This window comes from Tenrec ecaudatus, chromosome 1, assembly GCF_050624435.1.
Source record: "Tenrec ecaudatus isolate mTenEca1 chromosome 1, mTenEca1.hap1, whole genome shotgun sequence".
NCBI lineage: Eukaryota > Metazoa > Chordata > Mammalia > Afrosoricida > Tenrecidae > Tenrec > Tenrec ecaudatus.
The window spans coordinates 6,585,545-6,646,492 of record NC_134530.1 but is presented as its reverse complement, the minus strand read 5'-3'; the positions used below and the strand labels follow the sequence as shown (position 1 = coordinate 6,646,492).

Here is a 60,948-nt window from a genome sequence, read left to right as displayed (position 1 = left end):
GCGAGGTGTAACATCTCGCGGGTGATTGCCGTTCCTCCATTGTTCATTCAAAGCCCTGCTGACACTGCAGGGCTTTGAATGTTTGTTTATTCACATCTAACCAATCAGAGCCCTCCTATGACGTGGCCGGCTCCAATTCACAGAAGCACCCGTAGTGATTCACTTACATCAGCAGCTGAACTGGTAAGGATGTGTCTGGGCTGCGCTCCGTCTCTCCCCTCTGGTCTCTGTGTTAATTCACATCCTGCATTTCCCACCCTAGGCTTCTATTCGAGTCAATCAGTTTTTCTGATTTCCCAGGTAATAATTAGATAGCTCGACTAATACTCGGGTCGGCTTATATTCGAGTATACACAGTAGTTGATAAGTTTATGGGTGTATTTTCTTATATGGTTGGTAGTATTTCAAAGCCCAGTAGCCAGGTATGAAGACAATTCACACACACACAACACACACACACAGTGTGATAGGTTTGGGGTAAACTTGACTGGACCTGGATTCTCAGTGGGTTGGCGGTTAAGACCTAGTAATTACTCATGTTGTGACCTACCACAGTACAATCAACTCTGAACCAGGATCTGGTCTGAACAGCTCATCTGTCCTAAGATTAGGGAGAGATGTAGCGCCTTTCCTTGCTCAGGCCACATACCTGATGCAAATGAAAAGAAGTTTTCTCTGTGGTTTGATGTGTTGCCAATGTAAGTGGACATCGCTTGCTTTGGCTTTTGATAGGTCTGGTTCCTGCATCTGGCTCATTGACCTCTGGTTCTTTGAACTTGAGCCTGCTACGTTGTCAGCAGATCCTGGGAGTAAACAGCAGCCTGACGCCTGACTTGCTGACCTTGGATTCATTCACTTCTGCAGCCACCAGCTTATTGCTTTTTTACTTGTCTTGGTTTCATCAGCCTTCCGCACCCACCCACCCCCACCCCGCCCCCAAAGCAACAAGAGTCAGGAAAGGCCTCTAGTCTAACAAGAGTTGGGACTTGCCTAGACTTGGACTTGCACGCTTCTAGAACCATGTGAATCATTTTATTGATATATCTAGAGATATAGTTTTGCTTCTTTAGAGAACCCAGCCTAAGATATATGCAAAAGTACACACACACACACACGCGCGCGCGCGCAATTTGATGAATCACTGGTTGCTTTTATCTTTTGCTGATGCAGTCGGCTGTCCTAGAGTCAGACCCCAGCTCATGGTGACCATATGCACAGCAGAATTCAACATTACCCAGTCCTACACCATCCTCATAATTTATTGTGCATTGGACTCTTGTAATCCATAGGGGTTTTATGGGCTGATTTTTGGAATTCAATCACCAAGCCTTTCTTCCTAGTCTATCTTAATCTGTAAACCCCTTGGAACCTACTTAACACGTTAGACACGATGAGCCTTCAGTGACAGAGGGTGGTGACTGTGTGTGAGGTGCATTGGCTGGGAACCAGACCTGCGTCACCTGCATTCTTCCAGGAGAATTCTCCTAGACTACCACTAACAATGGGCTCCAACATTTGAATGGTTGTGAGGCTGGGGTCGAATCAGGCAGTGTTTCGTTCTTTTGCGAAAAGGGCTGCTATGGGTGGGAGCTGACTCGATGGCACCTAATACCCCTGCCTCCTGCCAAACCACAGGTGGTGAAGGGTAAAAACACGTCCCATTGTGGTTTTCATTTCTAATTCTCTTAACATGAAATAGACTGGGCTCTTTTTCATAAGCATTTAGATTTCTTTTCATAGACTAGTTATTTGTGTTTTCCCATCTTTCTAATAGGGGTTGTTCATTTCTCAAAGGTTTGGGTGTTGTATTTATATTTTAGGAAATCAGCTTTTTTTCTATCAACCTAGAGACTTTTTTCCTCTCTAGCTTGCTGATTCGTTTTTGCTATGTGGGTTGTTTATTTGTTTTTTTCAACTAAAAGATATTTATTAATGGAGGGATTACCAATTTCTATAAAAAAACATACCCACACTTTTTATGACTTATTGTTTAAAACATCCTTCAAAAGTCTTCGTTACACCAGAATTAATTTTTATATCCTTCCCATGCTTTTACTAATTGCTGTCAGAGTAAAACAGACACGAACAACCGCAGGGTCTGTGGGGGCATTTGCTCCACCCAGGGACCCCTTTCCACAGGTATAAGGGCTTAGGGTTTACAACATATTGTGGTAGGGGCCGGGGCAAAATTCAACAGATAACACAGTCAGTAAGAACAGGCCCCCGGGTGGCACAAACCGTCAAGGGCTCAACCACTAGCAAAAGGGGTTGGCAGTTCGGACCCACTCAGAAGCGCTCGGGAAGAAAGTCCTAGCAATCCGCTGCCGAACGGTCACAGCTATTGAAAACCTTCTGCGGCGGCTCTACTCTCCAGCAGGCAGAGGTTCCAAGAGTCAGAAGCCACTGCGATGAGCAACCGCTGTGTTGCACGGAAATTCGAAGTGTCAGCTTGGAAGTTTCCATCTAAAGTACAAGCATAAGCACGGGCAGCAGAGAGAGGTCTCTGAGGACCCGAGGGGGGCGGGGTGGGAGTAACTATAGGAAGCCAAGGGGTGTTTCTGGGTGCGGAAGTGACAGTTCCTCACTTCTGGTTAGGCCGGCCAGTCCAGTGACCTTGCTTGTCTGGGAACATGGAGGGGAGCACATGGACATATGAAAAGGTCTCTCAGTCCCTGACTGCTTTCAGCATCCTTACCTGGTCCATTAGAAAGGAAAAAAAATGTTTTTAACATAAAAGCCTGCTGTCGTCAAGTGGATTCAATGCCGGACCACTCTCTTAAGTTTCTATGGGAGCCGACTGCCTTGCCTTCCTCCCACGGAGTGGGTGGTAGGTTCGAACCACCAACCTTTCCGTGAGCAGCCCAATGCCAAACCCACCGCACCACCAGGTGCCTCCATGTGGCCCACAGTAACCACAATCAGACAAACCCGCCATTGTTGGGTTGATGATCGCTTTCAGAGACCCTATGGGACAGGGTGTAACTGCCCCCGCGCCTTCCTCTCCAAGGCTGCAAATCTTGGACCAAAGCAGACTGCCACGCCTTTCTCCCGCGGAGTGGCTGATGGGTTTGGATCGCCCACCTTTCGGTTAACAACCCACTGTGCCACTGTGGCTCTTTGGTGCATAGTAGATACCCAATTTTTAAATGTTGGGTGAGTGAGTGAAGTTGCGCCCGGAAGGATAAGGGATAACCAGGCAGGAAGCTAAGGCTCACCCACTTCAGCCTAGGCAATTTAGGCTGCCTATATTGGGGTCAACGCCGGTCCCACCCATTGGATGTCGCCAGAGAGCTGGGGCTGTCTGAAATCGGAGGGGATTTCCCTTCCTTGCACAGTGGGACATACCAAAGTCCCTCCCTTCTGCAGGACATCCCCAGGGTAAGACTGGCTGGTCCCAGGCAGGGCGGGGCAAGCAGGTGCCCAGATCTTCCTACGGTCCCCACCCCATCTCAGCCACCCACTGCTTCTTCCTCCTCCTAACCCTGCGCTCACACGGTGGATGCTAAACCGGCTGAGGACGGCGATGGCCGACGAGGGCACAGGCTGGCCCGTGTGGCGCCTGCCCTGGATGTCCCGGCGTTGGATGGGCTTCATCGGTTTCATCAGCCTCATTAGTGTGGTTCTGAGTACCACCTGCGTATACTTATGCTTCCAGAAGTCTCAGGACTCACTAGAGGTGAGTTAGGTTGGGAGGGTGGAGAGGCACCGCGTGGCCCTCGGTCCCCTGTCAGCTGTCCCAAGGACCCCAGACCCAGGGGAGACGTTGGGTGGGGCTCAACATCAGGGGAGGGGATGGGATGAGGAGGAGAATCAGAGAGAGACCGGGGACTGTGGTGTCGGCAGGCAGGCAGCAGACAGAAGAGTGAGACTCAAAAGTCAAATCAGGATGAAGTGAGTAAAAAGAGGCCAAAGAGGGCAGGCCGGTCCGGAAAGCAGCAGTGTACATCTGCCAGCATTGTTTGCCTGAGCAGAGGGCCCAGCACATGGAGATACCGGGGCATCCCAGGTCGGGAGGAGGCAAAAAGCTAAGCGAGGTCCATCGATCTGTGTGAGGCTGCATGATGAATGGTTCTTGGGCGTTTCCCATAAAAAGATGACTCACAAGCTGCCAGGGGCTTCACAGAGCTGAGAGGGGGGCTTCCAGGGCCTCCTCAAATGGAGCAGACAGCAAACACCCTGGGGACTGGCGGGGCATGGGGGTGGGGGCCTGCACATTCACTCAGCTTTTGAAAGGGCCACCTGATTGTGCAAGCACACACACAAACACAGGCACATGCCTTCCGCCCCCACCCCAGGTCCAGAAACTAGAAAGTTCTTTGGAAGATCTGACCATCATGTTTACCTTACCCCCTGCTTAAGCCCCACTTCCTCTTAATGGGTCTTCGGGAAAGCTAAGTCTCACTCAGTCCTCGCAGGATGAGGTGTCCATGAGGGTGGGCCCAGAAAAGAGGCTTACGACTTGGGGATGGGTGGAAGCACATGGGTAACTGTGGTACTTGACTGTTGTCCTGTTTTCTGGCCCTTGTCTTTTCTTCTAGCGTGACATAGCTGTACTCCAGTTGAATCGCACAGGTAACCTGGGGCTGGGGAGAGTGGGGCAGAGAGGGAGGGAGAAGAAAAGAAGGGAGGGGAGAGAAAGGGGAAAGCAAGGAGCATCAAGGGAGGGGAGGGGCTTAGGGAAAGGGAAGGAAGACAGGAAGGCGTGTGTTCTTGGGTATATAAGACCTTACTTCTTCACCTTGTAACTTCTCCCTTGGAAGAGTCTAAAACCACTAAAAGAGTTACATTAATAGTAATATCTATTTATAAGGAACCCTGGTGGTACAACGGGTAAGTGTTCTAACGAGTAACAGCAAGGTTACTGGTTCGAATCCCCTAGGCACACAGCGGTGAGGACAGCTCAGGAAACCCTATGTGGGCAGTTCTACTTGGACAGCATCCAAGTACAACCATGGCAATCGCTGCCACCTCTTCCTTCATCCAACCTTAGTATTTGTACGGGGAGCCAGGCTCTGCTCCAGGTGTCCCAGCAGTGAACAAAACTGTGAGAGAGAAAAACTGCCCTGTAGAAGTTGCCCTTTGGTCAAGCAGGGACAGGCCTTTGGTAAACCACCAGGCTACTCTTGCCGCATGTCAAGGATCAGGAGTCGTGTGCGGTGTGTGTTTCTCAGAGGAAAAGAAAGCCAGGGAGAAGGACTGGGCATGCGCATGTGGGGGACTGAGGTTTCAAATGGAGTCACCCCCCCAAAGCCCTTTCAGAAACAGTGCCTTCGGAGCCAAGCCCCAAAGGGCAGGACAGGAGAGAAGGGAGTGGCATTGGACTGTCGGTGGAGAGAATGCCTCTCCTTCTGTCTCACCCTCTTCGCTCTCTGCTGCCACACCTATTTCCAGGGACCAAAGCCCCAGAGAGTTGGAAAGCTCTCTGTTCATTCCATTTTGACAAGTGGGCTTGGGGGGGTCAGAGGGGTGTTCCTCTGCCTTTTGTCTCCAACCTCCATTGGGTTTCTTACTCTCCAACCTTCTCATTCTATAACCACCCACTTTCATGCCCCGTTTCTCCTCTCTATCCCTCCATGTTCTCACAATCCCTCCTCTTATCTCTGATGTCTCCTCTCTGTGATCTCCACTTCCAACGTTGCTTCTCTGGCCCTTTGGCTCGCTGACCCTCTGTTATGCCCATTTCTGCTCTCTTTTTCCTTTTCGACATTCTTCCTTTCCCACCATTTCTTTGTTCCCTCTTCTCCCTTCTTCCTTCTCCCTGCCCCACTTGTCTATTTTTCTCGCTGACCTTCTGGACCAGTGATCTCTGTATAGAGCATCCACTTCCTCTCTTTGGTCTCCAGCCCTTTGGATCTCACTCCCTAACTTCTATCCTCCTGTCTCTATGACCCCCATTTCCTGTCGTTCTTTCTCATTCACGCACACCCTTTGCATAACTGACATTGTGTCCTATGTCCCTGATGATCGGTAGCCCTACCGCTCCTGCCCCTATGCCTTCTTGATCCTCAGTTTCTCTAAATCTCTACCCCCAGGCCAGCAATGGGATACCAATCTACACTGGCAGGCAGGCCCAGAAGTGGGCCGCTCCTTCCTGCGTGGACCCGTGCTAAAGTACGGGCAGCTGCAAATCCAGCACGATGGCATCTACCGGCTGCACATCCAGGTGACACTGGCCAACTGCTCATCCCTGCGGAGGACCACACCCCGCAAGCCCTTGCTGTCTGTGGCCATCTGCGCCCCCGCCACCCACAGTGTCAGCCTGATTCGACAGAGCTTCCATGGCTGCACGGTGACCTCCCAGCACCTGACACGCCTGGCCCGGGGAGAGACACTCTGCACCAACCTCACGGTGCCTCTGCAGGTCTCCAGCAATGCTGATGAGACCTCCTTCGGGATTCAGTGGGTGCAACCCTGACCCCCACCCCTGCTGGCATTTCCTTCTGTGTTTCTTGTTTACATTGCAGTTATCTGCTGCTGCTAGAATAAATTCCGTTTGTATGATGATATTTTATTTTACTTGTTTGTCCTTTCAGGTGTGCAATGTTTTAATGGCTGTTCAGGACACAGCTGGTGCATTTGTACCCATGGACCCATAAGGTTTGGGGTCCATAAGGAATATCCCTTAATAAAGTAATTTTTTTTTTTTTAAAAGAGGAAAACAGATCTCCTTTTGTCTATGGTCCTGGTGGCTTAGTGGTTAAGGGTTGAGCTACCAACCTGGAGGGCAATGGTACAAACCCACCCACATTCGCGAAAGAACTTCACGAAAGAAAGATGAGGCTTTTGCTCCCATAAAGATGGCCCTCAGAAACCCGCGGGGGCAGTTTGATAATGACCTATGGGGTTGACAGGAGTTGGTACCCACTCAACGGCAGTGAGGTTTTTGGGGAATAGATTTCAGGCCTTCAAATGAAGACTCAGGCAACAGGGTGGGATACAGGCATGGAAATCGGAGTACAGGGCTCTCTATGGACAAGGGCTCTGGGACTTTGGCCAGTGAGCAAACAGCAAGGGTGGCAGAGCTCTGGCTGCTCCTGGTGTTCAGGCCGGTGGGACACAGGGCCGGGCTGCGCATGCTCAGTGCCTTTTTCACTGGCGTCGACGCCCTCTCCTTCCTCTGCTACCCTCTCAGCCACAGTCAACGCCCGCACCAACCCTGCAGCCTCAGAGAGCCACTCCGGGATCAACCGCGATGAAGGCGACAGGAAATGGGTAGCCCTAAGGATTTCTTTTCCTTTTCTAATTTTTTTATTTATTTTACCCCCTAAGGTTTTCACCCGATGCTTGCACAATATGCAAATCACATACTATCGTATCTCACAAAAGGCATCCTGGATGTTAACACCTATTTCCATCTATATAACCCACACCTATGACTCATATATAAATTTATACAACCAACTCTGTGTGTGTGTGTGTGTGTGTGTGTGTGTGTGTGTGTGTGTGTGTGATGATATTGTGGTGGTTGAATGGCTCCCAGTTCACATCTTCCACGAATCGAACAGCAAACTTCAAAAAACAACCTGCGTGGTGTCCATCATCATGCTCTCATTATTAGGAGATCTTGACCGAGCTCATGAAAGCAACTTGCCTTGTGCTTGTTTGTTTTCATATACAACAAACAACAGGGGAAGGTTTATGGGGTAGCATTGAACAGTCATACACCTTCTGGTTCAACTCATCATTGCCATCCCCTCACTAGACCATTGCTGATCCGACTCCCTGTGTTTCCTGCTTCCGTGCCTCCATCTTGCCCCACCCTCTGAACTTTGGCTGCGGGGAAAGGCTCCCCTTTTAGTTCCTAAATGATGGACTGTCCTAACACGAGGTAAATGCAGTTCCAGACCAGAAGGGGAAGGGCCACGCTTGTAGGAGCCCCACTACTCTCTGTGCAAACAGTAAACCTGGTCTCACGGCTGTCAGTAATCGTGACAGGGCAATTGAAACCAATTGCCTTAAAAGCCCAGCCTCGCAGAAGCCTTACATTTTGTATAGAAATATTTGAAGCGCCCACCCCCGGCCCCGGCCCCCAACCTCCACTGAAAAGGGAAGGGAATATAGTAGGGGATCATGGCTATCCCTAAGGAAACGGGGTTTTGTTTGCTTTCCATTGAGAATCCACCAGTCGGCTCTCTGAAGCAACAGGAATCATGGAAAACTTATTTAAGAGCTCATTCGAGGGGGCTTCAAAGAGTTGATGGAATGATGAGATCACGGATTTTTTTTCCATAAATGTTTTAAAGCCCCTCTCCTGGAATGCAGTTTATTCAGCCAAAGAAGCATTTACACTCTAGCCCAACCAATCTGTGTTTAAGTCCTTGTTTTGCAGATGTGGAAGCAGACCCTCTGTGCTGGGTGGCTTCTGTCACGTCCTGCCCCTCAGCAGCTGGCCGAAGAAGCATTTGCTGGTGACAAGCAACAGAAAGAGGAAGGAGTGGGGCCCCTGCCGGTGCTCCCAGGGCTGATGGTCCGCGCTGCTCAGGCTTTGCCCAGGCATGTTTGTCTATTATCAGACTCGCCCATCTTGGTGATGTGGGTTTCTTTACTGTATTTTGTAACTGTGAATTCAGAGAATTATAGGTGGTGTGGGGGAGGGGGTGAGACATTTAAGGGTGTGGGTCTTTACAGAAGCAAGCTGGCACCTCCCAGGCTGCCAGTGATCAGATAGATAGATAGATAGATAGATAGATAGATAGATAGACAGACACACATATATACATATATGATGTAACACAGCCATCTTGTGAAAGATCTTCCTCTTTTTCACTACCAAGTCATCCTCCAAGGACTGGCTTCTCCTGAGAACATGTTCAAAGTATGGAAGAAAAAGTCTCGCCATCCTTGCCTCTGAGGAGCATTCTGACTATACTTCTTCCAAGACAAACTTGTTTGCTCTTCTGACAGTCCGTGGTCCTTTCAAGATTCTTTGGCGGAACCATCCTTCAAGTGCACTGATTTTTCTTCTGTCTTCCTTATCTGATGTCCAAATTTCACGTGCCCACGAGGCCACTGATTAGGTGCCAGTGTAAGTGGCTAATTGTCTCTAGTTAGAGATGTTGAGTAGCTTACGGCGGCGACGTGTATCGGTGCCAGTTGACAAAGGGAAGACAATGATGAATGGGTTGCCTTTATGGCACGATGATTCCCAATGCTTTGGCCGACATTGGACTGATTGCTCTTCCATAGGAATGCAGTGTAAGTATCTTTCTGATGGAATGATCTGAGGAAATGGCCAATCCATTATGAGGGCAGTTTCCTCAGGAATGTGACCCACATCCACTATCTAGGATATTCAAGGGAAAGCTGCTGGGTTTTGCTCTTGATCCTGTATCAAACTTGTCATGCTCTAATCTCCTCTTCTTGCGCTTTCTTCATACATGTTGTTCTGGAGGTCCACCCACAACTCACTGTCAGCATGGAGTCAGGTGGGCAAATTGAAGGCCCCCATTCAAAGCAGAAAACTGGCCAGGCCAAACGGCACCGAGACGGAACAACCCAGCTCAGGGAATGCAACCTCGCATTCTGATACACAGAGAACCACAAGAAGCTGACAAACTGTTCTCAGGAAGGCTCGCAACACCTGCCGCCTCAGACAGTTTCTGCACCCCCGGGCACCTTCTTTTAAAAACCCTACGCACTGACCACCGGGTGGGACTTCCCTGGTCTACTTGCTGCCCCTTGAACCTCGTCTGGGAGCTTCTCTCTAATAAATCTGCTTCTGTTGCTGCTCTCCCTTTGTCCTGTCGGTTATGTTTGTTGGCCTCCTTGTGCCTCAGTTTACCTTACACTCAGGAGATATTCCGTCATTAGTGTTCAATGCATCAAATCTGCTCTCGGGATGGTCTCAATATTCAGGTGGGCTAGATGCAAGGTCATATTTTGACTCTTATGGATTTGTTTTCATTGTCTGTAGCTTCCCCCCGAATTTACCTAGGAGCAATGATGGCCCACCCTGCAGTCCTCCCCTGCTCTAGTTTTAGCTGCTGCTTTTGAGCTTCTCCATCATGTCTTCAACCTGATGTCTGTGTATTCCATCGGAGGGATCCCGTGTGTATAGTCAACTTTTGATTTGTTGACGAAAGGGGTTTACGATAAACAGGTCATCGACTTTGAAAAATTCTATCATGTGATCCCCAGCTTTGTTTCGGCAAAAAGTCATGAAAAAGCCAAGAAAGACAGGAAAGACCGAAGTGGATGTCAGAATAGACTCTGAAACTTGCTCTTAGTTGTGGACTAGCTAAAGCAGATGCAATAAATGATGGCGTGAAAGAGCTGAAGAGAAAAATTCAAAGGGAAGCCCAATATTACAATGACAAGGGCCAAGGCCTAGAATTAAAAAACCAAAAGGGAAGCGCATGCTCAGCATATCTTACATGGAAAGAATTGAATAAGACATTCACGCCTCAAGTTGCAACACTGAAAGATTCTATGGTCAAAATATCGAATGATGCCGGTATCCTGAAAAGTAGATGGAAAGAACACACAGCAGAGTCACTGTACCAAAAAGAACTAGTCGACAGTCTACCGTTTCAGGAGGTAGCGCACGAGCAAGAACCAATGATACTGAAGGAAGACGTTCAAGCTGCAATGAAGGCATTATGCAAAAAACAAGGATTCAGAAATTGATCAAATGAAATATTTCAATTGAAATACTTCGTCAAGCTGACAAAGAGCTTAAAACACTCCTTCTTCTATGCTAGGAAATTTGGAAGGTAGCTCCTGGGCCAACTGACTTGAACAGATCCATTTTTGTACCCATTCCGAAGAAAGGTGACCCAACAGAATTCTCAACTATGGAACAATGTCATTGATATTGCACTCAATTAAAATGTTGTCTAAAATCACGCAAAAAGGTTTGCAGCAGTCGTACATTGACAGGGAGGTGCCAGAGGTTAAGGCCTGATTCAGAAGGGGATATGGAACAAGGGATATCATCGCTGATGTCAGATGGATCTTGGCTCAAAGCAGAGAATTCCAGAAAGATGTTTACTTGGGTTTTATTGACTGTGCCAAGGTAGTTGACTGTGTGGACCATAACAAACTGTGGAGAACCTTGAGAAGAATGGGAATTCCAGAGCCCTTCATTGTCTTCCTGTGGGACTTGTACATGGATCAAGAGGCAATTGCACAAACAGATCAAGGGAATATTGCATGTTTTAAAATCAGGAAAGGTGTCTGTCAGGGTTGTATTCTCGTATCAGATTTATCCACTCAGTATGCTGAGCAGCAAATCAGAAAAACTGGCTTATATGAAGAAAAATGTGGCATCAGGATTGGAGGAAGGCTTATTAACCACCTGTGATATACAGGTAACACAACCCTGCTTGATGAAAGTGAGGAGAACTTGAAACACTGCTGATGAAGATCAAGGATTGCAGCCTTCGATAAATTCCAATTCAGTGTAAAGAAGACCAAAGTACTCACAACGGGACCAATAGGTAACATCACAATAAATGGAGAAAAAGGTTGAAGTTGTCCAGAATTCCATTGTGCTTGGATCCACAATCAGTGCTCAGGGAAGTAGTGATCAAGACAGTAAAGGATGCCTTGCATTGGTTGGCTCACCTGCACAAGGCCTGCTTAAAGTGTTGAAAGGCAAGGATGCTGCTTTGAGGAATGAGGTGTGCCTGACCCAAGCCGTGGTATTTTTAATCGCCCCATATGCATATGAAAGTTGGACACTGAATGAAGAAGACAGGAGAATTGATGTCTTTGAATTGTGGTGCTGGAGAAGACTACTGAGAGTACGATGGACTGCTAAAAGACTGGACGGATCTGTCTTGGAAGAAATGCAGCCAGAGTGCTCCTCAGAGGCAAAGATGGTGAGACGTTGTCTTACATTCTTCTGGACATGCTGTCCGAAGAGAGCAGTCCCTGGAGAAGGACATCTTGTTAGGTAGGGTAGAGGGGCAGTGAAGGACGGGGAGACCCTCAGGAAGATGGGTTGACGCAATGGCTGCAACAATGAGCTCAGGCACGGGAATAATGTGTGAGGATGACACAGGATCAGGCAGTGTTTCCTCCTGTTGTGTGTCAGGTCTCTGTGGGTCGAAGCCGACTCGATGGCAGCTAACAACAATGATCAATACCGTGCGCAGAACCCTGGTGGTACAGTAGTTACGTGTTGGGCTGCTAACCACAAGGTCAGCCATTCAAATCCACCAGTGGGTTTGCAGGAGAAAGATAGGTTTTCTACTCCACTTGAGAGTTACAGTCTCAGAAACTCACAGGGGCAGTTCCACCCCATCCTATAGGGGCACCATGAGTCAGCATCAATTCCATAAGAGTGAGTGAGAATCAGTTCTGCCCTTGACTTTGTTGTCAAACACACACACAAATAAACAAATTAGCTGCCAAGGAGTCTCTCCTGACTCGTAGCAAGCCTACAAGATAGGGTGGGCTGGCCCCTGGTGAGGGGGCGGGTTCCAGAGCTGTTGAGTCATGATAGGAGCAAGCAGCAACCAACTCTGCCTTCACAGAGCTCCCTGTGATTTGGGGCAGCTAACCTGGTTGTTTCCAGCAGCTGTGAAGTGGGCTCCGCCCCACAGCAACCCCGGGCATAGTAAAGAGAACCATCCCTACCGATCCCACCTAGTCACCATGATCCATTTCGGATCAGCTAATTGTACCTCAGGTGTTTCATTGATTTTTGGAAGGGGGTCACCAGGCTCTTTGGAGGGGCAGCAGAAAAAGAGGAAGGCCCTCCACGAGGTGGCTGGACACAGTGGCTGCAACAATGGGTTAAAGCATTGGAACAATTGTGTGGAGGGCGCAGAACCAGTGCTGCGTTCTGTTGTGCCTAAGGTTGCTATGTCCCCAAATCGATGGCCCCTAACAACAGCATATGCAGATGACACAACCTGGCTTACTGCAGGTGAAAAGGACTTGAAGCACTTGCTGAGGAAGATTGTGTTTGACCAGGTTGACTAGAGAAACAAATCCAGTGACACTCATATATGTGTAAGAGAGAGCTTTCTATCAAGCAATAATTATACAGGAAGAAAACACCCCAGCCTAGTCCAGATCAAGTCTTTAAGTCCAAAATTAGCCCATAAGTCTGATGCTAGTCCATCAATCCCTCTTCAGATTCACCCAGCACATGCAATGATGCACAATGCAGGAAGACCACAGTTCAGTGGGTGGATCCAGTGGTAGTGGATCCAGTGGCAGTAGAAGCATCTCCAAGACTCTCTTAGCATGGCTCCGCGTGACTTGTCAACAGGAGGGTGAAAACAGAGAGGGGGGGGGCTGACCTCCAGCGAGCTATTTATCTTGGTCACACTCCAATCAAGCTGCAACCTGATTGACAGGCTAAACTCCACTTACATGTCCCTACAGGAGCCAGATTGGCACACAAAAAAACCCAACTATTGCGAAGATCAAGGATTACAGACTTCAATATGGGTTTCTATAATGTTAGAGTACAAAATCACCCCGATCTCAACTATAACTAAAAAACGAAACAAGACATTTTATTGGGGGATCGTACAGCTCTTGTAACAATCCATACATCAATTGTACCAAACACATTTGTCCATCCATTGCCACCATTGTTTCTAGACATTTATTTTCTATTGAGCCCTTGGTGTCAGCTCCTCTTCTCTCCCCTCCCTACTCCCTACCCCGAGGGCCCCTTGATAAATTATATGTTATTATTATCTTCATATCTTACACCGACTGCTGTCTCCCTTCCCCCATGGTTTCTGTTGTTTATCCCCTTGAAGGGGTGGGGTGTGGTTATGTATTGATCATGGAATTCGGTTCCCCCAACCTCAACTATAACATAAGGAGACTATTTATGAAGTCTTAAAGGCACAAACACATCATCTGGATGAGAGAAGCCATGAGCAAGCGGTGAAAATGGCGACAGAGGATTCACAATTAGGGAGCCAGGTAAATAGGGCATGGAACAAAGGGAATTGTCACAAACTCATGATTGGTGACAGATCCATACATCAGAGTTACAAGTGGGACTATAGGAGCAGGAACAGGGCCATGATTGGGAAATACATACTGCTAGATATAAGGGCTTACAAGGTTGGTCCAGGGCCTTCCGACCAAGGCAGTCTGGGCAAGACTGAGAGGGCAGGATTCATGACTAGATAACCCCCTGTGACTGTCCCCAGTAAGGTGACCTCCTTCAAGGGCACACCCAGTCAAGGCCCTAAAAGAGACTGCCCCGGCCTGGGCTGGCTGGAATGCAGTGCAGGTGACCCACTTTCCAATGCACACTCTCCCTGAAGCCAAGGTTACCTACATCCGTGGTTAGTGATCAGAAAGAATTCAGTGGAAGATTAATCTAGTAAGGATCCTGCAAATGGATCGGGGGTTTTCATTGGTACCCATAGCCTTTCTCAAACTGAGGTGCTCAGAATTTGAGCTTCAATCCACAACTCGGTGTAAAGGAAATCAAAATGACCACCACTAGACCAATCCGTAACACCATGATAAACACAGAGACAAGATCAACGCTGTCAAGAATTTCATCTTGCATGGAGCTTCAATCAATGCTCATGGAAGAGAGTAAATGGGACATCTCCTTGGGTAACTCAAGTGCACAAGACCTCAACACCTTCGAAGGTGTTGAAAAGAAAGGATGTTGCTTTGAGGACTAAGGGGTGCCTTACCGAAGCCATGGCATTTTCAATCACCTCGTGTGCGTGTGAAAACTGGAAGACCGAAAAAGAATCAATGTATTTGAATTATGGTGCTGGCGAAGAACACTGAAAGCACACTCAAATCTGTCTTGGAAAAAGTGCAGCCAGAATGCTCCGTAGAGGCAAGGAGGGGGAGACTTAGCTTTGTATACTTTGGACGCATTGTCAGGAGGGACCAGTCCCTGAAGAAGGACGGGTCTTCTAAAGTAGAGGGTCAGCAAAAAAAGAGGAAAGCCTGCGACAAGATGAATGGACACAATGGCTGCAACAATGGGCTCCAACATCCGAACAATGGTGAGGGCCGGGCGGTGTTTTGTTCTGTTGTCCACAAAGCTGCCACCTCTGGTGTTTCATGGAAAGCCTTTATACCACCATTAGTACATGTCACCATTTGATGGCGTTTGGGTAACTGTGTGAATCTGAAAAATACAGGTCTCTTTTCACCAACCTTGGCACTAGAGAACACCCAGGACATGTACATCCCCATTCATTGTTAGCAGAATCCATGTTGTTGCTTGATAATGTCAAGGGGGCTCTGACCCAATTCAACCCCGTGGGCAGCAGGACAAAACACTGCCCTATCCTGTCCCATCCCCTCGGTCATCACATAGAAATTCAAATTCATCACAACGATGTTTGAGCCCTTTGTTGCACACGGTGTCAATCCATCCAATCAGGGGTCTTCTTTTTCACTCCCCCCTCCTTTCAAGCCAAGCATGCTATCTTTTCTCTAAGGCCTGGGACAGGAGCACCTGACAATATGTCCCAAGGATGTGAGACGGAGTCTCCCCTACGGAGCATGTGGTAGTTACATAATCTATTGTCAATTTGAGGCTTAAGAGTGAGGGGGTGGAGCTTAGCCTGTCAATCAGATCACAGCCCGACAACCTCGTTTGGAGGCGCTAAGGCGATAAATAGCTTGTTGGAGGTGGGACCCACGCTCTCACTCCCTGAGAGACTCTACTGACAAGACACATGGAACTATGCTAGTGCCCTGAGCTGAAGCAACCACGTGGAGACCCCTGCCAGCACTGCAATCCACAAGACTTGTGAATCCACAAGACTGGATCCACAAGACTTCCCACCCAGTGGCCTGTGATCTTCCTGCATTCGGCATGTGTTTCGTGAGTCTGAAGAGGACTTTATAGATTGTGTAGGACTGGGAAGTTTTCTCAATATTCAATTACTTTTGTACATAAAGTTCTTTCTTATTCACATATGAGTGTCTATGAATTTGTTTCTCTAGTCTACCCAGACTAACACAGAGCATCATGGCTAAAGGTCTTCCAAGAGAGATTTGCTCATTCTGCAGTCCATGGTGTATTGCACTTTCTTCACTAGCACCCCGATTCAAAGACACCCATTATTCTCTGGTCTTCCTTATTTCTTACCCAACTTTCACATGCATATGAGGAAATCAAAAATACCTCGGCCTAGGTCAGGAGCACCTGAAACCTCAAAGACATACTTTGAACACTTTAAAGAGATTCCATATAAAAATAATAATAAAGTGATTCCATACAATCGTAAATCCCATGCTCCCCAAAGTACATAACTAAAACTAAATCAGTTCCTCCAAAATGCCTTCTGTGAGTAAATGCATGTGGCTTCATCAACAACCACAACATTTCAGAACAGACAATAATTCCATTTGGAAAGGATGGAAACCTCTGGGGTTGAAAGCGATCTAGGCATAGGACATTTCCCCACCACGACAATCACTCTGAGAAATGACATTGAGACCTTTCAGTTTTAGCAAAACTGACCTCTTGGCCCTTCTTGGAGGCTCGCTGTCTATGAGCGGGTGGCAGGAAGCCAGAGAAGAGGAGACTGAAGGCAGTGTTCTCTAGTCCATGATGCTATTACAGCAGTGGTTCTCAACCTTCCTATTGTCACAACTCTTTAATACAGTTTCTCATGTTGTGGTGATTCCCCCAAAACCATACATTTATTTTTGTTGCTATTTCAACACTGCAAGTTTGCTACTGTTATGAATCAGGCAACCCCTGTGAAAGGGTTGTTTGAACTCCCAAAGGGGTCACCACTCACAGGTTGAGAACCACTGTGTTACAGGGTCAGGCTCATGCTGCACGGGTCCTCCATTGAATATTGTGGTCCTTTCCCCAAAGTGTCGTTATGCAAATCAATAGACACTGAGCATCAGTGCCCATCTGTTCAGGGCTATGAGCACATACTGTAGCCATGCAGACCAGTGGGCCACACGGAGATGTCCCCACAGGCACACAGGCCTTCACCCGAGCAGCGCTTGTGAAAACGAGTTGAATTTGTAATGCGCCAGATGTGGGTCATTTAAAAACACTTCACCCCACCCCTTGCGTTCTGAAACTGCCACTCTATAACCGTCCTTTCCCAGATACCCTGAGTAAACTCGGGGATATCAGAACAGCAGGGCCAGCCGCCAGCATGAACATGTTCACAAGTACACAGGCCACCCAGAGAATTAGGGGGAGCCTGAGCCAAGCCACAGTATTTCCAATCATCTCGTGTGGCCATGAAAGCTGGGTGTGTTAGACAGGGTTCTCTAGAGAGATAAGACCAGATATATAACACAAGAAATGAACAGTTAAATTATAAACAGATAGATATATAATACAAGAAATGAACAGTTAAATTATAAACAGATTGATATATATGACATGAACAGATTATAAAGCAGTATAAAAGGCTCAGTGCGACTCACTCCCGTGAGAGAGTTGTGAGACACTGGCAGTCCTTCAGGTCTTGAGGGTCGTCAGGTAGTCCTCTGTAGAGAGAGCTAGGCTATCCCAGCACAGGCAGCAAACAGCCAAGGCAGGTCACCAACTGTCAGCCAGGTCACCAACTGTCAGTCCTCAGCTCTGGAGATGTAAATTTCATTCGTGTGGTTTTAAAGGGACCTCAACTTACAGCGACACAGTCCACAGGCTAGGCGTCCCACAGGTAATGTGCCCTTTAAATTGAGGAAAAGATCAAGCAAGGCAGCTGCATACTAGTCCGATGATTAAAGAGCGAGAGACAAGAGAGGTGAGGCTCACCGAGCCACTTACCTCTCCACCCTTCAATTAATCCCACTTGTGTTTATAGGCCAGGCTGGCACCATAAACTATCTCACTGAGCTAATTGATAATTTTGAATGGTGGGTGCTGTTGGAAGAAGTACAGTTATGCTCCTCAGAAACGAGAATGACAAGTACTTTGAGTACGTGGTCAGGGGAGACCGTCCCCACATAACATCATGCTTCAACCAATCATTGTGGTGCTCCTAGATGCTGTTGAGTCCGCTTTGACTCATAGCAAAGCCCATGTACAACAGAACGAAATGCGACCGGGCCCTGCGCCATTTTCACAATGGTTGGTGTGTGAGAGCACCCGGTTACACCTACAGTGTTGCCTCATCCCATTGAGAGCCTTCCCCATTTGTGCTTACCCTCTCCTTTACCAAGCAAGGTATTCCTCCTGGGGACCTGGTCCTTCCTGATAACAGGGCCAAAGCACACAGGGCAAAGTCTCTCTGTCCTCACTTCTAAGGAGCATTCTGGCTGTACTTCTCCAAAGAGGTTGATGTTAGGTGTCGTCTATCTTTAACAGAGTGAAAGACTAACCAGTTCTGTACCATCTTCACAGTTCTTACGTTTGGGCTCATTGTTACACCCACTGGGTCCATCCCGCTCAATGAGGGCCTTCCTCTCCACCGCTGCCCCTCTACTTTACCAAGCATGGTGTCCTTCTCCAGGGACTGGTCTCTCCTGACAACACGTCCAAAGTCTGTCAGATGAAGTTTCACCTTCTTTGCCTCGAAGGAGCACTCTGGTTGTACTTTTCCAAGACAAGATTTGTTTGCCCTGTGGGTAGCCCCTGGTACTTTCAAGATTCTTTGCCAATCCCGATGCATCGATTCTTCTGTACTCTTCCTGAGTCAGTGTCCAAATGGCAACTGCACATGAGGTGGTTGAAAGCACCATGATTTAGGTCAGGCGCACCTTAGTCCTGAAAGTAACATCCTTGCTTTTTGACATTTTATTTTTCAAATTGAATATATTTTTAGCATGGTAGTTGTCTTTGTAACATGTGCACACACACTCAGAATGATCTGCCTGGGGCGGGGGGGGGGAAATGCCTAAATATGCCTTTTTTTAAAGTCCTGTCAGTTTTAGTATTGTAGACAATTATGTCCATGTCACCTACAGCGCTATTGCCAAATCTGCCCGAGGAAGCCAAGTGTGAGAGGGGAAGAGAAAAATCTGGGGGGAAATTTGCCAGGGGCACAGCAGAACTCTCAATATGAGAAAGCTGGCATCTGTGGACCTTTACTGTGAGTTTTCTCTGTGAAACAGGAGACATTTGTCAATGGGCAGGAATTAAGAGAAGGTGGTGTAAAGTAGGCATTCAAAGTCAATTTTTCTTGGAGTATTGTGCATAGTTGCCAAGAAAATGCTCAGTCTTTCTCTGGAACCAGTTGCAGAAGTTTTCCAGTTGTAATTATCTTACCCTCGTCTCTTAAAGCAAAGCGACCCATCTGGGGGGAATCTTTCAAGGTCTCAAGGCAGATGGTTCCTGCTGTTTTTAAGCCAGCGATGCATACTCGATCTTGTTTCCCGAAACAGGGTTGGGTCTTACTTTTTCCTCCGGATTTTTTGTCTACCAAGCAGATGAAGGCTGTTCTTTCGACTTCCTTGATACAGATATGAACGTGCAGCCCCGCATTATAACCTGGGCAGATGATGGATTTGTGCTCCACAGTCACTATCTGAACATCAAATGTCCGTCCAGAATGACAGAGACTATTGGGATCACAAAGTATGAATCCTGGAAGAACCTCCTCTTCTTCGAACCTTTTCAGGGGCTACCGAGTCTGTTTCTACATCATCAGAAGGATTCCATGGACTTCCACATTGTGCTGGCTCGGCATCACCACAAGCTGCTGGCCTTTGCAGATTGATCCCTATTCCAGCTTTCCCGGGATCACAGTACCCATATCCTTGCACTTATCCAAAATGGGCAGCCTGATTGGTCCACCAACCGATCTATTGAAGTTTGGCATAAATAGTAACCCACTGTACCGAGGGAAGAAATCTGATTGCTTCTTGAGATTTGCTGCTGTCAGTCCCGAGCAGGACAAAAAGTGAATGTCCTTTTTGGGAAAAAGGCTGACTTTCTTCAGACACGGCACTAGTTTCTCTTTACATCTCCTCATATCTTTCCTTGCTCCGATTTACTGTTAGATCATAAGTCTTATTAATGAATGCAATAGAATGTTTCACACTGGGCGGTGTTTGCCAACCTGGCATGTTCTCTTGTATGCCCCCCCCCTTTTCAAACCCAGTTTCAAAAAAATTCTCCTTTCCTGGCAGAGATCACCAGCACTGTCAGCTTGAGAAGCACCACCAATCATATTGGGAACAAAACTCTTGTGGCCAGGGCCATCGGCACTTGTGAAATGCTTCTTTGGTTTCAAAAGAGGCAGGGCCCACTTCACCGGTTTTACCTTTGTCTCCTCCTTCCTGCTCTGTGTCTAAGGCCCAAGACAAGTACCAAGTTTCTCTGTTTTTCTCTTTCGCGTCTCGTTCATATTTCCCGTGTCCTTTTTGTCAACCATTCCTGTCAAACACATTATTTGTCTTCTGATGGTTGACTTGCCCGCACCGACATGCCCAATGGACACAACGTCAGCATGGCCTTTATTGGGAGGCCCCGTCGTGCCACCCAGCACTTCGGTTGGGTGTTTCCACTTCTCCCCGTGCATTTTCTTGGACATTCTCCTCTGGCGGCTGGCTGTCACCCAACGAACCACGTCCTGGCTCCACTGCACTTCGCTCTTCTTCCTTTGTTAAAAATAATTTTACTGGGGGCTCGTACAACTCTTATCACCATCCATCCATTGTGTCGAGCACATTTGTTGCCCTCATCATTCTCAAAACCTTTTCTTTTTTTTTTAATTTAATTTTATTTTTTTTATTTTTAATTTAAAACCTTTTCTTTCTATTTGAGCCGTTGGTATCAGCTCCTCATTTTTCCCCTCCTTCCCCTGTGGGGGAAGCCAGTCTCCCACAACTAATCATGGGTTCGGTAGGCACAATTGTACGGTTAAGATATATAAAGGAGCTTTTTAAAGACCTCTGTGACCACCCTCAGGGAGTCTAAAGGTTTGCTTGGAGTCACCCTTACTGCATCAGATAATGGTTTAGCTATAAGGGAGGAATGCCTGGAAGGAAGAAAAAAAACACCACAAAGCCAGGAAAGCAAAGTATTTTCTCAGCCGAAGCTGGTGGTTGGAGGTCCTTTATGACCTGGTTAAACCCTGAGTGGCGGGGGAGGGGGGGCGCGGTGAGGCACAGGCCTACATAGATAACAGCGGAACGAGATTTCCCCCTCCCCCCCCCCGTGTGGAGATGCAAAGGGCCTGTCGCTTCTCCAAGGACAGTCGGACTTCTAGTGTCCGCTTTGACTGCACACCGGGCAGGGTTTGGTTGGAGCTTTAGGTCTAGGGCACTTCTGTGACCAGTGCCCTTCTTCTCCACACTTGAAGCAGGTGCCAGGTGGTGATCTTTGTTCCCATACAGCCCAGCACCATGCTGTCCCTTTGGGGCCGCAAGAGATCGCCCGCCAAAGGGTTGTTACTAAGGCTTGGGTTTGAAATTTTACCTTCTGCTGGCACCAGGCATCACAGGCAGACTCTGCCTGCTCCTCACGGGTGTTCAAAACCTTGAATACTAAATCTCAGACCAGGTTTGAGGGCCTTCCACCTCCTTTTTAAGCTTTTTTTTTTTTAATGTCTGTGGCTGACTGGTTTTCCATTTGGCTGCTAAGTAACCTCTTGCAACTTGTCAAAATTAACTGCTTTATAAGAGATGGCTTGTAAGCCGGCCAGCAGACATCGTATCATGCGATCTTGGCAAGCCCTGCCTTTTCGTCCAGCTTGGGTATCTGTTTGACAGGTCCAAGCTGGCTTCTCCCTAGGAGCTGCCTGAGGGCCTTGGGGCATGGTGGCATCTGTGAGGTGGACCTGGTCTGCATGCTGCTGGGCAGCTGTAAAGACGTGCTCCCGCTCCTCAGGGGTAAGGGTAGAAGTGAGGACCTATATAAAGATTATGCCAGGTTAAGTCATAGGCTTGGCTGAGGCCTTGGAACTCCTTAATACAGGTGGTGGGGTCCAGCCATTTCTTAGGAAGGCTGCAACTGAGGGGCTTGGGTGGCTGAGTGGTTGCTTCAGGGGAGGCTGAGTAGGGAGGGAACTGGGAAAGAGAGAGAGAGACTCAGGGTAGTCCAACAGTTTGGCTTTTGGGAGGGGCCAGGTATAGGAGGCACAGTCGCCTCTAGGAGGGGTCAAGGGTCGGAGGTGCAGTAGCCTCGGTCTTTGGGAGTGCCTGTGCTGGGAATTGAGCAAAAAGCATTTGTGTGGGTTGACAAGAGATGCAAAGAGAGGGAGGGGCGGGGAAAGAAAAAAAAAAGCCTGAACTTAAGGAATCTTAGACCATTTGGGGTTTGGTGACAGAAGTTGTCAAGGTCACGGAGAACATTGAAATCAAAAGTACCATTTCCTGTCCAGCACAACCCATTGTCTAATTGGTATTGTGGCCACACTTGGTTGCAGAAGAAGACTAGATGCATAGGGTGAATGTCCAGAGCCAGGCCCAGCTCAGTGAGATTGGCCAGGAGGCATCCCAAGGGACTGTCCCTGGGAGGCTTTGAGTGTGAGCTCCCCATGGTGTCTTAAACTGTGGGGGGGTTACGGTCAGAGGAGAAGGATGTCTCCTGGTCCCTGCCTGTACCCGTCAATAAGGAGGTGGCCCGGTAACCCTGAGAGGTTGCCCAGTCAGAGCTAGGAGCCCAGTGGGAGAGTCCTGGCACAGAAAGGCTCCCTAGCGCAGGACTGCAGCTTTAACCGACAGACAGGGACCTTGGGTCAGTGACAGTGGAAGACACCGCAGGAAGATAGGGAGGGAGAAGGGCCTGGCTTTGTGGCAAGTTGAATGGAGGGTGACCAGAGACCGTTGTTCAGGAGGAAGATAAAGTCTGAGGGCAGGCACCGCAGAACTGCTAGGGAGAAGGAGGAAGTAGATTTTAGAGTAGGTCTGAGAGCAGGCACCGCAGAACTGCCATCACTAAACACACAAACAGGTAGAAGAAGCTCAGACTCACCCTTTGCGTTCCAGCCCGGTCAGAAGGTTCAGTGAATGTCAGGCCCGGTGCCAGCAAATAATTCCAGGAAATAAACACAGAGACAAAGGCTGAAAGCCACATGAGAGAGAAGAGAGATACAGAGAAAAGTTGGACACGAGAAAATGACCTTATCTTATTTCCAGCTCCTCTTGGTACTGGGGTAACAGAATAAACCCCTGCTGTGACTTTTCTTTCATGCTTGACTGATCCTTTAGCCCAGTATGCTAGGTTCCACCCCGCCTCTCCAGCAGGAGCTACTTACTGTTTTAGCCACTCATTTCATAACTCAGTCAGCTATTGATATTAAAAAAGAAACTTGAAAAGGCTGAGGATGGCTCTCAGACCCCTATTTGTGACCTGGTGAGCATGGCATCTAAGTTTTTAATGCCCGAGGGGACAGGGCTGAGGCAGACTGTAAGTCCCAAGCATGCCAGCAGGTTGCTGGCAGGCCCGGATCTTGATTGCCTCTCTTAGGCTGGCTGGAGGAAGGGGTCCAAAGACACCAGGAAACAACATGCCTAACCACGCCTCTAACCGTCCACTGCCTTGGACCTTGCTTTAAGTGTAACCAGGAAGGGCATTGGGTTAAGCACTGCCCACACCCCAATGACCCAGCAAGCCTTTCTTGGTGTGCAGTCAGCAGGGCCATTGGAAAAGCAACTGTCCCTCAGTGCTTAGCCGTGGAGGGACGGTCCCTCTGAACCCCGACCCACCATTGGCACTGCTGTGCCTGGCCACGACAGTGATTAAAAACACCCAGACTCAACGATCCTGGTTGCCCTTGCTGAGCCTCGGGTGATAATCAGGCTTGTGGGCAAGCCAGTGTCTTTTTCAGTGGACACGGGAGCCACCTTCTCGGTTCTTCCTTCCTTCTCAGGCCCTATGTCTCCTTCCCTAGTCTCTGTTTTGGATGTAGATGGCAAGCCCTCACATGCTTAGTAACCCCACCTCTGGTTCTAAATGTGGGGAACTCCCCCCTTTCTCATTCCTTCCTAATAATGCCTTCATGCCCTTGCGGTTACTGGGAGGGGTCTCCTTTCCAAGCTGAGAGTTAGTCTCCAATGGAACCATTTCCTACCCACTCCTCCTTCCCAATATCCTTTTGTTATCACTCTCCACCATTAAACCTTTACCCACAGCCCCCGCCGCTCCACTGCCACATGACATAAACCCAGAAGTGTGGAACACTTCCCGACGTGTTGTTGGGAGACATCATCAGCCTGTTTTTATTCGCCTTAAAAACCCTTCCACTTTTCTGTCTCGTCCCCAGTTTCCAATCTCCCTTACTAACCCCAAAGGCCTAAAATCTATTATCCAACACCTACTAACTAACCAACTCAGTGTGCCTACACACTCTCTGTACAGCACCCCTATCATGACAGTCAAAGAGCAAATGGGTCCTGACGCCTAGTACAGGATTTGCACCTTATCAGTAAAGCACTAGTCCCCATTCACCCCATAGTCCCTAACCCCTACACCCGTCTATCCCATACCCCACCTAATACCTCCAATTTTCCCATAATCGACCTGAAAGACGCTTACTTTACGATTCAGCTAAAACCCCCTGTCAGTTTTTGTTCACTTTTACTTGGGGAAAAAAAAAAAACACCAGTAGGGCCTCCAAATATTCCTGAAGCATCCTTCCCCAGGGGTTCTGAAATTCAGGACATATTTTTGGCCAAGCACTAGCCACAGACCTGTTAAACTGTCCTCTCTCACCATCCACTTGCTACAGTATGTGGATGACTTCCTGATGTGTAGCCCCACCACAGCCACTTCCCTGGAACATACGGCCAAGTCTCAAGCTTCTTAGCTTCTAAAAGCTATTGGGTCTCACAAGCCAAAGCCCAGCTCTCACGCCCAGCTGTCACCTACCTGGGCCTGCGGCTCACATCTGGGGACTTACAGCAAACTGTCGCTGGATAGTGGGGAGCTTCAAGCCCCAGAAACTGCAGACCAAATACTTTCCTTTTTAGGCTTTGTGGGATTTTTCAGACATTGGATTCCTAACTTTTCCTTGTTAGCTAATCCTCTTTACGGAGCTGCTAAGGCCACTCCTGTTGACCCCCTTGACTCTCCCCAGTTAATCAGAACAGCCTTTTAACAAACTCCTGCAAACTCTCCTCCAGTCTCTGCCTTTACATTTCCCAAAGCCTAATAAACCTTTTTTTCTCTACACGGATAAAAGGCAGGGCATAACAGCTGCAGTTCTGATTCAACTCCTGGGGCCCACCCACTCTCCTACAGCTTACCTGTTCAAACAGTTAAATATGACAGTCAAAAGCTGGCGGCCGTGCCTCTGGGCCCTGGTGGCAGCTGCCGCCCTTACTTAAAAAGCTCTAACTAACACTGGGAAAGCCTATCCAGCCGTTATCTACCCACAAGCTGCAGACCTCCTCTCACATCAAGTCCTGTCTCTGCTGTCTCCAAACCACTTACAGAAAATCCATCTTGTTTATCAAAAACCCTAACATAACCCTGCGCCAGACTCCCTCTTTAAACCCAGCAACCCTCTTGCCTCAACTCCTAGACTCACCGAAGCCTAGCAGTCACTCCTGCCCACAAGCAATTAAAAACTAACACTGCCCCAACCTAAACTCTCCAATCAATTGTATCCTAACCAAGATCTAACTTTATTTATTAATGGCAGTTCTACGGTAGATGCTCAAGGCCAACAACAAGCCACCTATGCTCTCTTCTCGCTTGATCGGGTCTGGAAAGCAGCGCATCTCCCAGTTAAAACCACTTCTCAGAAAGCAAAACTTATTGCTTTCGTTCAAGCTCTCCATTTAACTAAAGGAAAAACAGGCAATATATATTCAGATTCTAAGTACACGTTCCTTATAGCTCACTGTCACGCCACCATCTGGAAAGAGCAGGAATTTCTTACTACCAAAGTGTCCCCCAATGTAAACAGGCAACAATAAAGCAGACACTACTGCCAGGTAACTCACCACCAACCCTGACAACCCAACTCCAGTTCTCCCCTTCACCATCCCCTCCTTGTCACTGCCCAATGTCCAGCCACAGCTAGTCTGCTACTTCACAAGTCAGGATGAAAAAGGCTTATCGTTACATAAAGTTTGCAGACATGATATAACTGTTAATACACCAGCTCGTTCTTACACTCCTATGTTCACTATTCATACAATATTCACTTACATTCCATACACATACCTGCACACACTCACATGCCCACTCACACTCAGTAATACAAACTCACTCGCTTATGTCCATGCATCCGCCTGCCCACATCTGCACCCTCGCCCATTAGGGCACAGCATACTCCAAATACAGAACTTTAACAAACAACGGCAGCTAGTTATGGACTCCACCTTGCAGCAACAGCTTACAGTCCCAGCACAGGTAACCCTTCAAAACCGTGGTACCTTAAATCTGTTAACCGCTAACAAAGGAAACACGGACATGTTCCTTAAAAAAGAGTGTTATATGCTCTGCCCAGCTCTCAAACCAAGTGAGCAGTTTTTCTACCAGTACTAATAGGACTCAGCTTTGCTTCCTCCTTAACCGCAGCTGGAGCAATAGGACAGACTGTTATTCAGGCTCAAACCTTCAATAACAAAGTGCAATTCATAATGGATTCCACTTCTAACTCACTTGTCTCCCTCCAGAAACAATTAGCATCCCTAGCCCAAGGCATTTTACAAAATCACCAAGCCCTTAATTTATTAACAGCAAATAAAAGGAAAGTGTGTATATCTTCAAATAAAAAATGCTGTTATTATATTAACAAATCAGTTATAGTTAAATAAAACATTAAAGCACTCCGCACCATGGCCAATAAAATTAAAATGCTTTAGTGGAGCACCACCAACCTCTCCTCGTGGTTTCAAAGTTCTGTCATGCCCTGGGTTGTACCCCTCATTGGGCCTCTAATAATAATCTGTACACTATTACTTTTAGCTCCTTGTGTGTTTAAATTTCTGCAGGAACAGATGAAAGTCATCTCAACCTGATCTTCAACCAGCTCTTGCTTCACCCCAATAGTCTACTGCCAATCATCTGGGGCCCCAGACTTCCCAACTCTTAATTTTACCCCCTCATCGCCCAACCTCAGCAGAAAGTTGTTAAAGATAGATCACGACATCCCTCATCACTATTATTAAGAGTTTGGAATGTTTGGGCTGGGCAGGGACCTTGCACCAACCTCTCAAGAAGACAAATGACCTGCTGAACTTCAAAGCACCTGCCTCCAGCATTTCACAAAGTTTACCTCCCTGGGCAGAACACAGTCCCCTCTCCCTAGTGTTCCAGGAAGCAAGTTTACTACGAACAAAATGATTTACTGACAGGTCATCTCCTGACCCAAAACTTTCAAACAGCACAATGAGCCTCCCTTCCCCTGACTGGCCCATATACCTTTAACTCATACCCTATATATGTCCTGCCGTCCCGGTACCAGGTGAGATTTCTCTGACATAACTTGGGTCTCAGAACCTGGGGCTCAAGATGCCCCTGTCCCTTTCTCTGCCCTCCCTTCCCTCCTGGGAGTTCTTTCTCTGGCTCAATAAAATCTTTCTAAAGTTCACATTCCTGGCTAAATTCTATCTCTGTTCTGCGCCTCCATTCTGCCTCTCAAGCCTCAGCTGGGGAAACTGGATCTTAGCAGGTATATTGGATTAAAGCATCAGTTAAGCAGCTTAAAAGGTGGCTGGATTCTCCTCAGGCTTTTGAGTGATCTCCCTAAGTTTATTAAAATGGACCCCTTTATGGGAAATGGCCCGAAGCCCAGCCAGGACACACTGAAGCATTTTATCGTGCTGGGCAAGTCTGTCCCTACCTGCTTGGTTGTCGGTTTGATAACCCCAAGCAGGTTATTTTCTGGGAACTTCCCAGGTCAGGGTTGGGTCAAATCAGCCTGGTCAGAGTGCTGCTGAACAGCAGGAAAAATGCATTCCTTCTTTTCTGCGGTTATGGTAAAGAACAACAAAAATATAATGCCAAGACAAATCATAAGCTTGAGTTAAATATCGAAACTCCTTAATAAAGGGGGTAGGGTCCTGTGAGAAAACACCCAGCCGCTTCTCTGTCTGGGAGAGGTCCATCAGGGATAACGGTGCATGGACCCTGGCCAGTCCCTCTGCCCTCTACAACCTTGCGGAGGAGACAGACATGGGTGTAGTGGGAACGGGTGTGGCTGGCAACAGGAAATGACAAAGGTCAGGTGGAGGCTGCAGGTGTTGCTTCAGAGGAGGCCAAGTAAGGAGGGAGCCGGGAAGGGGGGAGAGAGAGACTCCAGGGAGCCTGACAGGTCCAACTCCAGGGAAGGAACGGGTTTGGGGGCACAGTCACCTCAGTCTTTGGGAGTTGAGGGGGTAGCAGAGGGAGGTGATGGTGAGGGGCACCCAGAATATGGAGGAGGCCTTACTGGGGGGTGCGGACCAGGAGCCAGGGGGGTTGGAGAAAGACAAGGGGGAGTACTATCAGGGGCCTGATTAAGAGAGTGTTTGGCTAAGAGAACTTGAGCAGGGTGCCAAATAGTACATAGAGAGGGACAGGAGTGAAGAAAGAAAAATACCTGGACATAAGGGATTTCAGACCACTCAGAGAATGTTAAAACCGAAAGTACCCTATTTGAGCCAGTCAGAGTCATTGTCTAATTCATATCGAGGCCAAACTTGATTACAGAAAAAGGCCAGGCATTTTGAATGGAGGTCAGGGGCCAAACCCAATTTGGAGAGGTTGGCCAGCAAACACCCCCAAAGGACTGTCTGTAGGGTTCTAGGAATGTTGGCTTCCCAGTGTCCCTCAAACTGTGGAAGTACATCGTCCCGAGTTCTCTATCCGCACCTGGAGTGCGAGGAGAGTCTGCTAACTCTGGGGGCATCCTGACCGAAGTCAGAGACCCGGGGAGAGTCCTGGACTCTGAGAAATGAAAAGTTCCCTGGTGTAGATCTGCGACTTGTCCAGCAGACAGGGACCTTGGAACAGAGAGAGGCACAATGGAAGCTGAGGAGGGAAGCCTGGCCTGTGGCCGATAAAATAAGGTGTTGGTCAGAGACCTTTGTTCAGGGCAATAAAAGGGGAAGTAGAAGATTGTAGAGAAGGCACCACAGAACTGCAAACACAAAGCACACGAACAAATAGAAGAGACTCAGAAGTGACTGCTGCAATTTAGCCCAGTCTGAAGGTGCAGTGACTGCCAGGCCCAGGACCAACAGTCCTGTTATTGGCAGAAACCCTAGGAAGTAAACACAGAGACAAAGGGCTGGGGGCCACATGGGAGAGGGACCACAGTCACAGGCATGAGAAACTGTCCTTATCATCTCACCCCTTTTGGGGAAAGGCAGTTATTTCTAGCTCCTCTTAGTACTAGGGTGGAAGTGTAAACCCCTTCCAAAGCACCCCTTTCAGGGACCCTTGGTTCCCATAAGAGTTTGCTGGTCCTCTGTGCCAGGAGTGGATCTGCCGCAGCCAGGACGAGACGGCACAGACACAGGGAGGTTGACAGAGTACTAACCAGAGTCTTGGCAAGTCAGGATTTGATGGCAGAGGTTCGGGGAGGAGAAGGGGAGAGCGCCGTGCCCATTCAGGACAAGGCGAGGGTGCGTTAAGGCCCCTTCTCTGCTCCCATGTCTTTGGCACCAAATGTAAAGTAAAACTGAGGTACAAGGAGGCAGATTAAGTATGAGGTAAACTGAGAAATGAGGACATAACTGACAGGACAAAAGAGAGCAGAAACAAATAGCTTTATTAGGAGGAACTCCCGGGCAAGGTTCCGTGACCTAGGCCAACAGGTCAGGGAAGTCGTGCTCAGCAGCCAGGGGTGCGGGTTTTTAAAGGGGTGGTGATGAGTGTATGGCAATTAGCATATGAGGTCTGGCCATTTCGAGGATTGTGTGTCGACTTCTTTGAACCCGGAGCATCTGTTCTTGCTCCCTGGTATCGGCTGTCTTATCTTGCACCATTTTTTCTGGCTTGCCTTTGGTCTTGGGGGTGTTTAGCCCTTGCTGTCCAGCTTCAGTCCAGACAATCCCTCTTGATTACTCATTCCCAGCATAGGAAATCACGATTTATTTCCTGATTCAAAGTGGCCAATACCAGTCCGCTCACTAACACCTAGGATGTCAATCTTTATGTGCTCTGTTTCATTTTTAACAACTTCTAAGTTCCGGTTCTGAATTGAATTTTGCAGCTATTTCCTCTCATTTGGAAGAAATGAAGACCCGGAAGGCTTTGCACCCACCAGCTTTACTCCATTCACGTCACCATGGCTGACTCTACCTTGATAAGGCGCCTCTTCCTCAGTCGCGTCTTGAGGCCCTTCCAACCTGAGGAGCTCATCTTCGAAACTATCTCTAATGATGTGCTGAGGTTTTTAGCATCTGACAGTGTTCTGCTATTGTCCATAAGGCCAGTCACTAATTCCTCATAAGTGGACTACCTCTTCTGTCTTCATGGTCAAGTCTTAGTCTGGAAGTCCTGCTGAAACCTGAAAAAATATAATAAAATATTCAAGGAGCCCTGATCGTGTAGTGTTTATGTACTGGGCTGTTATCCACAAGGTCAGTAGTTTGAAGCCACCAGCTGTAACAAGAAAGAAAAACAAGGCTTTTACTCTTGTTATAAAGTGATTTAAAAGGGGGGGGGCATTACAGCAGTGGTTTTCAACCTGTGGGTTGCAACCTCTGTAGAAGTCAAAAGATCCTTTCACAGGGGTCACCCTATTCATAAATATAGCAAAATTACAGTGATGAAACAGCAACAAAAATATTTTTTTAAAAATACTTTTGTTGTGGGCTCTTACATCTCTTATCGTAATCCATACATTTCGTCAATGTGTCAAGTACATGTACACATATGGCATCATCATCATTTTCAAAGCATTCTCTTCCCACCTGAGCCCCTGATATCAGCTCCCCATTTCTTCCTCCTCCCTCCCCTGCCCTCCCTCCCTCATGAACCCTTGATAAGTTATAGATTATTGTTTTCATATCTTATATCATCCTTCATCGCCCCTCACTACTTTTCCATTATTCATGCCCCTGGGAGGGAGTTCTAGATTGATCCTCGTGATCGATTCCCCCTTTCTCCCCCCACCCTCCCCTAATCCTCCTGGTATCTCTACTCTCCTTGTTGGCCCTGAGGGATTTATCTATCTTGGATTCCCTGTGTTGTAGGCTCTTATCCATTGCAGTGTGCACACTCTGGTCTAATCTGATTTGTAAGGTAGATTTGAGGTCATGATAGTGGGGTGAAGGAAGCACCAAAGAGCTAGAGGAAAGTTGTGTGTTTCATCAGTGCTATACTGCACCCTGACTGGCTTGTCTCTTCCTTGTGACCCCTCTGTGAGAGGATGTCCAATTGTCTACAGATGAGCATTGGGTCTCCACTCCATTCCCCCTCATTCACATTGGGTATGGTTTTATTCTGGGTCTTAGATGTCTGATACCTGATCCCATCTCATGATCACACAGGCTGGTGTGCTTCTTCCATGTGGGTTTTGTTGATTCTCAGCTAGATGGCCACTTGTTTATCTTCAATCCTTTTAGATCCAAGACAGTATATCTTTCAATAGCCGGGCACCATCAGCTTTCTTCACCACATTTGCTATGCACCCATTTAGTCTTCAGTGATTGTGTCAGGAAGGTGCCGGATTGTTAGAACAAGGTGTCCTTGTGTTAAGGGAGTACTTGAGTTGACTCCCAATGTCCATCTGCAACCTTAATTCTTAACATATAGATATGAGTACATAGTACTATTTGCCACTCATTATATATATTTATATATGTGCATGCCTATATTTAGACCTCTATAAATGTCCTTTGCCTCCTGTTTTTTTCCCTCTATTTCCTTTTACTTCCCTCTTGTCCCACCATCATGTTTGGTCTTCATTCGGATTTAGTAATTCCTTGCTGCTACATTGCCCTTGATTGAGCCCCACTAGGTATCCTATGACCTTCCTTCCATTGATTTTAGTTCACTTGTTGTTCCCTTGACCCTGGGTTGGTCCCCACCCCCCACCCCCTTTCCTTTATCCCACCTTCCCTTCTCCCATATCCCTGGAACCATTGGTCCCATTCTTTTCATCTCCAAATTATTTATCCCGTCTATCTTATATAGATAGACATGCAGATCCATTAATACGTACAAAAGCCAGGCAAAGCCAAATAAAACAACAAAGGAAGTCAAAACCAACAAAACAATAACAACAACAGCAGCAGAAAGCAAGAACAAAATAACAAAAAAGAAACCCACTGACAAAAATGGAAAAGCTTATAAATAGTTCAAGGTCTGTTTGTTGGCCTTTATGAGTGTTTCCAGTTGAGTCTGATGGGGTGCCATGCTCTATCTCTCAAGTCTATTTTGGGTTTTCCCTTGGGGTTTCATCACTCTGTTCCCCCTGCTGCTCTGCTGCATGCCCTCAGTGCCTCGCCCAGCGTGATGGGGCCAGACCGTGCACTCTTCCCACACTGTGTCCCCAGTGCTGTCCCCTGTGGCTCCATGGTTCAGTGAAGGACGCCGTGTTCCATGATCCTTTCTTATGTTTAAGAGGAAAAAAAAAAACAAAGTCTAAAAATTGGCAATAACTTAGCTAGTCAGTATTGCTGAACTTAGTGCAGTTGCTTGCACATGCGTTTGACACCTAAGATTTCATCTGATTGGCTGCGTGGTATATCAGTTAAGTTATGGGATTGATGATAGGCTTACGTCAATTTTTTAAATGCCATGCGATGTACCCACACTACATTTGCGATCGACTAGTATATCGCGATCAATGTATTGATCACCCCTGCCCTATATGCAGGATAAGTGCTGTAACAGCCAACTCCAAAGGAGCGTTGACATTCTTTTAATAATTGGGGGTTTTATTGTTTGAATATTGTTGAAAAGGACTATGGAGTCCTATAGAAATTATGTTCTTTTGTAACACAATCTAACCTGTAAAACACAATCTACTTTTTCCTCATTCCTTTTTGTTCATTTGTTTGAATGAATTGCTTAGTATATTTTTAGATGTAAGTTCTATCCTTACAGCCTTAAGCTTCTCTTGCTACATTCAACAACTTAAAGGTGTCTGTCATCTTTGGTTTCTACTTTTTGTGAAAAGTTCTCCAACATTGTTGATTTTAATACTCCCTTAACTTTTGTGAGCTCTCTCACTCATCTTCTAAAACCTTCCAAATAAAATTTAGAAACTGAAAGAAAGAAAAAAAATCCTTTAGCCAAGATTACAATTCAATATTGTAACTTAAAACAAAAATCCTCACAAATGAACCAATAGATAACATCACGAGAAATGGAGAAAAGACTAAAGTTGTCAAGGATTTCATTTCACTTGGCTCCACAATCAGCACTCATGGACGCAGCAGTCAAGAAGTCAAATGACACATTGCATTGTGCAAATCTGCTGCACTGGACCGCTTTATAATGTTGAAGAGCAAGCATGTCTCTTTAAGAACTAAGCTGTAATCAACTCAAGCCACGGTATTTTCCATTGCCACTTATATACGTGAAAATTGAATAATGAGGAACTGAAGCAAAGTAACGAAGGAAGTGTTGGTCTTGGTGGGAAATCCAACGTGAACTCCAGGGACCAACGGGACAATGCTTTGGTTGGAGGGCAGAGAATACATTCCAGCTGTTTATGTTGGCAGTAGCTGCAGCAGTAATGGAAGACCCGGTGCACAAGCTGGATTGAGGGTCTACTGGGAACCTAACTACCCACTGAATGGAAGTGAGAGGGTTTCTGGATGAGTGATAAATCAGACAGCAGGACTGGGAGCATCTCACAAAGCAATTGAACAAGCAAGAAGTCAAAATATATATAAACTCATCATTAAAACTGACAGGAAGTTTGTCATCAAAGGTGCGACAGACTGGGTTGATAAATGGAAGCAAAATGGATGGAAAACAGCCTCTGAAAGAGATGTTGACAACAGAAGTGATTTTGAGAAGATTGATCAATCCTCCCAAGGCATGATTATTCAGTGGGAGTATGTTGCTGGCCATCGAGACATGAAGGGCAATGAAGAAGCTAATCAATTGGCCACAGAAGGAGCTAAAAAATAGACTTCATTTCCATCAGAAATTGTTAACCTTTGATTTTGAAGTAATATCTGTTGATGTCAAATTCCAAAGATTTTTCTCCCTCTTTCTCATGGCGATGACTTATTAAACTGTTGTCTCAACAAAATTGAATAGGGAAAGCCACAGAAGAATTTGATTCATAGGGTTGAAGCATAATATTGAAAGTACCCTAAGTTGTCAGAAGAACAAACAAATTAGTGTTGGGAAAAGTACAATCCGAATTCGCTTTAGACATACGAATGACCAGATATTATCCCACTTACTTTGGACATGTTATCAGGAGAGACCAAAAGAACTAGTCAACATTCAACTGTTTCAAGAGATAGCATCGGAGCAAGAGCCAAGGCTACTGAAGGGAGAAGTCCAATGTTCACAGGAAGCATTAGCAAAAGTACAAGGCTCCAGAAATGGGTGCGATAACAGTTGGCAAGCTGACAGAGCACTGAAAGCACTCACTAGCCTATGCCAGGAAATTTGGGAAAACTTGCCCGACTGACTGGAAGAAATTCTTATCTGTGACCATGCCAAAGATAGTTAACCCAACATGCAAATAAAATGTTGCTGAAAACCATCCAAGAATGGTGGCAGCAGTGCCTTGGCAGGGAGCTGCTAGAGGTCCAGGTCAGATTCAGAAGAGGATGGGATACCAGGGATATATCATTGTTGATGTCAGATGGATCTTGGCTGAAAGCAGAGACTACCACAAAGATGTTTATTTGAGTTTTATTGACTCTGCCAAGGCATTCGACTGTGTGGACCATAAGACCCCGTGGATCACCTTGCTGAGAAAGGGAATTCCAGAATATTTCATCATGCTCATGGAAAACTTACACGTGACTCAAGAGGCAGATATGCAAGCAGAACAAGGGATGGCTGCACGGTTCAGAATCAGAAAAGGTGTGCATCATGGCGACAGCCTCTCACCGTCCTTAATCTGAATGCCGGGCTAATAATCAGAGAAGCTGGGTTATATGAAGACTCTGGCACCAGGATCGGTGAAGGCTTTGTCAACCATCTGCGATATGCAGATGACATGGCCTTGCTGCTGAGCATGAAGAGGACTTGACGCACTTGCTGATGAAGATTATGGATTACAGCCTTCAGCATGGATTGCATCTCAATGTAAATAAAACCAAAGTGGTCACATCTGGACCAACAGATGACATGATAAATGGAGAAAAGGTTGAAGTTGTCGAGGATTTGTCTTGCTTGGATCCACAGTTAGTGCTCATGAAAGCAGTCAAGTGATCAAAGGAGACCTTGCATTGGGTAAATCTACTTTACAAGATCTCTTTGAAGGGTTGAAATGCAAGGAGGTTACTTTGAAGACTAAGGTGCGTCTGGCCCATGCCATGGTATTTTTCCATCACCTCTTATGCATGTGAAAGTTGGACTCTGAATAAGGAGGACCAAAGAAAAATCAGCGCATTTAAATGATGGTGCTGGTGAAGGATATTGAAAGTACCATGGCATGCCAAAAGGACAAATAAATCTGTCTTAGAAGCAGTATGGCCAGAATGCTTCTTAGAGGCAAGGATGGCAAGACTTAGTCTCACATAGTTTGTCAGGAGAAATCAGTCCCTAAAGAAGGACCTTATGCTTTGGTAAAGCAGAGGGGCAGTGAAAGAGAAGAAACCCTGGAGGAGATGGATTTCCACAAGGGCTTCATAGATGGGCTCAAACATAGAAATGAAGAATTCTAAAAATAGATTTCAGACTTGGGGGGGCAGGATTTAGGCCAGCACCAGACCCAATCAGAAAACATTCATAAGGGTCAGCAAACAGACCTGGAACTATTCATAGGCTATATTTTCCTTTATGTCTATCTATATAAGATAGACAGGAGAAACAATCCCAAGGAGAAAAATGGGACTGATGGTTCCAGGAGGATAGGGGAGAGGAGGAGGTATGGGGGTGGTGGGGAGAGGAGGGAGCCAACAAACTCAGGGACAAGGGAATAACAAGAGATCTAAAATCGATGATGAGGAGGGCATAGAATGCCTGGTGGGGTTTAATCAAGTGCAATGTAGCCTAGAGGAAGTACAGAGGGCAAATGAAGGTCGAGCATGATAGAGGGACAGGAACAAAGGAAAAGGAAATAGAGGAAAGAATTAGGATGCAAAAGACATTTAAGAAGCATAGGCGAACTCACTCCCTCTGACTGAGAAGGTGCAGCCTGAGTGTCCCACTCGGGTGCACTCCAGTGCATTCTGTTAGTGATGCCATGGGCCCCTGAACTTTTCTTGGTTTCTTGGCTGTAATCTGTATGTGAACAGATTGCCACCTCGTGGGACTCAACTGCTTTCATTTCATCAAGCTGTCAATCATTTAACCACCGGAGCAGTAGGGCTTCTTCACTGACTAATGTAGACTTGCCAAGATCACATGTTTTGCATTATAGATGTGGACCATCTTCATTTTTGACTGTGAATGGGCTACTGGCAAGTGCAAATGGGGCTTCGGGTAGATTTGGAAAGTATGAAATTTCGTCAGCACGCATGTGCAAGTGTTCTTTCACAGAAATTTCCATCATAATCCTTTTTGTTTGGTTCAATGTCATGTTCCTCAAAGAAAACAGATAAGGTCTGTAGATTCATCAAGCTGGAAGCTAACTATTGGAAGTGAAGCAGATTTAATTTCCTGGATGACCTGATCAAGAATATCAGCAGACAAGCCATCTATTCTGTGGACAGTGTCGTTGCACTCAATTTTGGAAGAAATTCATCTCCGATTATAACTTGATCAATGTCTTTGGCTGCTGCCAACAGCAAATACTCAGCAATGGGGTGAGGTTTCATAGCTCTGGCATTTCTGAGTGCCACCAAATATGAAGGTTCAATGGCTGCTGCATTTTGTGTGTGGTACTTGCCACCAGTGCCAAGTCTGGCTTTCTTGAGTCTATCAGCTTTGCTTCTAAAATCCTTGCCAGCAAAGCTCAATTCTTGCTATCAAAATGGCATTTTAGTTTCTTAGGCTTCATAGATTCCCCTGGTAGAACTTCACAACAAACAGCACATTGTGGTTTCTCAATTCCTGCTATAATGATTGAGGTAAAACCATACTGTAAAAAAATCCTCACTGTATTTTCTTAAAGTTATCCACACGATCCATTGTCATGGGATGGTTTGCTAATGAAAATAATATATAGCAATAACTTTAATAATACAAAAATGTTACGTGACATAGTTAAGTCAATAACATTCATTAAAGTTTCCTATGATTAAAAAAAGCACAGGCATAAACACAAGCATGTACATATGTAAATATATTCATATATAACGATAGCGATATAGGTCTATGCACATATATTTATAGGTTAAGTGTTACGGTAGCAGACAGACATTGGGCCTTGACTCAAGTACTCCCTCAATGCAAGAACACTTTGTTCTAATAACCTGGCATTCTGTGATGCTCACCTTCCTGACACAATCACTGAAGACAAAATGGGTGCATAAGCTAATGTGGTGAAGAAAGCTGACGGTGTCTGGCTATTAAAAGATATAGCGTCTGGGGTCTTAGAGTCTTGAAGGTAAACAAGCAGCCATCTAGCAGGGAAGAAACAAAGCCCACATGGAGGAAGCACACCAGCCTGTGTGATCATGGGGTGTCGATGGAATCAGGTATCAGAGACATCAGAAGACCAAGAACAAGCAACCATTTCCAATGTGAATGGGTCAGAATGGAGACCCAAAGCCCATCTGTAGACAATTGGATATCCCCTCATAGAAGGATCACAAGGAAGGGACAAGCCAGCCAGGGGTAGTATAGCACAGAGGAAGCACACAACATTCTTCTAGTTCAGGGGTGCTAAATACGTCTACTAGTCGATCGCCAATGTAGTGTGGTAGATCGCATGGCATTAAAAAAAAATCGACGTAAGCCTATCATCAGTCCCGTGGCTTAACTGCTATACAGCGCAGCCAATCAGATGCAATCTTAGGTGTCAAACGCATGCGCAAACAACTGCGCTAAGGGCAGCAAAACTGACAAGCTAAGTTATCAACAATTTTTAGACCTTGTTTTTTTTTTTCTTTCTCTTAAACGTAAGAAAGGGTATTAAAATGAGTGGGGGAGCTGGACCAAGTAAGAAGACAAAAACGTATCACTTTCGTACTGAATGGGAGATTTTGACACTACTAGCCGACATTCAGCTGAAGTTCAGAGCGCTTGAACAGTTCTGGAACTTACTCACAGAGGGAAAGTACCCAAACGTGAGAAAACGTGCTACCTCCTTGACTGCATTATTCCACTCAACTTATTAATATGAGTCAGCCTTTTCCCACATAAAGATCATGAAGTCCAAGTACCGTTCCCCCACAACTGATGATCATTTGCAAGTGCGCTTGAGGCTGGCCGTCAGCAGCTACCGTCTGGACTAGGCATCCCTGGCTCATTCCATTCAGTGCGAGTCATCAGTCAACTCAGGTCATGACAAAAAGCTGTATGTGGTCAATTGTGTTGCGTTGTGCAATATGGACTCATGCGGTTATGCAAGGTATATAAACATACATTGTATATAAAAAGAATTCTCAATGCATTTATGAATACATGTAATAAATAAAATATACATGTTTTGCATTTTTGTCGTTGGGAGATCATTTTGACTTGATCATTTTATAAGTAACTTGCATGTTGAAAAAGTGTTGAGCCCCCCTGCTCTAGTTCTTTAATGCGTCCCCCGCCCCCACCCCCACTATCATGACCCCAGTTCTACCTTACAAATCTAGCTAGACCAGAGCATGTCCACTGGTACATATAAGAGCTCTCAACACACAGAATCCAGGACAGATAACTCCCTCAGGACCAATAATGAGAGTAGCGATACCATGAGGGGAAGGGGAAGGGGTGGGGGGGGGAGGGGGAGAACGGAAGAACTAATCATAATGATCGACGTACACCCCCACACACCAGGATGACAAACAACAGCAACGTGAGTGGAGTTGCGACAGCGGACGGTGTCAGATATGAAACTTAAAATAATTTCTAAAATATGAAGGGTTCACGAGGAGGGGAGGGGAGGGAGGGGCAGAAAGAGGAGCTGATGCAAAGGGCTCAGGTAGAAAGAGAATGTTTTGGAGCTGATGACGGCAACCGATGCACAAAGGTGCTTGATACAACTGACGTATGGATTGTTATAAGAGCCCCCTATGCAATGATTTACTAAAATTAAAAACAAAACAAGGCGTGACTGTGAGGATGTTTCGGGACCAGGCAGTGTGTGGTTAGTTCTGTTGTGCGGAGGGTCGCTATGAGTGGCAGAAACTAACACAGGAGGACCTCAACCACAAGAACAAAGCGTGAGAGAATAACGAACGGACGGCTGCTCGTTCACATGACCCAGCACCAACAGACTGAGACAGGGACTGAACTGCTCGTGCAGACATTGCTGAAAGGAGCCCAGGCTGTGGTGTCAAGCCTTCTCCCAAAACAATTAAAGACTCGTGTTATTAGATATGCAGCTATGTTTTTGTTGCTGCTGCTGTTCGGTGCCTTCCGGTCGGTTCTGACTCAGAGCGACCCTGTAACACAAGGATGAAACCCCGCTCCGTCAGCGCCCTCCTCACAGCTGTGCTTCTGTCTGCTCGCATGGCTGCAGCCTCTGCAGCCGTCCATCCGATCCAGGCACTTCCTCCTTTTGGAGGCCCCTCCATTCTACCAGGCACGACGACCTCTTCCAGCGACATGGCATGTCCAAAGTATGTGAGCTGAAGACTCGCCGGCCTTGCCACTAAGGAGAATTCTAGCTGGATTTCTTGCCAGATGGATCTGTTCGTTCGTTTGGCAGCCTGTGGTACTTCCAATAGTCTTTGCCAGCACCACATTTCAATTGCATCGATTTTTCTTTTATATATGTGTACACGTGTACGTGTGTATGCACAAAGGTGCTGGATACAATTGATATGTGTCTATGTATATATGCACATGCATCCTTTAAAACCGATAGGGGACAGTTCTACTTGCACACACAGTAACCTGTTTTTGTTTTATGGAGTTAACTGAATAACCAGCTTAAAGGTACCGTGGTGGCATAGTGGTTTACATGTTAGACTGTGAATCACAAGGTCAGCAGTTCAAAACCACCAGGTACTCTGTGGGAGAAGAGTGAGCCTTTCTACTTTCATGAAGTGTTACAGTCTCAGAAATCCACAGGGGCAGATCTGCTTTGTTCTATGGGTCACTAAGAGATGGAATCATTAAAGTGAGGTTAATGACCAGTATGTCCTGGACATACTCACTGAGGGACAGCTCAATGTCAATTCTGGCCACCAAAGAGGGACTTGCGAGACAGATTCTTCCAGAAAGGATAGAAATGACTCAGGCCGATAACATACACCCCCACATCTGTACCTCCACTGCCCACGCCCATTCTGGTCTCTATCCAGTCCAGTCCAAACTCTCCTCACTCAGCCTCGTTCCCTCTTACCGCTTCTCCTGGGTTCCACAAACACACCTCCTGCATGAGACGCTCTATCTGCCCAGCCCATTCATCTCTCTGTAAGGAGCCAAGGTGCACCTGGTTAATTTGGGCATGGGGTCTGCACAGTGGGGAGCAGCCAGGACTGGAGAGGAGCCAGTGGCGTTCTGGTGAAGGTTTAACAAACAGCTCTTCAAAGAAAGCAAAACCAATGTGTATGTGCTGTGTGAGTCCTTACTGGACAAAAGGTCAGTGGTTCGAACCCACCACAGGTGCCATGCCTGGTGATCTGGTTCCAGATGGTCCCAACCATGAAAACTGCGTGGAGCACAGTTTTACTGTCCAGACTTAGGTCACCATAAGTCGGAATGGATTGGACAGCTAGTGACGTGTGACGTTTGTGTGTAAGGAAGGCCAAGGAAGAATCAATGCATTCTCATTACGTCACTGGCAAAGAATAGTGCAAGTACCATAGATTCCCAAAAGCACAAACAAAACTGTCTTGGAAGAAGTACAGCCAGAATGTTCCTTGGAGTCAAGGACACGGAAGACTTTGTCTCACAAAGTTTGTTTTTTGTTTGTTTGTTTTTAAATCATTTTAATGGGGGTTCATACAGTTCTTATCACTATCCATACATACATCCATTGTGTCAAGCGCAAATGTACATTTGTTGCCATCATCATTCTCAAAACATTTGCCTTCTACTTGAGCCCTTAATATCGGCTGCTCGTTTTCCCCCTCCCTCCCTCCCCACTCCCCTCTACCTCATGAACCCTTCATCATTCATAAATTATTATTGTTTTGTCATATGTTACACTGTCCGACATCTCCCCCTGCCTTCTTCTCTGCTGTCCATCCCCCAGGGAGGAGGCTATATGTAGATTCTTGTAATCAGTTCCCCTGTCTCACGTACTTTGGACATGTGATTAAGAGACACCGGTCTAGAGAGAAGGACCTCATGCTCGTTAAAGCAGAAGGGCAGCTAAAAGGAAGGCCCTTGAGAAAGTGGATGGACACAGTGGCTGCAACAATGGGCTCAAGCAACGATTTTGAGGATGGCTCAGGACGTGGTGGCATTTCGTTCCATTGTGCATAGGGTCACTATGAGTCAGGGCCAACTGAACGCTACCTAACTACAACCTGATGTAATGTTGCTGGGATAAATGATAGGTACCACACAATTTACAAATAATGATACAATGTGAAATATGCTTTGCTTCAGATTGAAATGTACAGCCCCCCTCTCCTCTGGTGGGGGGATGGGGGAACAGATCCATTAGACTCCTGATCCCTATACCTGCGGAGATCATTTCATTTGGGAGTAGAGATTTCTTTGATGCGTTCCAAGCAGTCCTGGTGGTGTAGTGGTTATGCTGGGCTGCTTCCAAAAAAAATAAAATCAACAAAACCCACTGCTATACAGTCGGGGCCACTTCATAGGACAGCATAGGACTGTCCCAGTGGGTTTCCGAGACTTTAACTCTTTACGGGAGTAGAAATCCTTGTCTTTCTCCAGCAGAGGAGCTGGTGGTTTCGAACCGCTGACCTTTCTGTTAGTAACCCAACACTGAACCCACTGTGCCACCAGAGTTGCTTTCTTGCATTAAGCCTAGCCAACCAAACCCACTGCTATTGAGTCTATTCCTACCCATAGCAATGCTGTGTAGGATTTCTGAGGCTGTACATCTTCATGGAAGCAGACAGTTTCATCCTGCTCCCTCGGTGGGTTTGAACTGCTCACGTTGAGGTTAGCAACCCCAGACTTCCCCAAGAGCTCCACCTCGCCTACTCTCACTGCCATTGAGTCAACTGACTGTGAGTGATGCTGTGGAATCTTCCCTTCCATGGAATCAAGGCTGGTCATAGTGACCCCCGCTGGGTTTCCAAGACTGTAACTGTTTGCAGTAGTAGAAGGCCCAGTGTTTCTCCAGCGGAGTTGCTGGTGGTTTTGAACTGCCGACCATGCAGATCACAGCCCAACACATAACCAACCACCACACCACCAGGGCTCACCTGTTTTAGGAGAGTGGAGGAATCTTTTTGTTTTTGTTTTTAAAGAAACATTTATATATATATATATATATATATATATATATATATATATATATATATATATATATATATATTACACAGCCCATCTCAAGAAATGAAATCAGCAACACTATCCTGTTAAGCCCTCCTTTCTTTTCATCTGCCCCTCCCCTGTCCCAGTTCCCACCCCCATTCCTGGCCTCCTCATAATCATCAAAGTCTTGTCTATTGGTGCATGAACCATGTCTCTTCTTCGTCTCCCCTTATAACAATGGTGATAGTAAATGCTTGTAAGGTTGTCTGAGGTTGACTTTGTAAGGTTGTGAGGTGGGCTGAGTTTGCTGAGCATAAAGTTCTCTAGTTTTGTCTATGTCTTATGGTGTTTAAGAAAGTTGTCGTTGTCTTTTACTAATGTGTAAAATCCCATAGTATGAAGGTACTAGAGCTTGTTTATTAATCCCTTTATAGTTGGAGTTTCGCGTTGTTTCCATGTTTTAGCTATTATGGAAATTGCTGCAATAAACATAGGTGTGTGTATATATGTCTGCCCCTCTTGTATTCTTAAGTTATGTTGGGCATATATTCACCAGCTGGAAAGCTGGATTTAAGGTGCTTGTATTTGTTTAAGGAAGCGCCATCTTGATTTCCATAGTGGTTGCTCAATTCTACAGTCCCACCAGCAATGGAAAGTGTTCCTATCTCTCCACGTCCTCTCCAGCAGTTATTATTCTCTGCCTTATTCAATTTTGCCCAAAGTGTGGGTTTGTGGTGATATCTTATTGATTTATATTTTGATTTGTATTTCCCTTTGTGCTAATTACACTGAACATTTCTTCATATGGTTGTTCGCTGCCTGCATGTCATTGTGATAGTTCAGTTTACTGTGCCAATAGGAACATGTGGGATTAATCAGGCCGCAGATGGATTGGAGGACAAAGAGAGAAATGGCTCTTCAAGGGTAACCCACCCTCTCTCTTACTCTCTGGTGAAGGGAACAGTGGGCTGCTGCGACAGCTAGTTCTCTGCCTCAACCTGTGAGCTGCACCTGTGGGCCAAGCCAACCCAGGGATCATGCAGCTATAGCTTGAGGCTCCTTCCAGACCTGCTTCGTCATGCTGCCAGTGTGTACATGGCTTGAGCTTAAGGCTGGTGGATCCTGTCGCCTTGCATTGCTTGAGTTCAGTATCCCTTCCGGTCCTGCTTCGCTAAGCTCCTGTGCTACTGACCCGCCCTGCTATTTGCAGCCTGTAGGCAGACTCCGCCTGTCTTCCCTGAGGGAAGACTCCACTGTCTGCTTCCTTGACCTTGGACACAGGAGCCCACATGAGTAGAAGGACTTCCAGTATGTTAACTGTTCCACGGAAGTGAGTTGAGCGAAGACTTTTGTACTACTGTACTGCGGTGTGGCCTAATGAACTGTTCTATTCCTTCTTGCTGTGTAAAGCTGTGTGTGTGTGTGTGTGTGTGTGTGTGTGTGTGTGTGTTCATAAGTGTACTGGTTGTGTTTCTCTGAGAACTCTGCCTAACACAGTCATCTTTGGTAAATTGTCTATTCATGCCTTGTGCCCATTTTTTATTGGGTCATTTGTATTTTTCTTGTTAAGATGTTACAGATTTTGAGCTCTTTGGAATTTGCACATGAATCAAGAGGCAGTTTTGTAGTCAGAACAAGCAACTGCTGCATGGTTTAAAATCAGAAAAGATGTGCTTAGTGGGTGTGTCTTCTCAACCATACTTGTTCAATCCGTATGCTGAGCAAATCACCAGAGAAGCTGCATGATACGAAGGAGATTATGGCAATAGGCAGATGACACAATCTTGCTTGCTGAAAGTGAGGAGGACTTTAAGCATTTGCTGTTGAAGATCGAGGAATGTCCCCTCCAGTATGGATTACAACTAAATGTAAAGAGGCCCAAATCCTCACAACTGGACTAACAGGTAACATCATGATAAATGAAGAAAAGGTTGAAATTGTCAAGCCAGGATTTTGTCGTGCGTGGATCCACAATCAGTGTTCATGGAAGCAGCAGTCAAGAGATCAAAAGACATGTTGTATTAGGTAAATTTGCCATACAAGACCTCTGTAGAGTCTTGAAGAGCAAAGATGCTACATTGAGGACTAAGGTGCACCTGGACCCAAGCGGTGATATTCTCCTTTGCCTCATATGCATGGGAAAGGTGGACATTGAATAAGGAAGACAGAAGAAGAACTCATGCATTTGAATTGTGGTGCTGGAAAGTATTGAAAGTACCAGGGATTTTGGCTAAAGGGCAAACCCATCTGTCTTGGAAGAAGTCAGGTCAAAGTGCTCCTTAGTGGAAAGGAGGGCAAGACTTTGTCTCACATACTTTGGGCATGTTGTCAGGAGAGACCAGCCCCTGGAGAAGGACATCATGTTTCGTAAAGTGGAGGGACAGTGAAGAAGAGGAAGGCCCTCAACGAGATGGATGGACACAGTGGCTGTGTGCATGGACTCAGGCACAGGAAACATCGTGGGGATGGTGCAGGACCTGCAGTGCTTCCTTCTGTTGAGCATGGGGTCGCAATGGGTCGGAGCCAGCTCAATGGCCCCTAACACCAGCCAACGACATAGATGTTTGAGATTAACCCTTTACCTGATGTGTTGTTACTGATTTTTTTCCCTCAATCTGTGGATTTCTGTTGACTGTTGTGTTTTGATGAAGCTTTTTGATATGCATCAATGTCGTATTTTTAGTGGGTCTCGGTTCTTTATTTTGTCTTCTGTAGAGTGGTTGCTTTCCATTATGTTCAGTAGTGTGTTGATCCCATGTATTAGGGTCCTGATGTTTGTCCCTATTGTTTCATTCATGTTCTTAATAATTATGTGATTTATATTGAGGTCATTGATCTATCTTGAATTTGTTTCTATACATGGCATGAGGTGAGGGTCTTGGTTCATTCTTTTGCAGGTAAATATCCGGTTTGTCCAGTACTGTTTGTTGAAAAGGCTATCTCTTGCCCATTGAATGTGTTTTAGTTCTTTATCCAAAATTAGGTTCCAGTAGGTGCTTGGCTGCATTTCCGGTTTCACTTCTAATCCGTACCAATGCCAGGTTGTTGTGATTACTGTGACAAGGAGTGAAAGGCCTCCGACTGCGTTTTTATTTATCCTAAGTTTCTTTCCTTTCCATATATAGTCAGTAATTATCTTTTCTGTTTCCTTGAAAAGTGTAGTGGGATTTGAACAGGATTTGCATTGAATTTGTCCTTTCAGTAATATTGACATTTTCTCAATATTTAGTCTGCCTATCCAGGGACATGGTAACTTGTTCCATTTGTATAAGCATCTTTTGGTTTCTTGAAGAAGTAGTTTGTAGTTTTCTTTGTATATATCTTTTGTTTCTCTGGGAAGATTATACCTTAATGTTTTTTTGTGTGTGTAGTTACGTTATGGTAAGTGGTATTCTTCTTTTGATCTTTTTCAGTATCATCATCCTTATTCAAGAATCCAACTAATTTCTTTCTTTTTTAAATCATTTTATTGGAGTGTCTCATGCAACTCTTTTAAAAATAATTTTATTGGGGGTTCATATAACTCTTATCACAATCCATCCATCTATTATGTCAAGCACATTTGTACATTTGTCGTCCTCATAATTCTCAAAACATTTTCTTTCTACTTGAGCCCTTGGTATCAGCTCCTCATTTCCCCCTCCTTCCCCAACCCCCCTCCCTCATGAACCCTGGATAATTTATAAATTATTAATATTTTGTCATGTCTTACACTGTCCGACGTCTCCCTTCACCCACTTTTCTGTTGTCTGTCCCCCAGGGAGGAGGTTATATGTAGATCCTTGTCATCGGTTCCCCCTTTCCACCCCACCTTCCCTCTTCCCTCCCAGAATGGCCACTCTCACCACTGGTTCTGAGGACTTCATCTGTCCTGGATTCCCTGTGCTTCCAGTTCCTATCTGTACCAGTGGCCATCCTCTGTCTAGCCAGATTTGTGCAGTAGAAATGGGATTATGATAAGGGAGGGGGGAAGAAGAATTGAAGAACCAGAGGGGTGTATGTTTCATTGGTGCTACACTGCACTATGACTGGTGCGTCTCTTCCTTGTGATCCTTCTGTGAGGGGATGTCCAATTGTCTAACACATGAGCTTTGGGTCTCCTCTCTGCACTCCCCCTCATACACATCGATATGATTTTTGGTTCTGGATCTTTGATGGCCGATATCTGATCCCATCAACAACTCATGATCACACAAGCTGGTGTGCTTCTTCCAGGTGGACTTAGTTGCTTCTCAGCTAGATGGCCACTTGTTTATCTTCAAGCCTTCAAGTCTCCAGATGCTGTATCTTTTGACAGCCAGGTACCATCAGTTTTCTTCACCACATTAGCTTATGCACCCATTTTCTCTTCAGCGATCGTGTCAGGAGGGTGAGCATCACAAAATACTGGGTTATTGGAACAAAATGTTCTTCCATTGAGGAAGTACTTGAGTAGAGGTCCAATGCCCATCTGCTACCTTAATACTTAACATATAAATATATGTACATAAATCTATTTCCCTATAGTTACATATAAATATGTTTGCATATGTCCATACCTGTATTTAAATGCCCTTTGCCCTCCTAGTTCTTTCCTCATGTTCAGCCTTCATTCTGGCTTCAGTAATTCCTCTCGGCTACATTGCCCTTGATCAAGGCCCCCTAGGCATCCTATGCCCTCCTCACCATCAATTTTAGATTATTTGTTGTTCCCTTGTTCCTGAGTTTGTTGGCACCCCTCTTGCCCCTCACCCCCGCCTCCCCCTCTCCCATGTCCCCCAGAATTCAGTCCCATTGTTCTGGATTGCTTGTCCACCTATCTTATCTATATAGACATGCAAAAACAATAATAAACACAACAACAATAAAGCAAAGCCTGTAAATAGTTCCAGGTGTATTTGTTGACCTTTATGAGTGTTTTCTGGTTGAGTCTGATGGAGTGGCATGCCCTGTTCCCAAAGTCTAGTTTTGGCATTCCCTGAGGACTTCATTGCTTTGCTCCCCTTGCTGCTCTGTTGAGCACGCTTAGTGTTTCCCCCTGGGGTGGTGGGGTCAGATCAGGCACTATTCCCACACTGTGCCTCCAGTGTTGTCCCTCGAAGCACTATGGATTGGTGAGGGACATCATGTCTTGGAGTGCGGGGGGGAGGGGGGGGCCCTCTGGTCCTCTCTATGCATTGCCTGCTCCGAGCAGGAATATTGTCCTCTGGACTTGATCTGCCAGGATGTGTTTCTCTATTTCTCTCTCTCCTTCCCTCTTAGATTGCTCCAGTGTGCTCTGGTTAGATGTACCCTTCTCCCTGAGCTGTAGCTTCAGTGCTGTCCTCTACAGTGCATTCTTCTCGAGGAGGTGGAGGTATTCCCACGTAGATGGGATTGGGCCTGGCCCCACAGAATCCAGAACAGATAAATCCCGCAGGACCAATAATGAGAGTAGCGATACCAGGAGGGCAGTGGGGAGGTAGGTGGAGGGAGAAAGGGGAACCAATCACAAAGATAGACAAACAACCCCACCCCCCAGGGGGACGAACAACAGATATGTGGGTAAAGGGAGACCACAGATGGTGTAAAATATGAAAAATAAAAATAATTTATAAATTAGCAAGGGTTCACGAGGAAGGCAGAGGAGGGAGGGGGGGAAAGAAGAGCTGATACCAAGGGCTCAAGTAGAAAGAAAGTGTTTTGAAAAATGATGATGGCAACATATGTGCAAGTATGCTTGATACAATTGATGCATGGATTGTTGTAAGAGCCCCAATAAAATGATTTATTAAAATAAAATTTTAAAACATTGATGGCTCAGACCCATCAAGCAATGTGACAGAAGAAAGAAAAGACCTAGCAATCTAATTCCATTAAAATAGCTGTTGATGACATCCAGCCAATGTAAACCCATGACAACCCAAGTGTGCAGAATAGAATGACTCCCTGAGGATTGTGAAGGGCATCGCCTTTCAAAAACAGAACCCTAAGCCTTTACAAGCCAAGAAATCCCCACGGGGCTAGCAGAGTCCAGGCGACAGCAACTAACCACGTCAATTCTCACAAGATGCTCTCTCGATTGTCACCTGTAGTTGCCATCGACAAACACGTGGCATTGTGGTTATAAGTTGGCTTGCTAACCTCAAGATTAGCCGTTTGAAACTATCAGTCGCTCTTCGGAGGGAAGATGAGATTTTAACTCCCGTAAAGAGTGTCAATAAGTACAAGAAAGAAGGGAGTTTTCTAAAGTTGACTGTGGAGATGATTGTACAATGCTCTTTAATATGATTGAACTACTGAATGGTGAAATAGATGCCAACAGTATCGGGAACCCACAAAAGTGAGTCTACCCTGTCCTATGAGGTCGCGGTGAGTTGGCATTGACTCAATGGCAGTGAGTTTAGTGAGTTCGAGTGGACTTCTAACAGAAATTAGATCGATGGCTTTCCTTTGTTCTAAAGATTAAGATCAAATGAAATGAAAAGCCCTCTTGAAATGCTCGTCAGTGATGCAAGCAAAGTCGGTGTTCAATCAGATAATGGTTTCAAAACCACCAGGTACCGCCCCCACTGCTTGTGTTATTCACAATCTAACAGTGGCAGATCAGATACACTGTTAAGCTTAATAGACACTGTTAACATTATCATATTCCCCATCACTTTCTTCCATCTGAATGATCAACAGACCACGAATCAGACCCTACTTTGTAGCGTGTACCGATACCTGTGGTGTAAATACTTCCAGCATGGGCAATTTCCAGCTGCCGTGAGCACGTTGTTGAGATCTGCCACAAGATACCGTGATGCAAACTCAAAGTCAAAACCACAGGCATCACGTGGATCCCAACTCATAACACAGCCCTATAGGACAGAGTAGAATGGCTTTTTTGGCTTTCCAAGACTATACATCCTTTTAGGCAGACAGCCTCATCTTTTTCCCAAGGAACAATTGGTGAGTGCAAACTTCTGGCTTTGCTGTTAGTAACCCAATACTTAACCCACCGCGCTTCCAGGACCCCTTGCCATTACACAAGGGGGTCAAAGGAAATGAAAAGATCATGGAACTTTTCGCAAACTTCTCCCAGTGCCTCTTGTTTCCCCCACAGTTAGAATAAATTAAAAACTCACTGCCTTTGTGTCAATTCCTACTCACAGCGATCCTATAAGACAGGGAAGTAATGCTCCTGTGGGTTTCTGAGACCAGAACTCTTTACAGGAGTAGAAAGCCCCATCTTTCTCCCTTGAATCGGCTAGTAGCTTCGAACTGCTGACCTTGTGGTTAGCAGCCCAATGCATAACCCCTAAGCCACCAGGGCTCCCCATAGGATACTCTCACCACCTCAATTCATCAGTTGGGCTCCTGTGGTGGCCAACATGTTGCTGAGTTGTTGGAAGCTCTGCCACCAGGATTTCCAATACTGGCAGGACTGCCCATGGTGGACAGGTTTCATAGGAGCTTCCAGACCAAGACGGACTAGGAAGAAAAGTCTGGTAATCTACTTCTAAAAATCAGCCAATGAAAACCTTGTGGATCACAACAGCATTTTATCGTACGATATAGTACTGGCAGATGAGTACCTGCCACACACTCTCTATTGGCTAAATAAAGCAAAACACTGACTGTCATGGAGACAATGCTGACTCATAGTGACCCTAGAGGACATGGTAGAACTCTCCCTGGGGGTTTCCCTCATCTTTCCCCTTTGGAAGAGCTTGTGGTTTTGAACTGCTGACCATGAAGTGAGCAGCCCAATGCATAACCACTAGGCTACCAGGACTCCTCTCCCTTTATTAGCAGACACTCAAAGTGCCCAGCAACAGACCCAACCGACCAACAATCATGGTGAAGACACAGAGCAAGCCCTTCATTCTGTAGAGTCGCCATGAGCCAGAGATGACTCCGGAGCAAAGAACCCCAGGAACACACCAAAACAAAAAAACCTATCGAGTTGGCTCCTAGTGACTCTAGACTGAAGTTCAAGGCTATCAATCTTTACAGGAACAGATGGCCTCAACTTCCTCCCATGCAGCTGCTGATGGCCTAGGTAGAAGTGAAATGAGGAAAATAGCCCCAATGTGTAAGTAACATCATCCTAAATGGAGAAAAGATTGACGCTAAGAATTTCATCTTGCGAGGATGCACAATCAATATTCATGGAAGCAACAGTCAAGAGATCAAAGGACACCGTGCATTGGGTCAATCTGCTGCACAAGACCTCTTGAAAGTGTTGAAAAGTAAGGACGGTCCTTTGAGCCCTGAGCTGCTCCAGACCTGAGCCTTGGTATTTTCAATCACCTCCTAGGCTTGTGAAAACTAAACGCTGAATTGAGAAGACACGAGAAGCATTCATCCGTTTGAATTGTGGTGCTCAAGAAGAGTATTGAACATGCCATGGCCTACTAAAAGGACCAATCCATCTGTACAGCCAGAATGCTCCTTTAGGAGCAAGGGCAGAAAGACTTTGTCTCAAGTGCTTTGATCATGTCGTCAGGAGAGACCAATCTCTCATGCTTGGTATAGTGGAGGGACAGAGAAAAAGGAAACCCTGGATGAGATGGATAGACATAGTGACGGCAACAGTGGGCTCAAATCTAAGAACAATTTTGAGGACGGCGGAGGACTGGGCGGTGTTCCGTTCTGTTGTCCATGCATGGGGTTTCGATGAGTCGAAACCAACTTGTCAGTGCCTAACATCCAAAACAGCATTGCCAAGAGCTACCAGTCTCCAACGCAAGGACTCGGGTAAAGCCTGGGGACCGCTGTGGTCATTCCATTGATAAAGATGGTCTGACCCAGTACCACCTGCAGGGCTGCAACCTACAGGGGTGCATACAAATGCAACTAGAAGGGAGCAGAAATGTCCCAGGGGCTTTTTGAAGCATCCTCCCAGCAGTGAGTGTGAAGATGGCACAGGCACGGGCAGTGTTTCTCCTGCTGTGCATCGTGAGCAGAGACTCAAAAGCAACTCACAAAGCCAAACCAGACTCAGTGACGGCGCATCGCCACCCTACAGGACAGGGTAGAGCCGCTTCTGTGAGTTTCGGCGACTGTCACTCTACAGGAGAAAACCGGAAAGCAAGCAAACAGACTGACGGCTGTTGAGTAGGTGCTGACTCACAGAAACCCATGTGGGCTTCCAAGGTAGAAGGCCCGTCTTTCCTCTGTGGTTTCAAACTGCTGACCCTGGGATTGGAGGCCCAATGTGTCACCCCAGTGCCTCCAGGGCGTCTTTGATGGTATGAAACAGCGACAAGCAAAAAAAAAAAAAAATTCACAGCCATTCAATGGATGCCAACTCATAGTGACCCTATAGGACAGTGTAGACCCGCCCCTGTGGGTTTCCAAGGCTACAAATTTTGCAGGAGTAGAAAGTCTCCCTGGGAGAGGCTAGTGGTTCTGATCTACCGACCTTTGGATGGCAGCTCAGCGGTCACCACTGCACGCGCCCCTCCGCCCCCCACACAGCTCTTCTCGAGTGGCCCCGTCAGAATCGCTCCATGATGATTAGTGAGGTGAATGAATGAGGCTAACGGGTCCTCAAAAAGGCAGCCCCAGGAATTGCATCTGACTTTCTTGGGCTTTCTTTATTTTTTCCCCAATAACATAGCATAAATAAGTGTGTGGGTGTGGTTTTCCCAGTACCTTCACTATGCGTGGCACATAAATAACAAATGGGATGGATGAATTATAAAGTGCACCGTCTGAGGCCAGGCCCAGAATAAATAGTGAGAGTCCACCGCGAGCAGGAGCGAACGGAGTAACCAGACTAGGGATTCCGTAGGGAACAACGCAGCATCGGGAACCCCTATGCAACCTCCTGAGGTAGAACAGCCGGCCCAGCCGGAGGCCTTTAACCCAAGGGGGCAGGAGGCAGTCTCAGTCCACGTGGGCGGCACCCAGACATCAGGTGGGCCGCGGCCAGGGAAGTCTTGGTTCAGAGGGGTCTCCAGCGGCCACGCGGAAGAGGCTCAGGACCGTGGCGCCCTGGGCCAGCTGCCAGGTGGGGTGCGCAGTAGCTGAGGTGCGCAGCTGCACCGACAGGCGCTGGCCAGCGCGCAGGCGCATCAGGCAGTTCCGGGAGCCTTCGGCCAAGTCTGAGGATGCTACCGGCAGGGCCACGCGCAAGGTCAGCGCAGAGGAGCGGCCAGGTTGCAGGCGCAAGTCCGCGGAGACCCAGCCTGGGCGGTCGCTGTCCTCGTCGCCTCCGTAGTCAGAGGCCAGGACGCGCTGCAGCTCCAGGTGCAGGAAGACGTTGTACACCCCAGCCTCTTCCACCACCAGCTGCCGGTGCCTCTCCTCATAGCGCAGGTCTCCGGCCAGGAACACGCCGGCCAGGCCCTGGTCACTGTGCCAGGACAGGGTCCCATTGATCAGCACTACTGTGGAGGGGGAGAGAAGGGGACTGGTGAGCCGGGCTGGGCTTCTAAGGCAAAGAAAGAGACACACGAGTGAGGGACAGAGGGGCGCCCCAAAAGAGAGGGGAAGACAGGATGGAGGGAAAGGGGATGAACCCAATCGGGAGAAATAGGTGATCCCAAACTGGTGACAGGGCATGGGAACCCGCTGGCGGAGGGCAGGCACTCAGCAGGGGGAGGGGACTCAGTAGAGGGGAGGGGAGAAGACTTCAAGGGAGAAGGGACCGGAGAGAAAAGGCTGGATTGGGGAAGGGCCAGAAGGCAGTCCCAGGACCAAAGGCCTGGTTAAAAACAAAAACAAAAACAAAAACTGCCCTTATATTATGCTCTTACCAAGAAACCAAACTCACTGCCAGAGTGATCTATTCCCATCACAGTTGCCCTACGTTAAGGCTTCTGAGACTGTAAGTCTCCACTGGAGCAGACAGCCTCCTCTTTCTCCTCACCAGAGGCCAGTGGGTTTGAACCTTGGACCTTTTGGAGCCCAAATGCCTAGCCCACACACACACACACACACACACACTCCCTCACTGCCATCCAGTCGATGCCCACTCCTAGCAACCCTGCAGGACAGGGCAGAACTGCCCTTGTGGGTTTCCAAGACTGCAACTCTTTATGGGAGTACAAATCCCTGTCTTTCTCCCTCGGAGCAGCTGGGGTTTTCGAACTGCTGCCCTTGCGGTGAGCAGCCCAACTTGAAACCCACTGCTCGTCCTCAGACTCCTAGCAACCCTCACAGAGCAAAGTGGAACTGCCCCCTAGGGGTTCCAAGGTGGTCATCTCTGTGAACGCAGGTGGCTGCGTGTTTCTCCTGAAGGGTGGATAGTGGGTCCCAGTCTTTGGTTAGGCAAGCACTTAACCACTGTGCCACCAGGAACCCTGTAAGAGAATGTCTTAAAAAAAAAAAAAGGCAAAGTCGAGTCCACTTCAACTCGTTGCAACTCTGTAAGGCAGAGTAGAAATGTCCGGGTGAGTTTCCGAGGGTGGTAAATCTTTACAGATAAAATTCTTCCTCTTTCTCCCATGTGGGCGGCTGGAAGATTCAAGCTACAGACCTTGGGGTTACCCCCACTTGGCTATCAGGGTCCCTTAGAGGACTGTAAAAAACATTTTTTAAATTAATCTCACTGCCACTGAATCAATTCTGACTCAATGATTCCACAGGATAAGGGAGTACCGCCCCTGTGGAGTTCCAAGACCAAGGCGGGAACTCTTTACAGGAGTAGAAAACCTCATCTTTCTCCACCTGCACCGCGGCTGGTTTTGAACGGTTGACCTTGTGGTTGGCAGCCCAAGGAAGGCAGTGGCATGACCACTGTACCACCAGGGCTCCAAGAGGAACGTCAGAGCAGGAAAAGGCACAGAGAGGGGGTCTCCCGAGGCCAGGTATGGAGGGGAGGGCCTGAGTTGGTGGTGAGGTTGAGAGAAGCCTTAGAGATGTGGGGGGACTTTCAGGGAGAGCTGGGGTCTGGGAGAGGGGAGAAGAGCTGGTAGGGAGGGCATAGGAGCACTAAAGGCGGGGTGGGGGTGTGCCGGGAAGAAGTAGTAGGACTGGAGTGGAGTCTGGAAAGAGACGAGAGAGTAGCAGCTCCTTTGGGGGTTCAAAGTGGGAGTGAGGGGGTGCCTTGGGTCACACCCCAGCTCTGAGAAGGCAAAGTCTGAGGTGGCACTCTTAGGGAGGAGACGGCACAGAGAGGAGACCCCAGGAAGGTCAGAAAGAGGGGGTGTGGGTACCAAGAAGGAGGGATAGCTTCAGAGAGGGGAAGTTGTTTCAGGCCAGGATCAGGAAGAGTGGGGACACCCCACCCCATCATCTGGGGAGTGAGTTGGAGGGGGTAGTGAAAAGTAGAATGTGACACTCACCATTGCTGGCCACCAGCTGGGCGAAGCCATCCTATGGGCAACAGAGAGAGGGTGGAGGTGAGAGGTGTGAGCCATTACCCACCCCCAGATCTGCAGGACCTTGAGCTCCCCCTCCCCTGCTCCAAAGGAGGACGCGTGCACACACTCACACTCACACTCAAACACAACAAACGGGGTGGCCAGAGGGGACGTGGGGAAGAGTCCCAGAGGTCCTGGGAGAGGTCCCTGAATGAGCTGCATTCTGCTGCTAACCAAAAGTTTGGCAGTTTGGGCCCTGGAAGGTAGGGCTGTGGCCACCGGTTTCCCCAAAAGGAGTTGGTGCAGAGTGCTGGGGTTTTATTTCTCCCAGGAGTCTTGGGGGGCTGCTGGGCTCTTCACCGGTGCCCCAGGAGTGAGCAGCCAGTCCCCAGCCTGGGCTTTAAGTTTCGATTTAGAGGTTTTGAGACAGGGAAAAGCCCGCCAGGAGTCCAAAACCAAAGAGCGGTTCTCTGGGTGAGGAAAGGAAGTGGAGGTTCCTCCGTGGGAGAGAAAATGCCCACGGGGTCCCCTTGGGGGTCAAGATACAGTAGTGATCTCCCCGGGTGGTTTGGACGGTTGTCCCAGGTCCGGCTCAGAAAGGGGTGTCTCCCCAGTGTCAGGCAGAGTGGGGTCAGCCACAGAGAGGGGGTCTCCCCAGTGTCAGGCAGAGTGGGGTCGCCTGGGGGCCAGTTACAGAGAAGGGGTCTTCCCAGGGCCAGGCACGGAGAGGGGTTCTCCCCGGAATTCCGCAAAAACAGGGAGAGCGTGTCTTGCCGGACCTCCCGGCTCCAGCAGGGAGAGGGGTTTCCCCCCAGTGCAGCGTGAAGAAGAATCCCGGGGCGACGCGGGATCTCCGGGCCTCACCTTCGGGTGGTTGCTGCTGGGAGTCCCGGGCGCGGGGCCGGTGAGGGGCTTCGGGCTGGCGGCGGCGGGCGCGGCCCAGGAGCGCGCTGCGCAGGCGGCCCAGGCAGCTGTCAGCAGCAGCAGCGCGAAGCCCAGCAGCCAGTCCAGCGGGCGGCAGGCACGGGCGCTGGGCGCGGGCAGCGGGGCTTCTGGGTCTGGGACGGCGGCGGTGAGGTCGCGCATGGCCGGCGGCGGGCAACTGGAGCCGGGGGCCCGGCGGGGCCCGGTATTTATGGCCACTGGAAGCCACCCCCTTCCTGCCACCGCGCTTGGCGGGGGCGGGGCGTTCCCTGGGGGACCCGGAGGCGCGTGACTCACGCTGCGCCCTGCTTGAAGCCTTCCCAGGGGGCCGGCCAGTGGAGCCCCTCGCTGCGACTCCGGGGCCACCCCCTGACCCTCGCCCCGCCCCGCCGCGTCTCCACTTCGCTATCGGTCTGCCTCCACGTGTCTGGCCTCTCAATGCCGACCCTTCACATGGGCACCCTGAGCTCGCGGGGCGCACGGAGCAGGCACCCACACCGGCTCGGCCCGCGCGCCGCCGCCCGCTCGGCACTAACAGCCTGGGCGGGCATCGTTCCCACTCCACCACATCCTATCTCCGGCTCTGGCTCTCCGCGTCTCTCCACGTCATTGTCTCTCTGTGTCTGTCTGTCTGTCTGTCTGTCTGTCTGTCTGTCTGTCTGTCTGTCTGTCTCTGTATTTCACTGTCTGTCTCTGTTTCTTTTCTCTCTCTCTTCTCTCTTCTCTTTCTCTCTCTGTCTCCCTCCCTATCTCTCTCTCTCTCTCTCTCTCTCTCTCTCTCTCTCTCTCTCTCTCTCTCTCTCTCTCTCTCTCTCTCTCTCTCTCTCTCTCTCTCTCTCTCTCTCTCTCTCTCTCTCTCCATCCTAGTCTGTGTCTCTGTCTCTCTCCCTCCCTGTCTATGTTGTCTCCCTTCCTTTCTCTGTGTCCCCCTGTCTCTGTTTTTTCACCATGATCGCAGTCTGTCTGTAGGTGCGTGTTTCTGTCTCTGACTCCGCCTCTCGGTGTCTCCATCTCGGCCTCCCTGTCTCCGCGCTCACTTTCTGTGAATCTTTTCTCTTTTCCGCTCCTGTCAGTTCCCAGTCTTGCATCACTGGGGCGCCCTCAGGACTACCCCCCAAGCCCAGCCCTTCTGCCCAGGGGTCCTGGCTCAGCCAGAGGTCCCCTTCCCTGCCCACCCCCAGCCCCCACCCCCGCGACTTCATGCTCCCACTCCCGCCACTCTGCCTCACCTCCCCCCCCCCCACCCTGGGCCTTTCCTGGCCCCGCCCCGCCCCCACCTGCACGCTTCCCATCGGGAGTCCTACAGACCCCAGGCACAAGGTTGGAGAGTCCAGGCTGAGAAATCCCCGGGTAGGAAAGGAAAGGCGAGTCTTGAGAGAAGGGGAGGAAACCCATTTCCCGTCGGAGGCCCGCTGTACGTGGGCGCGGGAGAAGCAGCAGAGACCAGCCGAAGCCTGCCGCAAATGAGGAAGCGCCCCTGTGCAGGAAGGGGGCCTGGGAAAGCCCTGCACCGCCCGGATGATCTGTTGGACAGTGGCTCCCCCCAACCCCCACCCCGTGCCTGGACCTCACTTTCCCTACAAAAAATGGGAAGATGAGCACTCACTCCATTTCTCTCACGTCCTCCGGGGAGGTCGCCGCTGGCTGGCACCCGGGTGCCACTGGACAGTGTCGGAGCTCCCAGCGGTGGCTGACCGTGCGCCGGGTTTCCCTGGGAAATTTCGAAGATGCAATAGTGATACCAGCTAGAACATTCCAAGACAGTGAAGTGCTTCCTCTCCCCCGCCAGCCACCGAGACCCCGAGTGTGCAAAGGGGACCTGCAACGCTGGAAGCTTGTCACTCGCAGCCCCCAGGCCTTTCGCCCCAGGGCAGACCCTCTGAGTCCAAGGAGGGGCTTGGGGGCTAGACCAGGCTTCCGAAGGTAATGCGATGCGCGCGCCCAGGCACCCCCTCCGGTTCCTTCCACCACCATTCAAACCATCCTTCCAGGGCTGATGTGGCCTTGCCAAGCAGGTCCCTTCCTCCTCTGGCGACCCCGGGTGACAGAGTAGAGCTGCCCCATCGGGTTTCCCCTCCATCTTCTCTGTAACGGTTCATTTTTCAGGGTCCACTTGGCTGAATCATGGTGCCCCACTGTGTGGTGGAACACTAGTCTAGAGTCTGTTTTAAAGGAGCAATATATCCGGCTGACCTCAAGGCCTGGTAGATTACCCTCCATATGCAGGAGGGCCTTGCCCAACCAGGCGAAGGTCTTAGGAGCAAAAAAAGATCTCTTTCTCTCGGCTGTGTTTGACCTCTGGGGATGAGGCAGGCATCTTGTCCGGCCTCTCTCACTCTCCTCTTGTCCCGTTGCGTGATCTTGCTGCGCGTAAGGTTTCCAAGACTGTCCATCTCTACGGGAGCAGACGGCCTCCTCTTTCTCCCAAGGAGCAGCTGCTGAGTGTGCACCTCTGCCCCTGTGGTTAGCAGCCCAACCCTCACCCACAGTGCCACCAGGTGTCCATCAGCCAAGCCTTTCCAACAAAACCTCTCTATAACCCAAAGGGCAGCCATTCAAGACCACCAGCTTTGAAAGGAGAAAGGCATGGTATTCTATTGCTGTAAAAAGTTACAGGCTCAGAAACCCATAGCGACAGTTCTCCCCTGTCCTATAGACTCTCTATGAGTCCGTGAGTTTTTAGTATATAGACCTACCTATAAACAGCCCTGATAGCATAGGGGTTACTCATTGGACTGTTAACTGCAAGCTCAACAGTTCAAATCCACCAGTCACACCTCAGCAGAAAGGTAAGGCTTCCTGCTACGTACCATTTAGAGTTACAGCCCCGTAAGCCCACAGGAGTGAGCTCATGGGTCACTATGAGTCAGAATCAACTTGATGGCAGTGAGTTTGGTTTGGTTTTAGCACATAGACCTATAAGAAGCCCTGCTGGTCCTGTTGGATAAGCTAACCACAAGACTGGCGGTTCAAATCCACCAGCCTCTCCTTTGGAGAAAGGCAAGGCTATCAGCTTTATAGCCTTAGTAGAAACCCTGCATTGGGTTTATTGTGAGTCATAACTAACTCAACAGCACTTAACAACAGTATAACGAACCCCGAAGCACAATGGGTTAAGCATCTGGCTGTTTCCAGAAGGGTTAGCGGTTCAAACCCACTAACCTCTCTGAGGAAGACTGATGAGGCAGTCTATTTCCATAGAGAGTTTTCATTGCCACCAAGTCAATGCTGACTCTTCACAACGCCCTGTGGGTTCCTGAGACTGTAACTGTGTATGGGAGTTCAAATCCCAGTCTTTCTCCCACGGAGCCGCTGGTGGTTTTGAACTGCCAACCATATGTATCGCAGCCCAACGGGTAGCCACCACGCCACCAGGGCAGCCTCAGAAACAATGTGGAGCAGGTATACTCTGTCCTGTAGGATGGCTATGAGACGGAATCCACTCACTGACAGTGGGTCATAAATACCTGTAGTTCCGTCTAGGAGCCCTGGTGGCCCAGCTGGTAAACCCTGCAGGCTCAGGAAGCCCTCGTGCTTTGCCCCTGTAAAGATGGCACCCTCAAAAGCCCCATAGGGCAGTTTTACTCTGTCACATGGGCTCGCCTTGGGTGAGGGACCAATTGGAAGGCAACAGCACCAGGAGCCCAGGTGGTAGAGTGGGTACTCGATGGGTTGCTGGCGGCAAGGTCAGCAGTTCAAAACCACCAGCCCACTGCTCAGGACCAAGGTGAAGCTTCCTACTACTGTAAAGAGTGACAGTCTCAGAAACTGACAGGGGCAGCTCTGCCCTGTCCTATGGGGTCCAAAGGAGTCAGCACGGACTCAATGCAGTGAGTTCGGTTATAGCTACATAATTGTCAATTAGAGGATTAAATGCAGGGGTGGAGTCTAGCTTGTCAGTCAGATCATAGCCAATGAGGCCTCTGTGTGGGCCTCCGGAGAATTCTGGGAAATCTGGTACTTCCTCTTTAGACACCTCCCGCTCTCTCTGCCACTCCCTGGGAGACATTGCAGCTGACAAGGTACATGGGCACAACCAGACCTCTGAAGCTGGAGAAGCCACAGAGAGACCCCTGCCAGTGCTGAGTTGCTTACAACGCCACTGGACCCAAGACTTTCTACCCACTGGCTTGTGATCATCCTGCATTTGGCATCATTGCATGTGTTTCGTGAGTCTGAAGAGGACTTTATAGATTGGTATCAGACATATGGGCTAATATCAGACTTAGGGCCTTGGACTGGACTGGGTTAGGATGTTTTCTTAATGTATAATTGCTCTTGTATATAAACCTCTTCCTTATGCACATATGCGTGTTCATGGATTTGTTTCTCTAGTCTACCTGGACTAACACAGGATATATCATGCGATATGGAAGGATCAAGGGTAGAATTATCCCCTCCCACATGGGTGGTGGTGCGGTTGTTAGGTGTCATCAAGTCAGTCCCACCTCATCGCGACCCTCTGCACAACCAAATGAAACCCCGCCTGGCACCGCGCTGCCTCACCGTGGTGCTTAGGTGGGAGCCCAGGGTTGCAGCCACTGTGACCACCAGCATTGATGGTGGAGCCAAGCAAGACGAAATCCTTGATAACTTCAATCTTTTCCCCATGTATCATGATGTTATGCATTGGTCCAGTTGTGAGGATTTGGGTCTTCTTTACATTGAGTTGTCATCCATACCGAAGGCTGCAGTCCTTCATCTTCATCAGCAAGTGCTTCCAGGCCTCCTCACTTTCAGCAAGCAAGGTTGTGCCACCTGTGTACCGAAGGTGGTCAATCAGCCCTCTGCCAATCCGGATGCCGTCTTCCTATAGGCCAGCTTCTCTGCTCGTTTGTGCAGCATAAGGATGAGGAAGTATGATGAGAGGATGCTTTAGTAGGTTTATGTATTCTCTGTGGCTGCTATTGGGAGTCCCTGAGTGGCCCCCAGACACTTAATACTTTGTTTCTCACCACAAGGTTGGTGGTTCGAATCCACCCAGAGACTCTTTGGTGTGGGGAGAGGTCAGACCCTTACAGACATCCTCCCCAGGGTAGTTAGTCACCAGACTGCAGGGGTGTTAGTCAACCAGACTATATGGCAGGCCTCACTCCCTGCTACTGGGAACAATAAACTATTCCTCCTTGAGGTCTGTGACCAAGCGTTCTCACCCTACCAATAACCATCTCTATCAGCTGAGTCAGGGAACAGGCCAAACTGACTCTGTGACATCCATAGTTAAGTTATCCATCTATCTTATCACATGTATTGCATGTATGTCCCTAGACTACCCCCTCTCGTTACGGTATTACCTATAGCACAACCCCTCCCTGTGATGGATGTACTCACCTCTAATTAGGGGGCTTGCATGTCTCCGGAGAATATAAGAAGCCTGGCTAGCGTTAAAAGAGACTCTCTCCCTCCATGTGGACCATC

The 60,948-nt window shown here is 47.9% G+C and overlaps 2 protein-coding genes and 1 pseudogene across 2 annotated transcripts; 1 reads left to right on the top strand and 2 right to left on the bottom strand.

Annotated features, from left to right (window-relative positions):
• Nucleotides 1-3,523: 3,523 nt before the first annotated feature.
• CD70 (CD70 molecule) lies at nt 3,524-6,415 on the top strand. Its single transcript, XM_075544218.1, has 3 exons — nt 3,524-3,676; nt 4,539-4,572; nt 6,033-6,415. The coding sequence occupies exons 1-3, from the start codon at nt 3,524-3,526 to the stop codon at nt 6,413-6,415; spliced, it is 570 nt and encodes a 189-aa protein (XP_075400333.1).
• A 12,676-nt stretch (nt 6,416-19,091) lies between these two features.
• On the bottom strand, nt 19,092-30,121 carry LOC142441392 (eukaryotic peptide chain release factor GTP-binding subunit ERF3A pseudogene; annotated as a pseudogene).
• A 21,791-nt stretch (nt 30,122-51,912) lies between these two features.
• On the bottom strand, nt 51,913-56,081 carry TNFSF9 (TNF superfamily member 9). The gene is made up of 4 exons (XM_075542982.1): nt 56,029-56,081; nt 55,471-55,708; nt 54,589-54,619; nt 51,913-52,689 (listed from the first exon to the last, which is right to left on the bottom strand). Exons 1-4 carry the CDS (start codon nt 56,079-56,081, stop codon nt 52,214-52,216), a joined length of 798 nt encoding a protein of 265 aa, XP_075399097.1. The 3' UTR covers nt 51,913-52,213.
• Nucleotides 56,082-60,948: the final 4,867 nt, after the last annotated feature.

Bases quoted from the DNA above. Each gene is read 5' to 3' on its own strand.
- TNFSF9 (XM_075542982.1), bottom strand. From the start codon at position 56,081: ATGCCCGCCCAGGCTGTTAGTGCCGAGCGGGCGGCGGCGCGCGGGCCG. The intron at 55,709-56,028 runs GTGTGGGTGCCT...CCCCGGCTCCAG, and splicing joins GCGGCGCGCGGGCCGAGCCG to TTGCCCGCCGCCGGCCATGC. The intron at 54,620-55,470 runs GTGAGGCCCGGA...TGTTGCCCATAG, and splicing joins CCAGCAGCAACCACCCGAAG to GATGGCTTCGCCCAGCTGGT.
- CD70 (XM_075544218.1), top strand. From the start codon at position 3,524: ATGGCCGACGAGGGCACAGGCTGGCCCGTGTGGCGCCTGCCCTGGATG. The intron at 3,677-4,538 runs GTGAGTTAGGTT...CTTTTCTTCTAG, and splicing joins AGTCTCAGGACTCACTAGAG to CGTGACATAGCTGTACTCCA. The intron at 4,573-6,032 runs GTAACCTGGGGC...CTCTACCCCCAG, and splicing joins ACTCCAGTTGAATCGCACAG to GCCAGCAATGGGATACCAAT.